The 69,399-nt window shown below is 54.6% G+C and overlaps 2 protein-coding genes across 3 annotated transcripts in view; both read left to right on the top strand.

Annotated features, from left to right (window-relative positions):
* LOC111153363 (TBC1 domain family member 21) overlaps window positions 1-11,868 on the top strand; it is a 13,008-nt gene extending 1,140 nt beyond the window's left edge. Inside the window, exons 2-11 of one of the 2 annotated variants that reach the window (XM_022512355.1) lie at window positions 5,719-5,826; window positions 5,951-6,054; window positions 7,261-7,355; window positions 7,884-7,994; window positions 8,110-8,210; window positions 9,164-9,260; window positions 9,593-9,693; window positions 10,629-10,745; window positions 11,355-11,438; window positions 11,836-11,868. In XM_022512355.1, the coding sequence (XP_022368063.1) occupies window positions 5,719-5,826; window positions 5,951-6,054; window positions 7,261-7,355; window positions 7,884-7,994; window positions 8,110-8,210; window positions 9,164-9,260; window positions 9,593-9,693; window positions 10,629-10,745; window positions 11,355-11,438; window positions 11,836-11,868 (951 nt within the window). The remainder of the gene's footprint in view (window positions 1-5,718; window positions 5,827-5,950; window positions 6,055-7,260; window positions 7,356-7,883; window positions 7,995-8,109; window positions 8,211-9,163; window positions 9,261-9,592; window positions 9,694-10,628; window positions 10,746-11,354; window positions 11,439-11,835) is intronic. The other variant, XM_022512356.1, reaches the window with a different exon arrangement.
* A 28,802-nt stretch (window positions 11,869-40,670) lies between these two features.
* Window positions 40,671-64,418, top strand: LOC111153234 (lysyl oxidase like 1). Its single transcript, XM_022512135.1, has 7 exons — window positions 40,671-42,127; window positions 56,110-56,218; window positions 58,801-58,938; window positions 59,410-59,566; window positions 60,126-60,221; window positions 61,880-61,995; window positions 64,071-64,418. The coding sequence occupies exons 1-7, from the start codon at window positions 40,969-40,971 to the stop codon at window positions 64,075-64,077; spliced, it is 1,782 nt and encodes a 593-aa protein (XP_022367843.1). The 5' UTR covers window positions 40,671-40,968; the 3' UTR covers window positions 64,078-64,418.
* The last annotated feature ends 4,981 nt before the right edge of the window (window positions 64,419-69,399 follow it).

The following is a 69,399-nucleotide window of genomic DNA, read 5'->3' as shown; positions in this document are numbered from 1 at the left end:
GTATGTACCACAACTGTTCTAGAGGCTTTATCTATAGTCATTTATTCTCACCGTAAACCTATATGAAGTAGATGATTCTATTATCTTCGTTTTATGAGAAAGTTGGGGCACAGAGACAAAACAACTTGCCTAAGGTCACGCAGCTGGTAAGTGGCAGAACTGGTATTTAGACCCAGACTGTGGAGTCCATCTTCCAAATCAGTGACTCTCAAAATGTGGTGCCCCAAACTGCCCCATTAACATCAACGGGAAACTTGTACTGCAGACTCTTGATCCCCAGGTGTCCCGAACCAGAAATTCCCAGGGTGAGGTCCAATGATCTGTGTTTTAACAAGGGCTCCAAGTGAGTCTGATGTGCAACTAACCTTGAGAGCCATTGTCTTAAACCATTCATTTAATCACTATGCTATACTGATGACACACCCCCATACCTGGGCTGGTAATAATCACCCTGGTAAATTTCAAGTGGCACTAATGCCTCCTCCACCCCAATTTTAATATTCCTTCCCTGCTTGGTCACCCTGCCCTCCCCTGGGTGAAATCACTGACATGATGAGCCACTCTTACAGTTGGGGGTGTATCTTGTCCCTCAAGGGAACCAGAGTAGAAGAGGTTGAGGACCATAAGCAGCCTGTGACCCTTCCTACGCCTACTAGAGACTCTGTTGCTATGAGTTTTCAGAGCAACATAGCATCAGAAGCCCTCCTGGAAAGCTTGCCTTATCCTCCAGTCGCTTTCCTATTTTACTAAAAATATTAGAGGGGGCACCTGAGTTGCTCAGTCAGTTAACCATCTGCCTTTGGCTCAGGTCATGATCCCGGGGTCCTGCGATTGAGCCCAGAGTCAGGCTCCCTGCTCAGCGGGAAGCAAGCTTCTCCCTTTCCCTCTGTGTGCTCTCTCTCTCTCTCTCAAATAAATAAATAAATCCGGGTGCCTGGGTGGCTCAGTGGGTTAAAGCTTCTGCCTTCACCTCAGGTCATGATCTCAGGTCCTGGGATCAAACCCCGCATCAGGCTCTTTGCTCCGCGGGGAGCCTGCTTCCCCCCCCCCCACCCACCTGCCTCTCTGCCTACTTGTGATCTCTGTCTGTCAAATAAATAAATAAAATCTTTAAAAATAAATAAATAAATAAATAAATCTTTTAAAAATTCTAAAAATTAAAATATTAGAGAAAACCCTTAACACGATGATTCAGAATAGAAGAAGGTAGGGTGATATATGCTTGCAGCCAAGCCTTCCCATAGCAGATAGATGCTAGAGAAACTGAACCACTTAGGACTCCTACTTCTGGCCCGGACTATTCTGGAGGAAACATGGCCATGGTGTCGCTTTTGCTGGTGGGGAGCTTTAACCTGTTGAAGCACACCGTAAAGGTGGGAGACTTTCACAATTGGTCTACCTATCAGTAACTAGAAGAAAAGCTACTGCAGAGCTGAAGAAGAGTATCCAGCACCTCCGGGACTACATATCCCCCCAGGCTAAACACCCTGATTCTGGCGCCAAAGATCTCTGTATTCAAATCTCATCCCTGATATTCACTGTATGACCTCTGATATACTAAATAATCCCCTCTCCCAGCCTCAGTTCCCTGATCAGTAAAATAGTGTGATAACCACACCTACTGGGGCACCTGCATGGCTCAGTCGGTGCAGCATCTGCTTTCTGCTCAGGTCACAATCTCAGGGCCCTGGGATTGAGCCCCACATCAGGATCCCTGCTTGGTGGGGAGTCTGCTTCTCCCTCTCTTGCTCCCCCTGCTTGTGTTCCCTGTCTCTCAAATAAATAAATAAAATCTTAAAAAAAATAAATAACCACACCTACCTTGTAGGTGGCTGCAAAGATTAAATGATAAGTACAAAGTGCCTAGGACAGTGCCTGGTACATCATCAATGCTTTGTAAATCAGAGAATATAATACATTTATTTTCATAATTGATTCATTTGGGTTTCTATCATTTTTATGCTTTATGCTTTTGTGAATTCCTTGTTGCTTCCTGTATTACCTGCTTTTATTTTTAAAAGTGAATTAGAAGGAAAATGCCCTGTTCCTATAAATCTCTAATTTTTTAAGTAAAAAAAAATTTTTTTTCTTCTGACTCCATCCCTCAATCTATTAAAAAAAAATGTTTGTAGTTAAAAATCTTCTCACAAAAAACACTCTAGGCCTCGGAGTCTTCACTGGTGAGCTATATTAAATATTGAAGAAAGAAATGCTACCTATTCAATACAAACTATGCTTGAAAATTTTAAAGTGGGAACCCATCCCTGCTCCTCCTATGAAGCCAGTATGACCTTGGTACCAAATCAAAGACGTTACAAGAAGAGAAAATTGTAGACCAATATCTCACGTGAACACTGATGCAAAGATCCAAAATAAAATTAAGCATATAGTCTCCGATAATGTATAAAAAGGATAACATATCACCAGTGGGGTTTGTCCAAGCAATGCAAGGCTGATTTAACATTCAGAAGCATGCGACATAATTTACCGTATTAACAAACTAAGAAACAAAAACTGTACAATCATTTCAACAGATGCAGAGTATTGTTTGAAAAAAACCAATAACCATTCCTGATTAAAAACTCCCAGCAATCCAGCAGGGGAACAGAACTTCCTCAACCTGATAGCGGGCAGCTACAAAAAGCCTGCTGTGAATATTATGCTGAGTCATGAAAGTCTGAATACTTTTCCTCTAAGACTGGGAACAGAGCAAAGATACCTGCTCTCACCATGTTTATTTACCTCTGCAATGGAAGGTCTAGCCAGTTCATAAATACATACATACATACATACATACATACATACATAAATTTTTACAATAACATCCCCCTAACCGAAAATATTTAGGGATAAATCTGACAAAATATATGAACAGCCTACATACCTACAAAATAATGCTGAGATAAATTTAAAAAGACCTAAATAGAGAAATACAGAATATGTTAGTCTTTTTGTGCCATATGTCTCTGTTGCAACCACTTAACTCTGCTATTTTAAAGATTTTTATTTATTTATTTATTTGAGAGAGAGAGAGAGAGAGAGAGAGAGAGAGAAAGCACAAGCAGAGGGAGGGGCAGAGGAAGAGGGAGAAAGAAGCAGGCTCCTTCCCTGAGCAGGGAGCCCAATGTGGGGCTTGATCCCAGGACTCTGGGATTATGACTTGACCTGAGGGCAGGTGCGCAACAGACTGAGCCACCCAGGGGCCTCTTCACTCTGCTATTTTAGCGTGAAAGCAGCCATAGACGATACATGAATGAATGGGCACGGCTGTATGCCAATAAAACTTTATTTAAAAAAAAAAAACAGGTTGCAAACCAGATTTGGCCCATGGGTTGCAGTTTGCTCATTGTTGGCTTCTATAATAAATCCCCATGGAAACCACAAAAGCTACTAAGACTAATAAGTGAGGTTAACAACGTGGCAGGATACGAGATCAATATATAAAAACCCATTGTAAAATGAAACAGGATGGGATCGGGAGGGAGAAAAACCATAAGAGACTCTTAATCTCACAAAACAAACTGAGGGTTGCTGGGGGGAGGGGGGTTAGGGAGAGGGTGGTTGGGTTATGGACATTGGGGAGCGTATGTGCTATGGTGAGTGCTGTGAAGTGTAAAACTGGTGATTCACAGACCTGTACCCCTGGGTCTACTAATACATTATATGTTAATAAAAAAATAAAAAATTTTCAAAAATGTATTTCTATATACTAGCAACGAACAATTGGAAGTTGAAAGTTTAAAAATAACACCTTTTACAATAACATCCCCCCAACCCAACATATTTAGCGATAAATCTGACAAAATACATGAAAAATCTACATACCTACAAAACAATGCTGAAAAATTAAAGAAGACCTAAACAGATGGAGAAATACACCATGTTCATGAGTCAGAAAGCTCAGTATTATGGTCAATTCTCCCCAAACTGACCTATAAATTCAGCACAGTCCCCATCAAAATCACAGCTGCCTTTACTGTAGAAATTGATAAGCTGACTAAGAATTCTATGGAAATGCACTGCCAAAGTTCCCTTTCATGATTAAGGACCCCAGGACGCAGCCCAGCATTGCCTACTCTCTCTTGCTTCCTGCCACGGTTCATGCTGAGTGTCGCAGTCTGAATATAGGTTGGGAGAACACGATGGCAGGCTGAGGGTCGGAAGCCGGGCTCTGCTCAGACAACAGTGTCTATGCAACTGGGGCATGACATCAGGACAGAGCCTGCTTCCCAAGGTTAGCCAACAATGAGGGTGGAATTGGGGGGTTTTTTGTTTGTTTTGTTTTTGTTTTGTTTTTTCGTATCTTCTTGGGCCCTTGTGTCCTATTTTGGTTCAGAAGATAGATCCTGGAGGCATTACTAAGGGGCTCAATCCATGCCTATCAAATGTGGCGTTAGTGGAAATGATCGCTAATCTTGGCCCGTGGGTTCTGATTATTTTTTTAATTTCCAGTGCTAAAGCGACTTCTAACAGCTTCCTCTCGCACGGTCCTCGGACCAGCAGCAGCAGCAGCAATCTCCTGGGAGCTTGTTAGAAACGCATCACCCTGAGCCCCACCCCAGACCCTCAGAGTCAGAATCTGCTTTTTAGGAAGATTCTCAGAGGACTCCTATGCAAATTCAATTTGAGTCACACATGGGCACGTTCGGGTGTATATCCCTGTATATATCCCTAGGGAGTTGGGAGTGTGCCTATCACACAGAGCGAGTCACCTGCCAAGCTCTGTCCATCAACCCGTCCTCGTGCCTGCAATAATGGCATTTCAAGATTCGCTTCTCTCCAATAAAGGCTTCCTCTAGGAAGCTCCCCCCATTCTGGCAGGCGCTCTTACCTCCTGGTTACTGTCTTATGAGCACTTTTAATTACTTCCCAAGCAGTGTCCTCACCTCCCCCCATCTCTCTCTCTCTCTCTCTCTCACACACACACACACACACACACACACACACCCCTCTCTTATGTAAACCAGAAACCATTTCTCACGATGAACTCTTTGACTCTTCCAGGAAAGGCAAAAGTTAGCTCATGGGAGTGTTTAGCGCTTATTTTATATCTTTCCACTATCAAAGTCGGAAAAATTATTACAGAAAAGTTTGAAAACACAGGAAAAAAGAAAAGATGATACAGGACCCTATTTCTCCAAGATAATCACTCTAGCTTTTGGTTGGTTGTTGGTTTTGTTTTTGTTGGTTTTTTTTTTTTCAATTTTTTCCATAACAGAATTGCCCTAGTGATTAATGCACTATACATTAGAGTATATAAGGCATAGTTTTCATAATATGTGACAGGTCTATGGGGAGTATAGCACGTAGAGAGGATAGAGGCTAGATACTGAATGTATAATTTTGTATTCTGCTTTTTTTGGTTAATATTTTAATGTTTCCAGGTTTTCATTCCCTGTAAGCCCCATTTTTTAAGTGCCTCACAATATTCCATTGAGCATATAAATTATATTTATTTAACTATTTCCTTATTGCATGTTAGAGCAAGTGCGGTTTTTCCTTTTGGTAAGTAATGCACCGTGAAAATTATGGTGTATTCAGCATTTTTCTATAACTTTGCAGTAATTTCTTTAGGATAGATTTCCAGAAGTGAGTCAGAGGCAGGGAACTTGATCCATATAGCAAACTCCAGATGACAGGATGGGGAAAAAAAAATAAAACTTAAAAAAGAAAAGCCACAGGTTCCTAACAGAGGGCTGAAGTGATTGTCCTTGCCAGGCGAAGAGAAAACCACCCATTGACAAGACAGAATGGGATGGCTTCTTCGATGAGAACGGTCTATTGGCCAAGTCACGAGACCTCATTTGTGTGAACATCCTGGAGCGGGTACGGTCCCCAAGGCCTTGCCCTGGCACTGGAGGGCACAGGTGGGCAAGGGGCAGGCGTGGCATTTGGAGACACCCTCTTGGCAGGCATCTGGAGGTCTCCTGACCTCTCACCCCCACCCCAGGGTCTGCACCCCTTCGTGAGGACAGAAGCCTGGAAGTTCCTCACGGGCTACTACTCATGGCAGAGCTCCCAGGATGAGCGGCTCACCGTGGACAGTACAAGGAGGTAGAACATTCCAGACCCTGTCAGGGGAGGGTAGGTGACAGTGCCCATTCCAGCCTGACAATTGCAGTCTTCTTCCCCCCCAATGGATTTCTTATTCTAAGAGACAAAACCGCCCCTGTGCTCCTGACCCAGGACGTGAACACGGGAGGGGCCAGCACCTTCCCGCTCAGCTCCAATCAGCCGTGCACAGATGGCCCGGAAGGGGCTTAATCCCAACAGCTCCTTGTCCCCGCCACTACCCAGTCCCTTCCTCCCCTAGGGCCTAAGCAGTCTAGTTGAGCTGAAGATTCATGCACAAAGGGCCAGTGGAGAACCATTCAAGGCAGTAGGGGAACTGAGGGCTGGCCTGGAAAGCTCGAGAGCCATGACAAGAGCCCGTGTTAGCTCTCCAAGGCTGCTGTCACAGGCACCACAAATAGGGTTTGCAACAGTGGGAATCTATTCCCTCGCTTCTGGAGTCCAGAAGCCCAAAAGCAAGGTGCCAGCAGTGCCCCACTCCCTGAAGGCTCTAGGGGAGAGTCCTCCCCTGCCTCTGAGGTTTTTGGTGGTTTTGGGGACTCCTCCCATCTCTGCCTCCGTGGTCACACGGACTTCTCCTCTCCCCTCTGTCTGTCTCTGTGTCTCTGCGTGTCCTTAGAAGGACACTTGTCACTGGATTTAGGGTCCACTGAGATAATCTAGATTGATCTCATCTCAAGATCCTTAACTACATCCGCAAAGGCCCTTTTTTGAGTAAGTTCACATTCACAGGATTTAGTAGTTAAGGTATAGACATGGCTTTGAAGGGTCACCAGCATCCTACAGCACCTAAGCATGTCCTAATGATGGACACTAAACACTGCCTCATGCAGGCCTTCTGACTCCAAGGTGCCAGGATGACCCCCATTCTACAGAAGAGGAAACTGAGTCTTAGAGAGGGATCATGATGTCCCCAAGGCCTTACCTTCGTTGCAAACTCTCAGTTATTAATTGTGGAGCCAGAAATCAGGAACAGCTGTGAGACCCCCCAGGGCCACAAGGCTGAACCTGCTTCCATGCTGCCTTCCGGGGGCACATGAGCACAGAACAGCACAGTTAGGGCTGGCGCAGACCAAGATGAGGGAAGCCTCACAGGTAGGGGGAGAGCCTAGTGGAGAGCGCTGCTCAGACTGCCCTTGACTGGTGAGGAGAAGGCTGTCTCCTCCAGCCTCAGTTCTGTCTGCTCAGGAAGAACTATGAGGCCTTATGCGAGATGTATAAAAAGATTCAGCCCCTTCTGGAAAACCTGCACCGGGACTTTATGGAGACTCGGAATTCCATCGGTGAGCAGAGTTGGGTGGGCAGGGCTGTGTCGGGCGGGGGAGCCTGAGGCCATGCCTGCCTGCTCCTCAGTCATATGCAGGGGCAGGTGGTTTCCTGGTTCCTGGGAGAGGCCTTGAATTCTGGAATTCTGCTGGCTAAACCCTGGTTAGTCCACCCATCATGTCTCCTAGGGGCTCCTACATGCCTAGCGTCGTATTCCCTTGAGTGCATGCTGTTCCTGCTGCTTTATCTTCATCTCTCCCTTTTGGCCTTGAACAAGACTGGATTTCAATGGACGGGGCCCATGGAGTGGGGATGGGGGGGGCGCATTCCTAGCAAAGGGTATGGCCTAGTCAAAGATTCGGAGGTGGGGACAATGCCAGGCAGCTCAGGGCGTGGTGCTGGGCAGACCCTTGTGGGCAGATGTCATTTTCACAATCCCCTCCCCAGGGTGCCCTGGGTCCTGCCCTTTGGGGGAATAAACTCATTCATGGCCCCTCTGCTGAGGCCATCTGGTGCCACTGACCTGTCTCTTGTCCCCAACCTAGCGTATGACATTCAGAAACTCTACGACAAAGACCACCTAGGCAACGTCATTATCGACAAGAAGAGACTGGAGAAAATCTTGCTCCTGAGTTATGTCTGCAATACCCAGGCAGGTGGGCCAAGGGGCTGGGCCACCCCTGAGCCCCCCTTCTCAGTTCCTTCCTGGAACCCCTTCCCTGCCCAAGCCCGGGGCTCACCCGTCCTCACTGTCTCCCCTCCCCCACCCAGAGTACCAGCAGGGCTTCCACGAGATGGTGATGCTTTTCCAGCTGATGGCAGAACACGACCATGAGACCTTCTGGCTTTTCCAGTTCTTCCTGCAGAAAACGGTGAGGGCTGGGCCTGAGCTCAGGGCCCACCTCCCTGCCACTCCCCAGACACCCCCCGGAGGTCAGGCAGGCAAGGGGAGCCCCGGCTCTTTCCTCCAGCCACAAAACAGCCCTCTGGGTCCCAGAGGAGCCTGGGGAGGCAACACTCACCCCAGTGAGTTTATTGGGGGGTGGGCTGTGTGTGTTGCAGGCATTGGAGTTGAGGAGGGGGCTGCAAGGGTGCTCTGGGTCCAGTTCTCACCAAACCTTGAAAGAGTGTAACTGGCCAGTCCCAGGGATGGCTGCCTCTTCCTGGCATTCCACCCCCCCCACCAAACAGGGCTCTGCTCCCACAGAACTTCCATGGTTCCCTGTCGCCTCCAGAATAAGATCTGGTAACCTTGGCCAGGCATTCAAGGACTATCTGTGGCCTTCTCTCTCACTGCTCCTTTCACATGACCCACAGTTCAGACCCACCAGGGGACTGGCTACTCCCCAGATGCACCCCACAGTGATCAGGTTGAGGGCTTTTGAAGTGGCTCTCTCCAGAACACCCTCCTTTGGAAAGCCTTTCCTCATGGTCTGGGAGCGGCTGTCCAGAATCAACCCTCATCCCTTTCTCCCTCCCTGGAACAATGGGCTTGATGCTCTTCCCCTGTCCCACTTAGTTCTGTCCGCATAGCCGGGCTGGCTGCATTGAGAGCCACACCTGAGACATCCCTGGATCCCCACCCCCGACACACACACGTAGGTGCATACACATATATAAAAGAGCACACCTACACACCCAGATCAAGGAGAGACAGACTTGACGTGAGTGTGTGCGTTCGCACACAGAGCCAGGCTCATACTGACACGAGTCCAGCCCGGAGCCAGCCACGCACAGGGCCTCTGGCACTGAGTCGCTGGTGACCCTGGCCAGCCCTCAAGCCAAGAAAGATTCGGTTGCCCTTGCTCCCGCCCATCTTTCTCAGGAGCACAGCTGTGTTATCAAGATCGGAGTTGGCAAGAACCTGGATATGCTCAACACTCTGATCAACTTCTTGGACCCCGTGTTTGCGGAGCACCTAAGTGAGTAGACCACCCCCAGCCTCCTGCAAATGGACAGCTCCGCCCACAGGGTGGGCCTGAGAAGGGCCCCGCCCCCAGTCCTGTTCGGCCGGTGGGAGCCTTTGGTCCTCTCTCCGGGTCCCTGGAGGAGGGTTCATCTAGACATGGGGTGGGAACGCGGGCAGTTGAAAATTCACCCCAAACATTCTCTGAAGACAGCTGGCAACGTGAGAGCCAGGCATTTTGGATTTCCCCGGGGTGTTCTCGAGCCCTGCTGTTCGGCCTATCAGTGCGCCACCCCTGGTTTCCCCGACTGGGTCCTCCGGGCTGACACCCCGCTTCTCTCTCCACAGGAGGGAAAGGGGCGGGGGCCGTGCAGTCCCTCTTCCCCTGGTTCTGCCTCTGCTTCCAGCGGGCCTTCAAGTCCTTCGACGATGTCTGGAGGCTCTGGGAGGTGAGTCCTCCTTGGACAGAGGGGCTAGACCCCCATCCCTTTAACAAACAGGGGGGAAGCCCGTTTCCTTGCCTCCCCTTTATTGCTGCTTTGGGATGGAGTTGAGCAGGTTGGGGTTTACGGGGCCTTGTTGGAGGAGGCGAAAACATCAGCCTATCCATCTGTCCATCCTGTCCCACCAGGACCTTCTTCAGGGCAGGGGGGCAGAAGGAGGGGCTCTCAGCCTGTGCGGTGGAAGCCTGGCCGGCTTTCCTGCCACTCTAACCCCCGCAGGCCTCCCTCTGTTCCACGTCCCCAGCTGCCCCTTCCTCTGCCTTCCCCTTCGTTTGAGTGCTGGCTCCCTGTGAGCTCTCACTCCTGGAGAAGGAGGGGCCCTCCGAGCACAGGTCAAAGGTGTAATTCTTTGATCCCAGGCCTTCGGGCCATAGGCCCATGAACCTCCTTGGGAACAGACCCACTGCCCACTTCTGCTCTGCCCAGCCCAACACTGCGCCTGGCATTCAGCGTCCCACAAGTCAACTCCCACCTGCCTTACCCCTCCCTCCTGGCCTGCTGGTTTCCATGCTCAAGTCCAAGGCCACCCCGAGACCCCTGGGGACACCTCTGGATTCTTGACTGATCAACCTTTGCTTTGCCAAAGCTCCACTCCTTCTCCTCCTCTCTCCCCTTCCTCCTTCCCCCTCCCTTTCTCTTTCCCTCCTTCCCTCTCGCATCCTCTCCTCCTCTAGCTAATGAATTCCCTGAAGCTTTTTCTCTGAGTCCCCTAGTAGCCAGCACAATGCCTGGGATCCCCCGAGGTAGCACCTGCCTGAGTGAGCGAGGGAGTCAGCAGTGAGGCCCAGGGATGGCCAACCCCGGGTAGGTCTGTGGTCAGTGGGCACCTCACCACCCAAAGGGCCAGGAAGCCTGGGCTGACACTCGTGGGCCATCTGCAGGTTCTGCTGACAGGGAAACCCTGCAGAAATTTCCAGGTGCTGGTGGCCTACAGCATGCTGCAGATGGTGCGCGAGCAGGTGCTACAGGAGAGCCTGACCAGCGACGGCATTCTCCTGGTGAGAGGACCCTGGGGCCGGGCCAGCCTCTCCCCCACCCCCACACCTCCCACGCCTCCCATGCCATCCCAGCCCTCCGGCCATGGCAGGAACTGGGTTGCCCTGAGCACCGTGCTGGTCTCATGACAAGCCGGATGCAGTGGGACAGTAACTATCACAGCAGCACCCTAATTTAACATAGGAGGACACTGAAGCCTTGAAAGCTTTTCAGCCTCTAGGTTTACTGCCTCCCAGTTAACCCCCTAGGCCGTAGGGTCCTCCTTGTGGCAAAAGACTGAGAGTTTTCTGACATTGCTAAAAAGGAGTCTAGGTTAAAAAAAAAAATCTAGGGAGACAGCCCAATTATAAAACAAGTTCTCCTTAGAAGCTCCTGAGACCCTCAGGGGAACCCCGGTGCCCCTCAGAGCCCCGTATGAAAACGACACTTACCATCTCCCCACAAATACCACATTCCTGAGGTGAACATTCCGGCATTGTGCCAGGCTGGTTGGGGAGAGATCAGGTGGCCCCGGCTACTGCCGGGAGCAGTGATCTTGTCCCCTGGAAGTGGGAGGCAGCCGCCTGTACCCAGGGAGACCTGTTTCCTCCTGGCTTCCTCTCCTGGCACAGGCCTGCAACAGCCTCATTGACCTTGACGCTGACGTGCTCATCTCTGCTGCCTGCTTGGTGTATGCTGAGCTCATCCAGAAAGATGTAAGTGGCCCTTACATCCAGAAAGATATTTGCCTTCCTCCTCTTCCTCCTCCAAGAAGCCTTCTCTGATTTTCCGAGCCCAGCCCTGGCATATGGCAGGATATTCGGCTGCAGAGACACAATTTGTGTCTGCCTCGTTCTCTGCCACCAGCCCATGGGTGCGGCTTGGCGTGGTCTCCTTGCTGTTTGCATGTGCAACTCCCACCTCCCCAGGGAGGCTGCGCCACCCGACCACGCTGCCCTCCTCCCTCATGCCCTGTGTCCATCCCAGCAGGTCGGGCACAGGGCTGGGCCCCCCGGGGTTCAGTAGGATGTCACTGGCTGGACAGACTGAGGAATGAGAGCAACAGACCAACGTCTGTCTGCCTCAACCTGCTGGCACCCTCCTCTTTCCCAGGTTCCTCAGTCACTGAAGGACTTCTTTCTCTGAGGACTCTCGCCATGGACAGATGCCCTCGACGGACAGGACGGAGGTGGTGCTTCAGCCGTGAGGTCCGACGGGCGTTAGGGTGAGGGAGTAGCTAATACAGCTACACAAGAAACAGCCTCTGGAGTCAGAGTTTGTGGTGCGCGCTGTATCTCCCACGGACACGCAGGGGTGGAGAGGAATGTCCAACAGTGAGAGAGGCCCAGTGGATGAGCAGGGAGATAGCGAGGCCAGTGAGGGGCAGGCACACCAGGGACACTGCGCCCATTGGAAACTCTTCCACGAATGAAGGGTTCTACTGTGGTTCCACACTTGGAGGCACATGGGTCAGGATGGAAACAGCTTCGAGAGCCTCCTAGCTTCCTGCGCGAGACAAACTGAACGTGTCTCATCCCTGGACCAGGTCTTGAGAAGAGGCCCTGACCACAGGGCTTTGCACACACACCGCCATTTTCCCCCTTACGCCCAACACCATGATCCTGAATTCAGTGGTTCATCCACGGATTCCCCTGCGGTCTGTGGAAGGACACAGCCCAGGTCTCTGGCTTGCAGGCCATTCCCCTCCTGGTTTCAAAGCCTCATAAGCACACTTTCATATCTCAGCCTAGAAAGCATCCTCAGACTAAACTCTTTTCTTTGGCCTTCGTCAGTCTCTCCAGAGAACGCCCCCTGTTCCCCAGCCCAGGCAGCCTAGTCGCTCCCTGGGGCAGAAGCTTGTGCTGCCCACACTTCCCAGACAGTGCTCCAGCCCAGAACCCCCTGCCCAGCCTTCTCATGCTCTGAGGGTGCCCTCAGGGCAGACAAAGGATTGGCCAGAAGGGGCTGAACCCACAGAGAGGCCGGGATTGACCAGTGCCCCATATCTGCTCTGCGAGTGTGCACATCTGCGTGCATGTGTATGTGCAAACACACACACACACACGCTCAGTGGCTACATCTTTTCAGAGGGACTGAAGGATCCACTGATTTTGCTGTGACCTTGGCCCCTAGGAGGAGGCATAACCATCCTTCCCCCACTCTTCCCCACCTGCCCCCTTCTGCTCCCATCCTGTCACTCTCAGTGACCGTCACTCAAAAGGCACTACAACCCCAATTAGTATCTGGTCTCCTTCCCCTCAAGTGACAGTCCCCAGCCACGGCTAGGAGTCCCTCGGCCGCTATATGCGTGCTGGAGGCGTGTGTTGCTGAGGAGTGGGGCCCCGGTCTCTCCGCCAGAGTCTTCCTGCGTGGCTGAAGAGCCAGCATTTCCAGGCAGGAAGTTCACGTACTGTGCTGCTTGGGTTTATGTTCCCAAGACAGCTGATTTCAATAAGGGTTCCTGTGTGGGTTACAGCTCTCGAAGAACAAAACTGTGTTTTCATTTTACCAAAAACCAGAGTAAAAGACAACTTGGGGGCACCTGGGTGACTCAGTAGGTTAAGCCTCTGCCTTTGGCTCAGGTCATGATCTCAGGGTCCTGGGATGGAGCCCCGAATCGGGCTCTCTGATCAGCAGGGAGCCTGCTTCCCTTCTCCTCTCTCTGCCTATCTCTCTGCCTACTTGTGACCTGTCTGTCAAATAAATAAATAAATAAAATCTTTAAAAAAAAAAGAAGAAGAAGAAGAAGAGCGTGCAGGGGACCTATCCCACTTCCCTAACCCTGCCCCAGAAGCTTGGAGAAGGCTAAATCAGAGCCATACTTGTGACCACGTCTGGTTTTGGAAACCAAGTCCAGGCTGCTCTGGCCACTCCTTCTGTGGGACAGGGGCTGAGCTGGGGCTCTGGAGGTACAAGGACGTGGGGTGCAGGGGTGAGCATAAGACCAAAGAGGGGTCGTTGTGCCTTTCCACCAGGCACAGAATGGCAGCAGTAAAGCCTGGGTGGCTAGAATGAGGCCGCCCTGTGAGTGTGGAAGAGGAGGGGTGGGGGTGAGTCGTACAGGAGTGGCCTCCTCTACACCCCAGGACCAGTCCCTGGCAGGGAGGTGGGGGAAGACGGAGGTGGAGAGCCGATAAGTTCCATGCCAAGGTCTAACCTGCCACATGCAGGCTATTGGCCGCACCCCTGGGAGTGAACAGAAGCACTAAGAGCCACACTGTCTCAAGAGAACCTGGGCCTAGTGAGCCTATAGCGGGGGAAAGATTAGCAACTGGAAATGAGGGAGTTGGGTCGCAGGAGGCTGGGGGCAGGGTAGAAAGGTAGAGTCACGAGCGAGCAGTAGCTTTGAATGTTGGCTGCACATGGGAATCACCAGGGAGCTTTTTAAAAATAACCCATGCCCAAAGCCCGCTGATGAAGTCTGACTCTCTGGGGGCGGGGCCAGGCTGTGGGTATTTTTTAGAAGCTCCCCAGGAGATTCCAATGTGCAGTCAGGACTGAGAATCCTGGTGCTCAGAGCAGGTGCCGGCTGGAGGGGCACTGGAGGTTTAATGCCCTCTTTCTGCTCAGGGTGGGAAGGGACTTGCCCAAGGTCACACAGCAACTGGATTATGGCCTGGAGAGGCCAGGAGTGGCTGTGCAGGGCACTATCCTGCACGGATACCGTGGCCAAAGTCTGCAGGGTCTCTGCAGCCAAACCCCCCACCCCCCAGCCTCCCCCGCACCTCCAGCTGCCCCCGCCCTGCCTCCCTACCAGAGAGCCCTGCAGCTGGATGGCTCTAGAATTAGGCGTTCCAACTTCTTTTCTGCACCAGCTCATAAAAGAATCTCTTTAGGGAATTAATAAGTGCCCAAGTCTCGAAGGCCTGACCCTCACCTGCAGTGTTATGTAAATGGCACCTGAACACCCACAGTGCCCCACTCAGAAGCTGGGAGCAAATGACATGCAAATATATGCAATCATTATGCAAACAAGGGCAGCCCCGGATTAATGGCCTCGATCCTTCAACCCAACAGCAGCTGTCTCTTTAGGTACAGGCATGGCTGACAGGGAGGACTGAGTCATCTCCTGTCAGAAGCATCCTGAGGAAGGGTCAAGAGGAGCGATTGTTCTGACACCTGGTGTGCTGATGGTCTTCGCTGAGAAATCCAGAGCGGGGGCAGGGCGAGGCTGGGGAGGAATGGGGGGAGAGGTCTGTCAAGCAGTGGGGTGTTCTTCTCAGACCAGCTTCTTGCCCAGGTCCCAGGTCCCAGGTTCAAGGTCAGCCATGAGCTCTTAAGGAGAGGTGGTGACAGGCATGGCAGAGGTGAACAATGCAGTGGGAGAGGTGACGGTGGGAGGGGTGGGATGCAAATAGTAAATAGCTGAGGAGATGGCAGAGGAGGAGGTGAGGGTGGTGAAGGTTCTGGTAATGGTGGTGATGACAGGGCTGAAAACGGGGTGGGAGAGGACGGTAGTGGCAGTGGTGGGGACAGTCATGGCATTGGCCATATCGCGTGCAACACGGGTAAAGTGGCGATGACAGAGGTAATGTTAACAGTGGTCAAGAGGGAGAGCATGGCGGTGAGGAGGGGAGGGTGGTGGAAGCCCTGAGGAGGAGGGGCCCTGTGATGCAGCAAATTCAGGGGGAGAGAGAACGGCAGTGGCCCATGATGACGGCCATGGTGCAAGTAACAGGGGCAGGGGTGGCATGGGGGGAGCAGCACCGGTCATTGCAGTGGCCAATATGAGATGAGCACTGAAGTGACAGGGAAGGTGACTATGGGGAAGGGGAGCTGGCGAAGGCGGGCTCTCAGAACCCTTAACCTCAGGAGGGGAGGGTGTGGAAGAACCTGCCGGGCAAAGGCAGGGGGACAGAGAAGGGAAGATATGGGGTCTGCTGTGCGGGGGAGACTGGACTCCTGACTGCTCTCTCCTTGACGAAGACTCAGCTACACATCCCCTGCCACTCAGGCAGGGTGACAGGCCTGAGGGCTGAGCCGTCGTTGGGGCAATCACAGCCCCCCTGGGCTTCAGTTTTCTCTTCTATGAAATGGGAGGAAAGGAGACAGACAACCAAGTGATGGGTGAGTATGTTCTCTCATCTTTTAGGGCAGTAGGGACCCTGTTTTCAGAGGCCCCTGTGGCTGATGGCAGGGTGACATGCAGGAATGAGTGGGGAAGGAGGGATGTCAGGGAAGGAGGGGCAGGAGGGGTGAGTGTGGGGGAAGAGAGCACATGCTAACTGGGGCTCTAGAGACACTGACAAATGTCTCCTCAGGAGACCACGGAAATGCCTGGTGTCACTCCTACCTCACAGCCCCGATCTCCGCATTCCTCTGTCACTCTCACCTCAGCTCGGTCCCTTCAGTGAAGGTTTCCAGAACTCTCCATCTGACAGCAACCTTACAGCTCTAGTTCCCTCCTAAAAGGCCACACCTTACACAGGCACAGAAGGAACTGCCTTAGTCCCTGGGCTCTAGAATCAGATTCCAGGCAGTCGTTGGGTGAGCCTGGACAATAAGCCTCTCTGAGTTTCTATTTCCTCACTTACAAATTAGGAATAAAGTTACTACCTTACGGATTACAGTACGGATGTCTGTAAGTGTCTTTGGTCCAGCAGATATCAACCCAGAGAACCCACAGCTGTTGGAAAGACACTCCAGGAGTAAGGTGCATCTTTAACCCAAAAAGCAGTAGCCACAGGAGAGAGGGGACCTCCAGGATCTGTGACTTCCCACAGCTCTTAGGTAGAGCCTCAGCAATAAGCCACTTCCTCCTCCTTCCCGTGGGACCTGCACTTGCACATTAGTCCTGCAGAGGGCGCGCCGCCTCCACGAACCAGGACCCTTCCCTGACTGGCACGCTGCTCCACGAAGGGGGCAGCCCACCCAGCGTCCCTCTGCAATCTGAGTGCTCTCTGGCTAGGTGGAAGGGTTGCAGGGGACGAAGCTTGGTCCTCGGGGCCAGAGGCGCTCTGGGGGACTGGAAGGGGAGTACAAGGAAGGGATCTGTTGTTCTTGGCTCTCAGAGGTCCTGAGCCTTCCACTCTGGCTGCGGATTTGCTGAGAACCAGCCATGAGCTTGGGACAGAGGAACCACTGGGATGCCCTTGGAAGTATCTCTTGACAGCTCCAGAGCCCTGGGAACAGGTGCAGTGAGCACCGTGCTCTCTCCTATACCCCCTTTCTTGACTGGGAATTCCCCCCACCCAAAACACACACATGGTGGTCCAGCATGATTCACTGTGAGCTATGACAGTTATCCCGATGGCCTGGGTTTACGCAGGGTGGTGGGAAAGAGCGGAGTCGTGTCGGAGTGGCAACGAGGGCCACCTGGAGAGGACCTTTCAGCCTCCTCCCAGGTCCCCAGGTCTTCACCCACACAGGTCACGCTCTGGTACACCTGGGATGCTGCAGTTCCCGCTAGCAAAGACTCTGACCTGGGGTGTGCCTGCACAGGGAGCAGTGCCCCCAGCCCTGCCTTCCCATGGCAGGATCAGCACCCGGGGGCCAGGGCTTGGCCCCAGCTACCATCAGGGCCCCATGTGGGGCTTGCCTGGGAGGCTGCCTCTGCTTTCTCTACCCAGTTTCTAAACACTACCTGTTTCACAGTGCAAACAATTATCCAAGGACTCCTCCTGTGTTTTCTACCCCCAAGACCAGCAGTGTCTAGTAGAAACACAATGTGAGCCACAAATGTATCTCTTAATATTTTAATAGCCGCATTTTTTAAAAGCCACATTTACTTAACCCAACATATCCATAATAGTGTTGTTTCAACTATGTAATCAATATAAAGATTATTAATGAGATTCTTACTTTTTTTTTTTCCTACTAAGTCTTCTTCAAGATCCAGTGTGTAGTTTACATTTTTGACAACCACGTCTTAATTGGGATGAACTGTATTTCAAGTGCCCAGTAGCCACTCAGGGCTAGTGGCTTCCGTAGGGGACAGTGCATTCTAGTCCCTCAGCCTTGGTATCTTCCGGTCCCCAGTCCCCAGTAATCTGTGTTGACCAGCTGACAAGCAGTGGCTGAGGAACCTGATGAGCTTCAATTTCTCTACTTTTGGTTCTCACAGCTTGGGGGGCCCCGGGAGCCTCCTGGAGGCCTGCTCACAGCTGGAGGGGGCTGTCTGACCCTGCCCGGGGAGTCCCCCCACCCCGCATCTGGTGCGGGTCCCGAATAGGGCACACCAGGAGCGCACTTCAAACCCAGTCCCCAAGGGCACTCGAGGCACCAAGCCGAACTCCCAGAGCCCATGGTCCTGGCCCATTGCCCAGCGGATGCCAGATGTTCCTCCGGTCTGCCTGAGAGGAGGGGTTTTGTGCAGCAGCACATATGGGAGGTTAATATATAGATGGTGGAAAGGAAAGCATAAGGAGAGAGTTTGGGGAAGGCCACAGTGTGTGCAAAGGTCTGGAAGTGGGTTCTGGGGCACAGGAGATGCAGGGAGCCAAGGGGAAATGAGGGGAGAGAAGGAAGCAGCTGTTGGCTTGGTATATGGGGTGTGTGAGTGTGTGTGTATGTGTGTGTGTTGGGCACTAATCGCCAGCCTAGATGAGGTGCAACCAAGGAAGTTTCTGAAGTCCGCTTTGAGGCACAGCAATCTGAAGCGGTCCGGAGCCTCTCTCACACAGACAGGACCCTGAAGGGAGAACTCAGGAGGGAATTTACCGCCCGGGACTGGTGCCCTTTGGTGCGTGGCTCCTAGGGCCCCACTAGGGTGGGGCCTCCTGAGCAGAGGCATGCAGAGAAAGGCAGGCAAAGGCCAGAGGTGGGCAACCCCGGAGCCCCAGTGCTCCCTCTGCTTATCTCTGGGAGGGTCTGAGCGGCACCCACAGAGGGACGGCGGTGGCTTCCAGTTCTGCCACAGTGAGTTGGGTGGGGCTTTGCCTCTTCCTTCCCTTCTCTACTCTGGATTCCTGAGTAGATCCAGAGCTGCAACACTGGCCCCCTGCAAAGCCAACCCATCCCCGCCCACTGCAAACCAACGCTGGGCTTTTGTGACAAGTTGAAAAGGCTGTCCCCTCCAGGCAGATGCAGCCTCTTGGCAGATGGCACCTTTGTGCCAAGCAAAAGGTGCCCACCGCGGCTGGATTTCAACCCGCACCTCCCCCTCTGTGAGGCCCAGCACACAAACCACGTGAGCCTGAACAGCTGTCCTGCGTAACTTCCAGCATTAGGGGAAACTGAACAAAGGTGACAAGCTGAACTTGAAAATCACATGCAGCGAGAGATGAGATCTTTCCCCTCTGCTTCCTTTTCCTTCGCTGGATCAGGGCCCAGAGCTATCGGGAATGGATGAGGGAGAGGCCCCGGGAGGGAGGGCCCAGGGAGTCAGAGCCGCAGAGTCCTACAAAGCCTGTTACATCTTGTCTCCTTGGAGCCGAGCGAAAGCCGCCCTAGGAGGGAGGCAGGACAGCGTTTAAAAAAAAAAAAAAAAACTGAGGCCAAAAGAGTTTGAAGGGACTGCTCACGATGGCACTACTGGTTAGAAAATGCTGCGTGATGGAGACAAGGCCACAGAGCAGTGAAGAGGCACCAGGCAGACCTCGGGAGCATCTTGGCCCTGAACTTGGACATTCATTTCGCCCTCCTGAGTATCCATTTGCTCATTTGTAAAATGGGAATGATAGCGAGTGCTCGTCCCAGGATTAAAGACAGCAGTGCCTGGAAGGTTCTCAGTGGTAGCTGTAGAAACTGGGAGTAAAACCCCAGTTCCTGGCTCTGGGAGAGATGCGGACGTTCTGTGGGGCCCCTTGGTAGTGAAGAAGTTGAGGGCAGTAGAAAGGGGTCAACTACCAGGTCTGCAGACCAGAGGAAGAAGGCTCAGAGGAAGAACCTTCCACAGCTGTGGGGTTACCGAGCAGAGCCCCCAGACCTCCTTCAGGACCCCGTGAGTGTGGCCTGCGGAGGGCTCTCTGTCCCCCCGCCCTGAGGCCACATCCCCTGCCTCCAGCAGCCCCATTCAGTGAGTGTGGGTCACATGCCAACGGCTCATGCTTCCATCTGAGGCAGCGGCGCGTGGAGTTGTCTATGACTCCCCAGCAGCTGAGCGGCTCCCTCTGCCCACCTTTGCTCGCTTCACCATCCCACCCCTGAAAACACACCCCAAGAGCATGCACATCTAATGGCTAAGTCTGCTTCCTCTGGTGCTAGAACGAATCACCATAAACTTCTGTGGCTTAAACCCACACACACAAACTCACGTTTATTCTCTTACAGTCCTGGAGACCAGAAGCCCAAAATCAGTCTCAACCAGGCTCAAGTCAAGGTGTCAGCAGGGCAGGTTCCTTGTGGAGCTCTAAGGGAAATTCCTTGCCTTTTCTAGCTTCTGGAGGCCGCCAGCATCCTGGGCCCCCCCCCCTCTTCCAGGGTCATGTCTCCTATGTCCTCCTCGGACCTCCTTGCCTCCCTCTTTCAGAGACCCTCGAGACTATACTGGGACTCACCTAACTATTCCTGGAGACTCTCCCGATCTCAGGATTCCTAACTTAATCACATCTGCACAGTTTTGCCATATAAGGTAACACTCACAGGTTCTGGGGATTAGGATCTGGATATCTCTTGGGAGGGCTGCTCAGCCTTTGACACCAAAGAACGGAACTTAGGTGAGCAGCCTTCTCCCCTTAAGCTGGAGGCACAGGGTGACAATGCTCACCTCCTTCCAACCATCCTCTGTTTGGCCTCTCCCATCTCCCCAACGAGGGCAGTCTGACTCCATTGGAGGACGGTGGGAAGGGTCTGGCTATGGAAGAACTCCCATTGGCTCTCAGGGTCGAGGCTGTGTGATAACCAGCCACCAGAAGGCTTAAGCAGGCCAGGAAGGCTTTGGAATCCAGGAATGCCTGCTGCCTCTTTCCTCTTCCTCTGCACATCCGTCAGCTTTCAAGGCTTGGCTACCCCAGCCTCGGCAGATCGGCCGCCCCCTCTGGGGCCTCTCCCGTGCTTGCTGGTGTGTCCGCTGGTGCATGCCCCCTGCCTGCTGTGTTCATCGGTCATGGCCATCTGCAACTTCCTAGACTATGAAGATAGGTCTTCCTCATTTCCTCACCACCCCCTTTGGTGCCTGGCATGGGATCTGCTCCCCTGGAGAGCAGAGGCCTTGTCTGCTTCCATTCAATCAAAGAAATGCTTGCAGAACTGGGTCACGCCGAGCCAATCCACGGCTCCCAAGGAGAAAAATGGAAGTACAAGGTGTCAGCTCCATGCCCTGGCTGTTCCCTGGGAGTCGGCACAGGCTGCTGCTCCCTAGGGAGCACCCGCCTACACTTCCATCAGCCTGGGGCTGTGTGGTGCCCTCTACTGGTCCTGTCTGTCCACCCGCTTGCTCTCCCTCACTCACTCCAAGCAGCTGCCAGCCTGCTCCCAGCTCACCCTCTCCCCAGCCCCCGGCACCTTCCAGCAGAGCTCCCATTGTCCATATTTTTCAGAATTGTCTATCTTCTCCTCTTGTCTCTCATTCTCTCCAGGAGTCAGTCCTCTCTGGCTTCTGCCCCTTTATGGCACTGAGACTGCCCTCCCAGAGTCACCAGCAGTCTCTGTGCCACCTAACCCTAAGGCGTCTGTCAGAAGGCACTGACCTGCTGCTTCCCACACTGGGGACATGCCCTAAACTCCTTGGTCTCTCTTCATAAGGGCATTCTCTGGTCCTGGACTGAACTTGGCCCCTACATGGGTCCGATGGGAATGCCGGGCACTAACACCCCAGGAGTAACCCTCGACCAACAAGGGATGAGAACTGGTGGCTCCTTCCCCCTTGACTGGACAGTTCTAAGGCACGCTCCGGAAGTCAGAGAGTCCCCACCGCGACGGGGCACCCCCCTCACCCTCCACAGCAGAAGCAGTAACACGCCCTTTACGGATTTTCCTCTCCACCTGATCTCGCTGCCCCACTCCCTCACCTGCTTCCTGGGATCATCTCCCAAACAAAGGACTTCACCCAAATCCTTACCCACAAACCTGTTTCCTGGGAAGCTGAACTGAGGCACCAGATAGTGTCCCTCTCCTCCTTGGCCACCAGAAAAGACCAGGCTCCTCCATTCTGTCTTCAAGATCCTCAGTGACCCTGGCCCGTGTCTGCCCCTTCTGCAACCCCTCTCACTTTCCCCGTACTCCGGTGGCACTGACCTGCTCACCGTCACCTGCGCCACCCACCACAGCGCCGTTCCCCTCCACTCTGGCTCCTGCCATCCGCCTGGCACGCCCCCGCCCCCTCTAGCCCTTCTGCTTTACACCCTGTTAGAGGACCCCCAGCTCCTGCAGGCAGGAAGGAAACCCCTTCCCCTTGCCAGGCGGTGTTCTGAAGTCAGCTGGGATGGGCTCCGAAGCACCAAAGTACATCTCTTCCTAATTCTGCATTCCATGACACTGTGTCCATAGCCTGCAATCAGCCACGGGGAGAGTACTTACACGATGGAAAGTGGCAAAGCCTGCAAATCAAGGATTTCGTTTTCTTTGGAGAGCCAGCATTGCCTGTGTCCCTTCCTGCTCCCCACAGCCTATGGCTCCCAGGTGTGATGAAAGCCTGTGTTTGTGTGTGGGCTCCCAGCACAGGCCCCTGCTCTGGGCTTCCCTGCAGGGGCAGGGCCAGATCAGCAGGAGGGGGAGTCAGTTCAGCTGCACGGTACCTGGATGGATGCGGACTGGAGCCGGGGACTGGGGAGCAGCCGGGTGAGGTGGGCAGCAACGCAGGAAGGAACTGGAAGACAAGGGCCAGGGGTGTGTGTATCCGTGTGTGTCTATGTGTGTCGGCAGGGGGAGGGGGTCTACATGTGTCTGTGTGTGTGTCTGTGGGAGGTCTGTCTGTGTTCCTATACATGTGTCTGCATGCGTGTCTGTGTGTGTCCCTGTGTATCTGTGTATGTCTACATGTGTGTCTGTGTCTACATGTGTGAATCTGTATCTGCCTGTTTGCAGGTGTGTCTGTGTCTGTGTCTGTGTCTATGTGTCTGCGTGTGTCTGCGTAGAAAAGAGAGACTCCAAGAAAAACAGAGACATAAGAGAAACAGGGAAGGCAAGCAAGTGCCCAGGAGAGAAGAGAAAGACGTGGAGAGAGAAAGCAAATGGACAAACACAATACACGGAGGTGGACAGAAGAGAGTGAGACGAGGCAAAAAGAGACAGAGGCAGGAATAGAGAGATAGGAGGACAGCTTGGTGGAGGGAGAGGACAGAACCGGGAAAGCAGCTGAGGGCAGCAAGAGAAGAATCCAGTGACAGCAAGGGGAGCTCAGGAGGGAGCGGGAGTGGCGCAAAGCCACAGAGGAGGCCACGGCCACAGCATGGACCCCTCCTCGGGTGTCCATCAATGACTTGATTCAAAGACACAAATGTTCGATTGCCTCTTCCCTTTAGGCTCTGCATTCCTCCGTAATTCAATAATGCATTGCCCAATTACTCACATGACGAGCGATTTGAAATTAGGTAAAAAACAATATTTAGGCAATTAAACTGTGAAGTGATCTAATTGTTTTTGAAAGAAATTCCTTCACCATGCTCCCTTGGGTTTTGATTCCCCCTTCCTAAGTCAGCCAGTGGAGGGATGCGTAGAGCTACAGATCTGCTTGCGGGTTCTCCCCAATGGAATTGGGCGCACCCTTGAGGGCAGGGTCCCCAGATCCACCCCCTGCCCCTTAGCCAGCGCTGTGCCCAAGTCAGCTTGTGCTGGCTCAGGGACAATCATTCACACACGGTCTCCCAGTTCTGCATGCAGGGCAGCAGAACTGGGAGTGCGTTGGTAGCCTGAGATTGGTCATAGGGGGAGTATTTACACCAGGAAAATTGGCAGCGTCTACAAACTGGTCCTTTTTTTGTTTTTTTTCCTTCAGGTGCCTTCCCTCACGCACCTCCCCCACCCCCACCAATCTCTGGCTCCCAGATGTGCTGAAGCCACAGCTGGGACTCACAACCCCAGCTGTGAGCCGCCCTCAAGGGGCAGAGAGCAGAAAGCCTTTGGTAGGAACCACATGTGGCAGCACAGGGAGTAGGTGGGCGTGCTGGATCCTCATGCCTCCGCTTGAGGCAGGGTGGTTTGGAGGGAAGAACGCTGGCCTGAATGACAGGCAGCCTCAGAGAATTCTACGTGTCCGTCAGGGTTACCCAGACCGGGCAAGGGAAGTAGCCAGCTCTAGGACAGCAGGGACACAGATGGGATGGGCCAGGCTGGTGGTCTCCTGGGCTCCAGCCTACGGGCCTCTCTGCGAGTCTGAGAGAGTCCCAGAAAGTATATATAGGGCAGTTTTGTTGTTATTCATAGCTCCGCTGGCTTCTAGAGAAGCTGAGTCCTGTGGACTGGCAGCCTTGAGCTCCCCACCTTGAGGGATTAGGGGCTAGTCCGGGAAGTGGGAGAACTTCGTGGGGAGAAGAGTGGAGATGGGGGCCGGGGAGAAATACCCAAAAAGCATGCCAAGTGTTGCTTGAGGGGCAGGCGGGGGCAGAACCACGGACCTCTGTGTGAGAAAAAGGCCAGAAGTCCTCTCTCTGTTCTCCAGAAGCAGACTGCTTTGGAGAGCCAAGTCCAAGCAGGGCTGGAGTGAGATCCAGCATTTCCTCTTATGAGGAAGAAGAGAGATGCCCCGGGGCGCAGGGAGGGGCAACCGAGGTCGGGTAAGTGAAAGGGACACATCTAACCCCTGAAAGCTTCCAGAACACATCTGCAGTGCTGAGACACTCTTCTTGGGATCTGAGCTGTGCCCTGGGGGGAGGGGGGTCTCCAGAGCTGGGATGGCTCATACACCAATGTCATGTACGTGCAGAAGACACTCTTGGGCCTAGAAGATTCTCTTTGACAAGCCCTGTTCTCTGTCCCACGAGCCTGGTGATAGTGTCAGGCCTTCCTGTCATAAAGAGACCTCAGCCAGCCAACACACCTCCCTGCAAATCTAGAAACAGCGACCCATCTTGAAGGTGAAAAGTTGGCCAGGCAGCTGGCTGCCTTGCATTCATTCTCCCTCTTTCTCTTTCTCTCTCTGTCTCTTTCTATGTCTCTGTCTCTCTCACTCTCTCTTTCCTTCTGTCTCTCTCATTTCTGTCTCGCTGTCTCTGCCTCTCCCTCCTCCTTCCCCACCTGGGCCCTCTCTCAGCTGACTAGTCCACAGCAAACAGCTAAATATAGTTCTCTATTCCTTGACTCCTAAAAACCGGCCGCAAACTGTCCATCAGCTTTCATTCCTCAGCTCAGTCATTCCAGCCATGAGCCAGCTACAGCTCCTGAAACTTGACTGGGCTGCCCTCAAGCCCATTTTTGGTAAGGTCTGCATGTGGGGAAAACATGAGTTTGAGAAAGCCAGTTTCAAAGATGTGAAACCAGCACATATTTTGGAATCAGAGTGGCTAGGGTTTGAATCTTAGCTTTACCACTTCCAGCTGTGTGACCTCAGACAACTTAACCTCTCTGAGCTTTCATCATCCTCAGCTGTACAGTGAGGCTAATATTGCTCTGGCTCACGGGACCATTGGGATGGTCAGCCAGGATGACAGGTGTGAGCTGATAGCCAAGACCTACCTGGCCGAGACCTGGAGGGGTGGTAACCTCCCTTCATGCAAAGTCATTCTTTGCCTGCCCCACAGTAGGACAGAAACTGGAACTAAAATGCCTGCCCAGAAAATGGGGATTTCCTGGGATCTGTACAATCAGTGGCTAAAATCAGTATCTGTCCCTATGCCCTGACTCTGACCTTCTTTGACACAGCAGGGGCTGCCACATGTGGTTCCTGGAAGAATCCACCTCCCACCCTCACTTAATCCCCCCCACCCCAGCACGCACAAACACACACACAGACTCATGCGCACATCTGTCAGCTAGGGGCGCAAGTGCACGGACCGCAGACCCGCTGAGACCCGAGGAATGGGCACGGAGCATGCGGCCCCATCCTGTTTACCCGCCTCTCCGCTCTCGCGTCTCTCGACCCTCGGTGTGTGAAGAGGCTCTGGCGCCCTCTTCCGGGGATCGCTCTACCTGCAGTCCACACGGAACCCAGTTAGAGCCTGAGTAGCAAAGCACGGGGAGAGGAGCGGGTTTAGAGACAAGAACTCCCCTCCATCTAGCATAGGAGGAGGGAAAACCAGAAGCCGGGGACCCTTCTGCCCTGAAAGCTGGCAGGACGGAGGATGGGCTACGCAGCCACTCCCCCCGGCCACAGCAGGAGCTTATGGTAGAATCATCTCAGATGTACAAAACGACCCTCTGAGAGCTCACCATGACACAGCCAGGCTCCAGGGAGTGTCCCAGGCTGCAAGTCCACAAGACAGAACTACAGCCCGGACCAGAAAGACTCTTCTTCCTTCTCTGCCAGTGCCAGGGTCCAGGTGCTCAATCTTGGAGGCAGGAGAGCTTGACCATGCAGAAGCTGAGCTTGGCAGCCAGATATCTATATCCAGGTGCCAGGACGGCCCCTCGCTGCCCCTGTGACCTTGGCCCCTACCCTCTCCAAGCTGCTGCATCTTCATCCCTGAAATGGGTGGAGATAATACAGTTTCTGTGAGGATGAAGTGAAATTTCACACGGATCGCAGCCCAGGGCCTGGCACATAGTAGGCCTGCAATAAATGTGAGCTATTGTCACTGTGGTCATTTCCCTTGCCCTGGGTCCTGAGGGCTGAGGGCACAGGGTCATCAGAACCTCCACCATGGAGCCTTGTCTTTGCAGGAGGCCGCGTCAGACTGTCAGATTCCCTCCAGAAACACCAGTAGCTACCACATGATGGATACCAACCCTCTTTCCCTCAGGATGGTCCTTTATTGCTTGTCTGCAGAGTGGCCCTTGCTGGGCCAGGTTGATGGTCCAGGCCTCCTCTGGGCCCACTGAGAGGCAGTACTGTCTTGCGGCAAATCCTTGGAAGCTGTCAGTGGTCGCATTTTCTGCCCTGTGGGAAGACGAGTCTGCATGAGGGGACAATATGGCGAGTAAAACAGGAGGGTGTGCAAAGGCCCTGGGGCTCACAGCCCCCCAGTTCTTGATGTCATTCATGCCCACCAACGGCCCAGCCCCTCCTCCCGCTCAACTCTTGGACTCTTACTTACATTCTGTGAGATGCTCTGGGAACCTTCCATTAAATTCCACTTTCTGCAGAAACTGGTGTGAACGGGGCTTCTGTCACTTGCAAGGAAAAGGGCAAGGGGCAAGGACGTGCTCCTCCAGCCCCTCAGTCCCCTGCTCATGGCTCCCATCCCATGGTTCTGTACCTCCCCTACCGTAAAACTTTCCCAAGCTGGGCTGTTCCCCTTTTGCTTTTAAAGACGGATTTTGTTCAAGTGTAGCACATTTCTTTGAGTCTCCATGTGCTGAGGTATAGAATCGCCTTTCTCTAAAATGATTTTTTATTTATTCATTTGACAGACAGAGATCACAAGTAGGCAGAGAGGCAGGCAGAGAGAGAGGAAGGGAAGCAGTCTCCCTGCTGAGCAGAGAGCCCGACACCGAGCTTGATCCCAGGACCCTGAGATCATGACCTGAACTGAAGGCAGAGGCTTTAACCCACTAAGCCACCCAGGAGCCCATAGAATTGCTTTCTAACTGCCACCCTCCTCACTACCTTTGGCCGCCGCTGAAATCCCCTCGACTGCTGGGTGGGAGGACTCTTGGTGATGGCTGCAGGGTGCAACTCCCCACCCTCTGCATCTCCGGGAACACTCCAGCTTCCAAAACCAGAACCTAGACGGGCTCCTGCTCACCGCCTTCAGACATCCCCACCTCTGCTCAGACAGAGCGCCGAGCCCCAGTGGCATAGCCCGAGCAAGGGGAATCCGGCTACACCCATCCTCCTGCTCTCTCTTCTGGGGACCCCTGGGACTGTGGGTCCAGGAGAGGGATGTGGACGCAAATCTCCCAAGACTGTCCTCTCCTGGGTGGACCATCAGGGCTTCCATCGTTCCTCCAACTCACTCTCTGTCCAAAAGCCGGCTCCCTCTGGAGGACCCGTGAAGGCATCCTCTGAAGCCCTGCCCGAGGTCCTCCTGGGCTGGGCAGCAGCGTGTGTGCACGCACGGGCGTGAGCTCAGCCAGCACACACGGCTCTCTCTACCTGCCGTCTATCTCCTGTTGCCCTTTCCCTGCTCAGACAGTTCAGAGGGGGCTCCCAGAGTCCGCAGTCACCCACCTGGGCTATGACTGTGCTGGTCTGCCTTACTCAAAATTCCCTGTGGCTTCAGGGAGAAGCAGCAGCCCACCCCCAAAGAAGGGAGAGAGTAGCCTGTCATAAACCCCGCTCTCCCCTCATGGCAGATGGCTCCCCCAACCCCTGCCCCTCATGCTCCCCTTGGGAGGCGGTGGTGGTTGATGAGAGAGGGGCCAGTGCAGCCCCTCTGAGAGCCCTGCCAGAGGGAGAGGATACAGTTCCACTATTCACAGGCAACTCTGAGTGTAGGGACAGAGGGTCCCTCATGTTGTTTGTACTCAGGCTTGGGTCTCTGCTGCATTCTAGAACAGAAGGAAGAGTCCCACGCAACCTCCTGTTACGCTGCTGCAGGGCTCCCCTCCTGCCCGGATCCCAGCGGAACTGATCAGACGAATATGAAGAAGGGAAAGCCTGTGTTGGCCTGGAAGCCAGGGGAGGCGTATCCCTGGGCCAGGAATGCTGTCGATCTATGGGAAATGGGCAAGATCCAGACTGGAGGGAGGCACCCCCCCCACCCCCGGAGCTGGATCACAATTCTACTTTCTGCAAAAGCAAAAACGTCCCTCACGAGAAGCAAGTAGATGAGATCCTAACAGCACTTGCTGACCGCCTCTGAATTTGGAGGGCCGGTGGGAAGCATGGGGCTTGCGGACAGTGTGTCATTTAGAAGATGTGTCAGTGCTGGGGATCAACAGCACTTGGGAGGAGCTCACTGCGAGGTCTTGGGGTGCCCATAGTTGCTAGGCCAAGTAGGTAACTGGGGGAAGCTCCTCCCTGACCAGTGTCTCCCAGATGGTACCTCTCTCCTGTCCCGACAGGATGGGCATAAGTCTTGGTGTGACTTTGTCAGTTACCTAGAGGTGGGGCATGACCTACAGCTTGCCCTGATGCACAGAGTTCCCCACTCGTTCTGCCCTCTGCCAGTGCCCTCCCCTGTCCCTCAACTGGATCCCTGAGCTTGTAAATGGCCCTTGGAAGACATTGAACGGAAAACAGTGGATATATGCACACAACACACACACATACAGATACCCCAGAGCCAGTGAGACCCACGGTCAACTCCGGCAATGAGGTGGGGGGCCATATGTCACAGACAGTCTGTGTTCATAGCCACCCGGTGACACACGTTTGCGTTAACCAGTCCTTCAGCCTAAAATGTGATCGGACAATTGAAAAACACCCAGGTGGATGGTGAGCTAAAGAGAATCTCCTTCTTTCCCTCCTGTTTTGGGGAAAAAAAAAAATAAGATTTGGGGCGCTTGGGTGGCTCAGTGGGTTAAAGCCTCTGCCTTCAGCTCAGGTCATGGTCCCAGGGTCCGGGGATCGAGCCCCACATGGGGCTCCCTGCTCGGCAGGGAGCCTGCTTCCTCCTCTCTTTCTGCCTGCCTCTCTGCCTACTTGTGATCTCTATCTGTCAAATAAATAAATAAAATCTTTAAAAAAAAAAAATAAGATTTCACAAAATACTCATTTTTTTTTTAAGGAGGAGTAAAAGCAAACAACACCCACATGCAAACACGGGCTTGCAAACCCAGTCTTCGGAAAGATTCTGTATCATGAAGGGAAAATATCATGTCTCTCGAAAGGCAGAGAAAAAGAATTCTGTTGACAAAGGTTTATCACAGAAACATAATTGACTATCAGGCCACGTTCATTTTGTACTGGAGTCATTTAGTTAAAATGTGATCTCTCAGAAAGGAGAGTTGGAAACAAAATGGAAAGAATGAAATGAGAAACTTGCTGGTTGAGAAGCGGGTGGGAATCAAGAGCAAACCATACCAAAAAGAAAAAAAAAAGTCTATAAAGAAACCAAAAGCAGGGGCACCTGGGTGGCTCAGAGGGTTAAGCCTCTTCCTTCGGCTCAGGTCATGGTCTCAGGCTCATGGGATAGAGCCCCACATCGGGCTCTCTGCTCGGCAGGGAGCCTGCTTCCTCCTCTCTCTCTGCCTGCCTCTCTGCCTACTTGTGATCTCTCTCTGTGTGTGTCAAATAGATAAATAAAATCTAAAAAAAAAAAAAGGTTCCTTCTTATCTAAGTCAAATTAGTAAAAACAAAGGCATCTTTGGAAATACCACCCAGGATTTTGTTCATTTTAAGGGTAAAGAAATAATCCTATAAGTGCCCATGGAGAAGGAGAGATGCAGGGAGTATCTACAATATTTCTGAAAATGTATAATTGGAAGAGAGATTCCATGGAATGTTGAGAAATGCTTCTGTTGGAGAAAAGAGCTTCTGCCATAAAACAAACTTAAGAAATGCTTAATGAAGCAAAAAAAAAAAAAAAAAAAAAAAAAAGACAAATCCCAGACTGATGAGGCTTTCTCAGGGCTTTTAAAGTGTTAGTGCATCTTGTTAACTTGGCAAGATTAGCGAGCACAGTGTTCCAAATTTATTTGACAATGAAATCCTTGAAACCCACAAACTCAATGAAACCCCATGAGCCCCATTAAACCTATGCAGTCAGATGGCGCTCAATGGAATACACTTGGGAACCACTCTTCTACAGCATTTTGTGAGGGCACGGTTGTGACCTAAAATTGCAACCATCTTCCAGGTGTGTTCTTGCATGAAGACATGAGAGAAAGACTTTCCTACACTCCAGAACTTAGGACACATCATACAGAGCTCTTCTTTCCATGGTGGGGGATACTCAGCCATGCACTCCTAGCAAGCAGGAGAGAAGCAAAATAAGCAAAATCATAGGAATCAAAAAAAAAAAATCTATATGAGGAAGTTGTATAAAAGACCTGGAAGTGAATATTTAAAAGCGGTTAGAAACATGGCTCTGGACAGATCCATCAGGGTCCCATCATGAGATGGAAACCACACCCTTCCCTGCCTCGTTCCAGGCCCCAGACAGCTGACCCCCAGAAATTGCATTCATCCCAGAGACTGCCTAGTCCGCCAGCTTCTGGCTGGCTTCTGACCACAGGAGGCATGGGCAGGAGACTGGAGGGTTGGGGGGTGGGGTGGGAATTGTTTGGGATATCCTTTCCTGCTCCCTCCCTGCTTTAGTGCCCTCTCTCTAGGCACTAATGTTCCCAGCTTCGGTTCCAGCTCTCTCTGTGCTTTAGACACATGGGTTCCTCCCCTGTCCCTGTGGTCCTGGGGATGGTAATGGCTCCTGTTCACCGCTAGTCTCCAGGTGCCTTGCCATCCCTTGTCTGTTCCCTTCCCCTTATTCACACATCTGTATGTCGTCCCTTCATTCAGGTGTCTCTATCTAAGCCATTTTGGGAGAATGTTTCATGCCAGGACCTTGACTCACACACACACTTCTCACTTCTCTTTGTAGAACCAGAACAACCCTGGTATTAAAATACAGCTGGCACCAAAGAAAGATGGGATACATGAGTGAGTCATACACAAGTCTCATTTATATAGATGTAAAGTCCTAATAAAAGTTTAATCAGATGAAGTCAAAAATAAGTCCAGCAATACATTAAAATCATACACCATGAGCAAACCTTCCTGGAATGCATGGCTGATGTTCTATCCCAAACACAGTGAGCTGATTAACCGCAGCAACAGGTTGGAGAAGAAAAAGGTCATTTCACATGCCGAATAGATGTTCGGTAAATGTCAACATCCACTTCCTGACTTTCTTTTAAAAAGCTCTAGTGAACTGGAAATTGAAGTATACTTATCTCACATGATTAAAAAAATACTAAACTTTCAAACCCACAGGCAACACCAGAAGAGTGGAAGTCAAGAAACATTCTCATTAAATACGGAGACAAGGAAGATTTCTACTGTTTTGCTATTCAACTTCGTTCTAAAGATCTTAGATAATGCAGTTAGACTACCCCCCCCAAAAAAGAGAGAACAAATTATAATATATTTGTAAATACAACAGTCTTCTTTGAAAAACTCGGAAAATACAAAATTATCAGAATAGAAGATTTTAGTGAAGCGGCCAGTTACAGAACAACTACGGAAAATTTAATGTCCTTTCTACTGGCTACTAACCTGTTAGAAAACACAATATACACAACACCACCAAATAAAAGATGCTAAATTAGTTATCCATCGCTGTGTGACAGATTACCCCAAAGCTTAGCAGTTTAAAACATTATCATCTCAGTTTCTGTGGGTCAGGAATCTGGGTGTGGCTCAGCTAGTTCTCTGACTCAGGGTCTCCCACGAGGCTACAGTCAAGTTCTTAGCCAAGGCTGTGGTCTCATCTGAAGGTTTACTCGGGGAAGCTCACCCACATGGTTGCTGGTAGGATTCTGTTCCTCATGGGCTGTGGGGCCGAGGGCCTCAGTTCCTTGCTACTATTTGGCCAGAAGTCACCCTCAGTTCCTTGCCACATGGGCTTCCCATAAGGTGGCTCACAAACATGGCAGCTGGTGTTATCAGAGCAGACAAGTGAGAGGGCCGGAGAGAGTTCTAGCAAGACAAAAGTCACAGTTTCTTATAACATAATCACAGAAGTAACATCCCATCACTTTTTGCCATTTCTACTCTTTAGAAGCGGGTCACTAGGGTCAGCCCACAGATGAGGGGAGGGGATCATACAAGTGAGAATTTCCAGGGATCACCGTGAGCCATTTCAGAAGCCGCCCACCATGGACACAATTTCTGCATTTCATGAAAAGAAGCATGAAACAGACTCATCTATAAAACAAAACTTCACTGAAGAATAACAAGAATAGAGACCTTCATAGTAGAAAGATACACTATGTTTCTGGATGGAAACACTCAATGGTGTAAAGTTGTTTGTCACTAAATTAATCTAAAAGTTTAATCGTATTCCAGTTCCCAGAAGTATTGTTTTGATTTTGTTTACTTTGGCAATAACAAGTAAATCTAGAGTTCATATAAATAACTACAGCAAAACACAATTTAAAGATGATAAAGGGAACTGTCATGATTATTAAAATGGGCAGTATCAGTGTAAGAATGATCTGACAGGCCAATGGAATGGAAAGCCCAAACACATCAAATATATTCAGTATATGATTAATGGCCTTTCAGACGACTAGAAAGTGAGTGATTCACTTATGATCCATACTGGGATAATTGCTTAATTTGTTTTAAAGTTATGTTCTTACTTCTTACCACACATGAAGATAAAGAGGTTAAGGAATTAAAACATGAAATCATGGGGGCACCTGGCAGGGGGATGGGGCACAGTCAGTCTTGATTTTCGGCTCAGGTCGTGATCTCAGGGCTGAGATTGAGCCCCAGCGAGAATGAGAATGACGTTCAGCGGGGAGCCTAACAACATTCTCTGGCTCCTTCTGCCCCTCCCCACTATGCGTACACACTGTCTCTAAAATAAATACTTTTTTTAAAAAAGTGAAATCATAAAACCATGAAAGAAACTTTAATTGAAAATATATATATGCTTGGTGAAGGCAAAAGTCACACGACAAAGTCTGAGATCGTAAGGGGAAACAAATAATTTGACAGCAGAAACAAAGCCCCTTGGCACATCACTATAAGAAATAGTAATATGAACAACAAACTTCAAAAATTCATTGTGCAAGATGTGACAGAGTTCTGTATGGAAAAGTGCTAAATATATCACATCTTATAAGTCCAGACTACACAGATGAATGTGACGATAGAAAATAGTTGAAGAATGGGGCGCCTGTGTGGCTCAGTGGGTTAAGCCTCTGCCTTTGGCTCGGGTCATGATCTCACGGTTCTGGGTTCGAGCCCCGCATTGGGCTCTCTGCTTGGCGGGGAGCCTGCTTCCTCCTCTCTCTCTCTGCCTGCCTCTCTGCCTACTTGTGATCTCTCTCTCTCTGTCAAATAAATAAATAAAATTAAATTAAATTAAAAAACCAATAGTCGAAGACTATGACCAGGAAATTCACCGTTTATTCATTTAGTCAATATTTTGCCGAGTGCCTCCTACCTGCCAGACACAGTTCTAAGTACTCGAGACACTGCAGTGACCAAGACAAAAGTGCCTAGCCTTATAGAGCTTACATTCTAGGGGGAGACAGGCAGCAAACAAAGGAGTAAATTGTGCAGTATTTTAGAAGTACTATGGGTAAAAGAAAAAGAAGAATAAGTAAGGAGATCAGGAGTGAGGGACTGGGGCCTCACTGAGCAAAGCCTTGAACAAGTTCAGAGCGCTGTGGGGGGTGGGGCGGGATGGGGTGCTGGGGCGGGATGGGGTGCTGGAGGGACAGAGGGGGGCAGGTGTGGTGGAGCAGGGAGAGTGAGGGTCCAAACAGTGAGGACCCCGGAGGCCACAAAGAGGACTTTGGCTTTTATTCCCAGTGAAATGGGGAACCACTGCTGGGTTTTAAGCAGAAGAGAGAAATTTTGACTCATGTCTTCAAAGGACCATTCGGCTACTGTCCTAGAACAGACTTGTGTACAAACATAGAAGCATAAGGAAGGTCAACAAACACAAGAGAAAAGGCTCACTCACCCAGGTAATCAAAGAAAGACAACTGAAAAAAAAAAAAATACACTGTGTTTGTAACCCTACCCAATGTTGAATGCTCTTTTAAGGAGACAGTACACGGTAGTGATAAGAGCCAGGGTATTCTGGGCAGGTAAATGGAGACCACATTTCTGGGAGCAGCTGAGTAACTTGTGTCAAAATCTTAGAAATAAGGATGCCTGGGTGGCTCAGTCGGTTAAGCTTTCAGGTCAGGTCATGATCCTGGGATACTGGGATCAAGTCCCACATCTGGCTCCTTGCTCAGCAGAGAGCCTGCTTCTCCTTCTGCTTGCCACTCCCCCTGCTCTCTCGCTCTCTCTCTGACAAATAAAATAAAATAACCTTAGAAATATTCAAACCCTTTCTCCAGAAATCCAACTTCTAATTCACCTAAGACACTAATAACGCCTGCTGTTTTCTAAGTGTTTGTACGCATGAGACCGTGTACTAAACACATCTCATATGTCACCTCATTTAAATCCTTATCGTTCTTCCCATTTTACAGAAAGAAAAAAGGCAGAGTGAGTCCTACAGTGCACAAAGGAGGGCTGGCACCAAACCGGGGCGCTCTGAGGCCGGTACACGGCAGGGCAGACACAAAGGTTCCTGTGCGAGCGTGCTGATTACACCATCATTGGGAAGAGCTAAGAAAGTGAAATGAAACCAACCAAGGGAGGTTATTATGATTTATCCACATAATTCAGTCATTAAAAATCTGTTGAAGAAAAATTGTTTTAGATGCGGCCGAGTGCTGACACAGGCAGAACTTCCAGGAGCTTCCTGCTTCCTGCTAGCGGTGGCCAGCTGCTGGGATGTTCCATTTCTCGGTCTAGGTGGTAATTCCATGGGTGTACACGTCGCATACTTTTCTATGTATATATGATAGTAAAAAATGTTACAGCTGTTTTTGAAAGTTTAAGTTGCCAGACGCTTCTCTTTCTGGGAAACACAAAAATGTCTGTGGAGCAGGTCTTCTAGGGTCCCCGCAGTCCCTCTTGGTTATGTAGGCTTAAGGCTGGTAACTACCACCTGCTCCATGAGGAACAAAGAAAGGAGGTGGCCTGCCTCCTGGGCAGATAGAAATTAAGGCAACCCCTACCATTCCACCTGCCATCTTCACCAGTGGGTCAGGATGTTCCCCAGTTAGAGCTGAGTTCATCCTGCCTGAGTGAAATGGAAGGTCTGACAATAATGGCCTCAGGGTCCTGGCTCAGCCCTGAAGGGGGTGAGGGCTTAACAGGGGAGGGGTGGGAGCTGGAGCTAGCCCCCCTCCCCCAGGGTCCTACCCAGAGGGAATGAAAGCTTGACTACCTCTTCTTCTAGGCAAACAGGAGCTCCAGTGAGCAATGAGAATACTTGAAAAGGGAAGCAGGTTTTCACTGTTACTCTGCCATGGGAAAATGGTCACCAAATATTACGTAAACAAAGCAGGTTATAAGACAACGTAGGCAGTACGATCTCGAATTTTTAAAGGGACAGAGAAGGGAGAAGCCTAAGAGAGTAGTTTTCTCTGCGTTACAGAGTAAGTCAATTTTTTATTAGTCTACATTTTAAATTTCCTGTACTTGACGTGTTTCCTTTGTAATCTACAATTAAAAAGCTATAGGAGACATAAGGGAGAGATTGCTGGTATCTTGTCTCCACTCCATTTTCATACCCTGTGCCCCCCACTTCCAAGACCCAGGTGGGTAAAACTGAATTCCTGGAGGACTCCTGGGGTCGGGGGTCAGGGGTCACATACACTCAACTACAGAGAGTACTATCAGTGAAGAACCTTAATTCTGTCCAGTCCTGCGACATACAGTAGCTTAATCCATCCCATGACCAGCATTTCCTATTAGCCAGAACCACCTGCAAAACACCCTCTTATTAGAAGCCCAAGTGTGAGACTCAAGCTCTTGGGGGACCGGCCAGGTGCACCTTCTGTCACCCGCCCTGCCCGCCCAGGGGCTGGCATTCAGATGGCATGCAGGGGGCCTGCTGACAGAATGCACAGACAAATGGACTAGTTGGGAGAAACACTGGCAGCAGAGAGGGCGTGAGTGGGTAAGCCACGTGAAAGCACAAACAGATGGAAGAGACTTCGAGCTGCAGAGATGGAGGGACGTGGGGATGAATGAGTGAATGGCGGGGTGGGGGGGGCTGTTGAGAAAAAGAAACAAAAGCTAGAGAAACCCAGTGAGACCCAAATAAGAGTTAAAGATAAAGAAGCAGGAAAAGAAGAGAAAGGACACAGGCTTCCCTTAGCCTTGCCAGGGCATTATTAGTCAGCATCATTGGGTTCCTTCCTCAGTTTCTCCCCTCCGGGTTTACAGGGCTGTAGCTCAAGGGACTGGCATCCCTCTGGGTCTTGCCAGCTTTCTCCTTTGAACAGGGGGCTCTGCTCCCTCCTTCTTCCCACTGCTTGCTGGCTGAGGTCCACCTGCCCCCCAACCTGGACAGAAGGGGGTCTCCCTCCACCCAGCAGGCCCCAGCCAACCCCTCCACTGAGGAAGGCCTTGGGAGGAGATCCCCTCTCTTCCTTCTGGTACTGAGGATCAGCTTGGCCTCTACCAGTTCTGGGCCCTGGGTTGGAGGGGTTGGGGGTGGGAACAGGGAAGGTTTCCATTCAGCAGGCCCCAGCCACGCCTGCCTCTTGAGTGGGGGAGAAAGTCAGGAAAGGGAGAAACTGGCCAGGCTGGTGGCCGAGGGGGACCGAGGGGGCTTCCTGCTTCCGTGGAGTCATGGAAACTTGCCTCAGTGCCCAGACTGTTATTTCAGCTCTGGTATTTCCAATTCCCCAGGGAACCCGGAGGGGGTTGTGCAGAAAGCTGGGAGGAAAAGCAGAGTGGGAGGCAGCCAGAGCCACCGAATCCCTCTGGGTCCTAGAGAAGGGTGGGTTCCTTCCCTCCCCTCCCCCCACCCCCCTCTGTCCCTTGAAAAGGTCCTGACCTCACCTCCCCCACTTCCGGACTTCTCCAGAGTTCCAGCCCTAGAGAGAGCTGCTCCAAACCAAAGGGCCGCAGTCCCCTCCATGGGCCCCTCCCTTGGCTTTCTTGGCTCTGGGGACCAAAGCCCCCCTGCTTTCCCAACCATTGCTCCAGATGTTGCTGCCTGGGAGGGGACAGCACAGGCCTCAGCTGGCAGTGGTCACTCGGTGGTCCTCTCCCTGCAGAGTCCACAAATTCTGTGCCAGGTCACCAGCCCTCCTCATTCCTCACTCCCCTCAGCCCCGGAAACAGGTAGTACGTAGTTCAAGGCTGGTTGGGCTGCAGCTTCCATTCCCAATTCAACACAGATCCTGTCAATGCCCTTTCTTGAGCTGTCCACCCAGGTGCCAGGGCCCCGGGCTCAGCAGCCAGTGATCACGGGGAGGAGGGGGAGACCCAGGACAGGAGCTCTCAGAGCCTGCCTCATCCCTACCACCCCACCCCACCCCCCATCAAAGAAACATTCAGACCCCCCACCCCAGTGGGCCTCCTGGTCCTTCCCTCTGCAAAGCAGTGAGGAGTCCCACATTTAGTTCCTCCTCTGCTCCCCAGACCCTCTGCTGGTCAGGCCTGATGCTTCTTCCTCACTCCTGCATGGATTTTCCAGAACCTGGATTTCCATCCCAGGGTCACAGGACACTAATTGCTCTATGAGAGCGCCAGCAACAAAGCCCAGATTCAAGCACACAGTAGGTCTTAATGAATTCACGTGCCATCGGCAAACTTTCAGCCCTGGATCGCTGGCCCTCCCGAGGTACCCTGAGCCTGGTTCCTAGTGCCAGAGCAACAAACCTCAACCACAGGGCTAGATCTTTAAAATGTGGCTGTGAATCCCAGCCTGTAAGGACAAGGCCTAGAGAGGAGCCCCCACGCCACCCCCTTACATCCAGACAACTCGGGCCCAGCCCCGCCTGGTGACTCAAGGGCCTCACTTGAGCCAAGCTCGGCACCCTTTGCGGCCTGCCCAGGTCTCTGTGAGCCACCACTCTGAAGGTTTCAGTTGGGAGGATGCCAGGACACCTCCAGCTACTGAGGCAAGGCCCCGCACGGTGTCTGGAGAGGGGGAGCTGGGCAGGCTCCCCTGGGCTCACAGAGCTGCAGGCAGGGAGAAGGAGCTTGAGGGAGGAAGTGAAGAGGTGGAAAGGGGTGGCACCAGGCCCCCCCTGCACAAAGCTTCCCCTGGACTAGGAAGGATGCTGGAGACAGATCCAAACAGGAAAGGGACAGAGAAAACGGAGCGGGAGGTGGGGAGAGGGAACACCCATGGGAGAGGAGCCCCGCCTCCTGCCACTGGTGCAAGAGGAGGAAAGATAGTGGCCGTGTGCCTGGCTCTGTGCCGGGCACTTTTCATAATCTTCCCACTTCATCCTCCCAAATTTACCGCAAGAAACGTATTATCACCCCCAAGACACAGATGAAGACCGAAGCCCTGAGAGCGGAACGGGCTTCCCCAGGGAATGGCCAAGGGCCAAGTCAGGTCCCTGGCCGGGTCATCCTGGGGACCCCAGCTCTCTGGTCTCAGCAGGGACGGCTAGCAGGGCCACGGCCCTGGCCCAGGGAACTGATGCAGAGGCCCAAGCTCTGTTCAGAGCAGAGTTTATTCAAACAGAGCCTAACAGGAAACTTGGCTCCTCTGACTCACTCTGATTCGACCTTATTAAGAAAAAAAGAAAGCTGAGCAGGAGCCAGCGCTGGCTAGGGTTTCACGCCAAGTGCTGGCTCTGAGGCAGGGTCTAGCTGAGAACGACAGCCTGTGCCCCGCAGCCCCAAAGCCCTGAGGCAGCCCCTGCCCTGGGCCTGGCTCTCCAAGAGCAGTCCTTGCCTTCTCCAGTCTCAGCCCCTGGGATTCCCCTATCTCATGGCCATCCTCTGTCCTCTCCCCATCCATCCTCCTCCCTTTCCCTCCCCGACTTGCGGGTACCCTGAGGCCTGTTTCCACTTCTTCTCCTCCTCTCCTGGCGCTGCTGCCCATCTGGCTGGCGGGAGGACCCTACAGGACCCCAGGGATTCCAAGCAGCTGGGGCCAGCACTGCAGGGGGCAGGCGGGAGGCAGGGAAGACTTAACTCTCCAGGTCCCGGCCCCCTCCATGAGCCCAGCTCTGCATCTAGCTTGGTGGGGGGGTATGGAAGGGCAGCAAACCCGTCACTCCTTGCAGGAGTCCTGCCTGGAGTCTGAAACCTAACCCCACATGGGGCAGCTGAGGGGCTCCTTTTGAATGGTTGCCGGCTGGTTCATGAGGGTAGACAATCACCTGAATCAAGCCTCATCCTGAGGCCCAGTGAAATGGGCAAACAAATGCTAGCTGGCAAAGGTGAGGGCTGGGGCTCCAGGGTCTCCGAGGAATGTCCACTCTGGGGGCTTCTCTCAGGTGGGCTCCAGGAGTTTCCAAAGTAGAGGGGAATCTGCAGGGGCCAAGTTAAGGGCAAGTTCTTCCTACTTTGGGTATAAGCACAGGAGGGAAATTTCTGCCCTCCAGCTCAGGAGCAAGGTGGGACAAGGCGGCCCAGGGGAGTCATTCAGAGGGTAACTTCTTGGATACCAAGATGTCCAAACTTCTGGCATCCCTCCTATCTCTGCCGTGGTCAGAGAGGACTGAGAAACTCCCAAAGCACTCTTGGGGACCATCTGGTCTAATCCTCCATTGATCAGAGTAAAGAAGGGGCTTCCCCAACATCACCCAGCAAATTAATCCCAGCATCAGGACTAGGCCTAGCTCTCCTGAGTCCCCCTTCCTGCTGTTCTATGCTGTGCCATATCAAAGACAGCCCCTGGGTCGCATTTTAACCATGGGCATACTCAGGACATTGATTCAAGAGACACAGAACAGAAACCTCCCTGATGCGATGCATAAAAGGCTGACCTCTCCCATGATTTCACAAGTTCTAGTCAGCACAAGGGCATACGCCCATTCTACAGATTGAGAGAGTAAGCACAAGAGATGTGCCAAGACAGGAAAAAGCTGAAGCTCCAGCCCCTTTGTACTCAGGCCTAAGCAACTGAGCTGCCCCTGGGGTCCAATATTAGGTTCAGCATCTCCTCAGGAAGGCCCACCAACAAGGAGGGTGGCCCTTAGCACCGACTTTGGGGAAGGGGAGTTCAGGAGGTCCTGGGGAGAGGCTGGGGGTTCATTCATTCAAGCCCAGAGAAGCAGGTAAGGTGAGACCAGGGATGCTGGGTCCAAAGCGGAAAGGGCCCTAGGGATGCTGACACCCCAGCCACGTTCTGCCTGCACCCCCAGAAGCCCCCTTCTAGTCCCTGCTTCATTCCCTTCCTCAGAGGCAGGTCTGCAGCTTGGCTGGAAGCTCCAGAGACTGAGGGAGCACAGCAGCTGTGGGACAAGCAGCATAGCTAAAACCCGGCGGGCCATAGGGCCCCGCGGAGGAGGCCCCAGCAGGCGGACCAGGCTGCCCGAAACCTCCCAACGCTCCCAGCCTGTTGCTTATTCATTCAGAGTGGGAAAGCGCCTGCCCAGCGGCCAGCCAGTACCGGGCTGGCCATGTAAGTCTCCCAGGCAGTCCTGCCTGTCCGGTGCCCTGCAGAGAGCAGGGCTGCCCTGGGCACCGCCCCTGCCCTGCCCTGACCCCTTGGCCTCGAAATGCTGTCATCGGAGGAGCCGTCCCGCTCGGGACAAGGCCAGGATGGACAAAGCTAGAGCCCAGGCAGGCAAGGAGCCGTCCTGTCCTCGAGGCCGTGGGAAGAGAAGCACGCACAGGAGTACACTCCTGAGAGCCTCTCGGTCCACCAGGCCGCTGCAGAGGGGCCACGATGGCTCTAGCCCGAGCTGGCTGGCAGCTGGGGGCCCTGGTGTGGGGCGCCTGCCTCTGCGTGCTGGTGCACGGTCAGGAGGTGCGGCCGGGACAGGGCTCGGACGCGGGGCGCTGGCGGCAGCTGATTCAGTGGGAGAACAACGGGCAGGTGTACAGCCTGCTCAACTCTGGCTCAGAGTACTTGCCGGCGAGGCCACAGCGCACGGACAGTAGCTCCCGGGTGCTGCTGGCCGGCGCTCCCCAGGCCCCACAGCGGCGCAGCCAAGGAGGCCTCCGGCGTCGGCAGGCCCCGTCGCTGCCCCTGCCCGGGCGCGTCGGCTCGGACACCGTGCGCGGCCAGGCGCGCCACCCGTTCGGCTTCGGCCAGGTGCCCGACAACTGGCGCGAGGTGGCCGTCGGGGACAGCACGGGTATGGCCCGGGTCCGCACCTCCGTCTCCCAGCAACGACACGGGGGCTCCGCCTCCTCGGTCTCGGCCTCAGCCTTCGCCACCACCTACCGCCAGCCGCCCTCCTTCCCGCAGCAGTTCCCCTACCCGCAGGCGCCCTTCGTCAGCCAGTACGAGACCTACGACCCCGCGTCGCGGACCTATGACCAGGGCTATGTGTACTACCGCGGCGGCGGCGGCGGCGGCGCCGGGGCTGCGGCCGTAGCTTCGGCCGGGGTCATCTACCCCTTCCAGCCGCGGGCGCGCTACGAGGAGTACGGCGGCGGCGAGGAGCAGCCTGAGTACCCGCCGCAGACCTTCTACCCCGCGCCGGAGAGGCCCTACGCTCCGCCGCAGCCGCCGCCGCAGCCCGCCGACGGCCTGGACCGCCGCTACTCGCACAGCCTCTACCACGAGGGCACCGCCGGCTTCGAGCAGGCCTACCCGGAGCCGGGCCCCGACGCGCCGCCGGCGACAGGCGGCGGAGGCGGTGGCGGTGCCTACGCCGGCGACCCCCGCCTCGGCTGGTACCCGCCCTACGCCAACGTGCCGCCCGAGGCCTACGTCCCGCCGCGGGCCGTGGAGCCGCAGCCCCCCTTCCGCGTGCTGGAGCCGCCCTACCTCCCCGTGCGCAGCTCGGACGCGCCCCCGCCAGGAGGGGAGCGCAGCGGCGCGCAGCAGGGCCGCCTCAGCGTGGGCAGCGTGTACCGGCCCAACCAGAACGGCCGCGGTGAGTACCGTCCCGTGCCCCGCGGGCCACCCTGCGGTCACGGCCACGGCCACAGCCGCGCGGTCCGTGGGCCTCCTCTGAGCACCCCCCCACCTTGACAGTCACCGTGCGTCCCACCTCCTGACCTCCCCGGGTCCACGCATCATTAGCTGCAGGATTTGGCCAGGCAAGCTTGGGCTCTGACCCTGGCTGGAGGGGTCGGGGGTGGAGGGACTGGCTGGGCTTGAGGTTGAGGCACCTTCCAGACCTGGTGTGGGTCCTCTGGGGACAAAGGGAAGGAGTGCTTCTCCCTGCCCCTCCATCATTTCAGTAGGGCCTGACTTCCAGCTCTGCAGATGCCTCTATGCCAGCCTCGCAGGGGGAAGCAGGGAGTATCAGCATCAGAAACCTGGGTCTTCAGGGTCAGAAAGGCCTTGGGGATGCCCCTGGAGGTATGGCAAGGTCCCAGTCACTAGCATTTGTGAGCTTGGCCTGGATGAGCAGAAGGTTAGGGAGGCCGCTCTGGCTCCAGGCAGGAGTCCAGACTAGATGACAGGAGTTCCCGCAGGGGACACTGCCAGGGCCAGATGGGAGAGGTAGTGAGGCACCCGCCAGGGGTGAAGGAAAAATAATATTTTAATGCCTTTTAGGTCAAAAACGAATGCAAACATCTAAAAAACCTGTGATGAGCAAAAGATCCAGCTTTTACGTAGAATTAGTAACGGTGCCATACAAAGCCATACTGGAGCCTGAGGCAAACTGATCCTGTCTTTATGTGAGATTCTGATATTTGGTTCATTGCAGATTTTTCTGGCACTGATCTTGATTTTTAAAAGTGTTGCTGTAAATACTACTTCTCGTGGTTACTGACTTTTTTGTGCCCAGGCCAGTAGCTCCCTCATTTCACTCGCTGCAGTGCGGGTCCTGGAGGAGAGCCCCAGGAGGGAGCTGTAGACAAGCCTCCCTCTGGCATTTTCTGTGGGAAGAGGGGATGTGAAGATATGACCTGGTCTTGGGAAAGCCCAAACCATCTGTACATAAGAACACAGCGAAGGGGAAACTCTCTGTCTTCAGACAGAGAACTCCACGCACAGGGGGGCTACCCTGGTAAGGGCCCACTAGGGGCCTGGCCAAGGCTAGATGGCTATTGGCCCATCCTCTGCTGTCTGAGAGTTCCCCTTTCTGCCTCTGCATCTGCAAGCCCAAAGTCAGCTTCAGCGAAGGTTTTCCGTTCAGTCCCTTCAGGCTGCAGTCAGTGCCCCAGTTCTCTGCCCGACTCCAAGGTTGCCGGGCCAGGTTCACCAGGTGAGGGCTGAACCCGGCAGGTCCCAGGGGCACAGCCCCAACCTTTGCTTCTCTACCTCGGTAAGCTCAGGGACTGCTGGCTTGTCTCCAGCCACACCGACCTAGGTGAGAGGCCGCTGCGCAGGGGCCAGAGGGGGAGAGGGGCAGCGTGGTTCTGTCTCCCTCAGGGCTGCTGGAGCCCAAGGCTAGGGGAGAGGAGTGTCCCCACTGGTAGCACCCACTGCCTCACATCCAGGGCATAGCACTCAAGTTGGGTGCCAAATCCCACTTGCAGAACCTGCAGAGGCCTCAGGGCAGGAGCCTGATGGGGGGGCCCTTGTGGGATGTGATGAAGGTTGTATCCTCCTGCCCCCCGTGGCCCCACCCGCATCTGGTCCTCACTGAGACTTTGTGCATCCTGGCAGCAGGGTGCTCTAAGTTGGGCATCTCTGCTCCTAGAGCTCCTTGGAGGAGAGGGCATCCCACCTTACAGGGTACTAAGCTTTCGCAGTGGCTTTCTTAGGCTCTGTGACCTCAGAGTGGGGCTCGGCTGGAAGTGGCCCACTTCGGGGCATGGGAGAAATTGGAGGTTTCCAGTGCTACAGCACCACCGACAGAGCTAAGCCTGGGCCTCAGCCTCTGTGTGCCAAACCAGTGGGGCTTTCTAGGGACCCTCTTTGGCCTGACAGTTCTTAAAGTTCGAAGGCGACCGGCCAGGGCTAAGGCCATGTCTGGAGTGAGGGCACTTGGTGCTTATCAGAGTCTCCGGTCTTGACCCTGAGCCCCATAGTTGGTTTGGGGTTAAAAGTGTGCTGGTAAGCATCACATTCTGCCCCTGCTGGGGTCAGGGGAGGCATAGCAAAGGGGACACATGAGTGCTGTGACTGGGCAGGCATTGGAGGCATGAGCTAGGGGAGCCCAGACGAAGGGCTTCCCTGGTCAGGGGCTGGGGGCTCATGGAGGACTTCCCGGAGGAGGAGGTACCTGTGCATTGCTGCAGGTGATGGTCATCGGCACCCTCCAGGTGCTCCTTCCCCTAGTCATGAGGGCGGGGGCGTGGTGTGTGGGGTGGGATGGAGTGTGGGGGCACACAGGCTACTTTGGGGCTCACAGAGAGACCAAGGAAGGAGCAGTACCTTCTCTCTCATCATTGATTCCCCCTTCCCACCCTGCTAGGCCCAGACCATGGAAAATCCCAGTTAAGAGAAGGCCAAGCCTTGTGCTTGAGATCAGACCCCCAGGCCTGGTGTGGGAGTCCAGGGCAGATTCTCTGGGACTGACCTCATTCCTCCTGGCCACACACCCAGGGGTCTGAGGCTGGGTGCTGGCAGCCCGTGTGTGTGTGTGTGTGTGTGTGGGCGTGGATGTGTCCTCACAACACCAAACACATGTGCGCTCCGCCCACATCCCTCCGCGTCTGGGCGGTTTCCAAGCGTCTGTCCAGAGCCCGGGTTTATTCCTCTGGCGCCTGCACCCTCTTCCCTCCCACCCAGTGCTGGGGCTGCCCGGGCCTCCTGCAATCCCATTGTCTCCAACTCTGGAACTTGTAACTGGAGAGACCAGGAAACAGAGGCCCAGAGAGGGTCACATACTTTGCCTGGCTCTCAGCAAATCCGTGCAGACGCCTGGAGGGTGGCCGGCGGCTTCCCAAACCTAGCTGTGTCCCCTGTACTGTGCCTCTCCTTCCACCGTGGCCAGGGCCTCTCTTCCTGGCCTCCTGTCCCTGCCCCTGCCCACCCCCCCTCCCCACCCCATCCCCTCACGGCCTCAGCTTTTCTGAGCTGGTGGTCTTTGGACCACCTAAGGTGACTCCTGGTCCCTGAAGACCCCAGCTCTTTCCCCAGGCCTCCCCCTCCCACTCCTGGCCTGTTTCACCGGTCCTGGAAACCCCGTGAAAGCAATATGGAGCAGGCTCCCTGGCCATTCTCCTGGGCCTCGCGGATGGACGGCTGTGCCAGCCTTGCCTGGCATGGCCCTCCAGCCCTGTCCCCACATGACCAATCAAAGCCCAGGATGAAGCCCTGGCTGCCTCCTCCCTGCTCCCCTGCTCCCAGCCTCTCCCTGGCCAGTCCCTCTACAGAGTTGACCACATTATTCTCCTGCTCAAGAAAGTTTTGGGGCTCCTGAAGGCCTTCAGGACAAAATAAATGCCTTAGCCTACTGCTCCAAAAGCAGAGGCACCTCCTTCCTTTCTTTCTCACCGTCTCATACCCCCGCAGCCTCATGGGAACCAGACTGCTCCCCGGCCTGGAGGTTGCACCTCCCCATACACCCAGAGGTGTTCCTAGCGTCCTCCCCTCTCCATCTAGTCTCCTGCACTCAAGAAGCCAGACAAGACCCCTTCATCCCCGACAGTAGCCCTGGCTCCCTGCCCCCCCTCCCTACACCTGGGCCAGCTCCCGACCCCCGCCTCCCCTTCTCCAGGTCACCTCCCTACCTCCTAAGGCTTGGAGTAGATGCAGAGAAAGGTAGAAGCTGGCCTCTATCCCCGAAGCATCCAGAGTTCGAGCCCCAGGTCAGGGATGATAATATCAAGCAGGCCATCTTGGAGCACCCGCTGAGCCAGGTGGCTAAACTGTGCCGTGTCACTCACGGCCTCCTGGAGAGGGGGCACAGTGCTCCTCTGGCACCCAGGGCAGCCTCCCCGCCCGCATGGCTGAGCCAGAGCTCAGGCCCAGCCTATCATCTCTGCACCGCACCCAGATGACTCCAGGAGGACCCACATGCCACCTGCGAGCCAGGTGGGGCAGGCCGAGCCCCTCGGCCTCCTCCAGCAGCTCTCTGGGCCTCAGTTTCCCCAGCTGCAACCAGGGGAGGGAGACTGACACTGGCATTTGTGGGCACTTTGCACATCGCCGCCCTTAGTTCCCGCAGCTACCCCACGAGCCAGGTACCAGTCTTTGTCCCATCTCATAGATGAGGCGACAGGCTCATTCGCTGCTGTTCACACAGCCTCTTAGTCGTGAAACCAGGTTGTGGGTCCCGCATGAACCCCCATCCCGAGTTCCTAACCCCCAGACCTAATTTTGTTTAATTTGTGTATTCTTGCTTCTGCTGCACACCTGGTTTATTCACTCCTAAGCTGTTTGACTGTCCAGTTTGTGCCGGGCCCTGGCTGGGACGGGCTGAGTCGGGCCAGCGGACCTGTGAGGCTTAGGAAGCAGAGTCCCTTCCCGGTGTGGTGTTTGCGAAGACTTGCTGTTCTCACTCTAGACTCCAGAACACTTTTGTCACAAGCGCTTATATCGTGCTTTCTCGGTGTCTTCTACCCTTCCCAGCTTTACGGTTCGAGTCCATTAATCCTCAAGGTAACCCTAGGTATTATTCACCAGCCACATTTTGCAGACGAGCAAACTGAGGTTCTCAGAGGTTAAGTGGCTTGTCCAGGGTCACATCACTGGTGACGAGCAGAGCCAGGATCTCAGCTCAGCCTCCCTTCTTCCTTCCCTGAGGTCGTCCTGGGTGCTCCTTCAGAAAGAAATAGAGCCTTCAGGCCGAGGAAGCTGTTGAGAGGGGTAGGACAGGCTGTGGACACGGAGGGACCTGGGTCCTCTTCCTGCTCCCCTGTTTGGCCAAAGTCATTAGTGTCAGAACAAACGAGTTGTGTCCCGAGCAGTCTCCTCTCAGGCAGACTTCCTGTCTCCTCTGTTATCATCGGGTTGCAAGGCCACATCCTCTCTCCCCAGGTCCCAAGCTGGACCATCCCCGCAAACAGAGAGGGCTCCTATTTTAAGTAACAATCACCAAAGCTGATATTTCTTGAATACTAACTGTGCACCAGACACAATGCTAAGCATTGGATTTTCATTTTCTCATTTAGTGCTGCCAGCAGCCCAGGGCGGCAGGTAGATAGGTTATTGCTCGCCTCCCCCCGCCTGCCCCCCTCCCCCACCACGGACCAGGAGCCCGAGGCCACAGAAGTTCATAAGTCATCCAAGGTCTCCATGGATCAGAGCCAGACTCGGAGCCAGGCCATCTCTCTCTCCTGCTGGACGGCTGAAGCCTCTCTCTTCTTGCCCCTCAGGGAAAGTCTGTCTCCTTGTTTGTCTCAGGTCTAAAACCCCAGAAAGCCAAAATTTGGACTTTTGCCTTAAGCTCGCAGGCCCCACAGGCCTTTGGGGTGGTGCAGAGCAGGGTGGGAATCATTAGGGCCTTAGGGAGATCCTGCCTCCTCCCTCTTCTCCTAACCCCAGGGGTCCCCATCTCAGTGTCCTCTCAGCTCTGAAGGTGCACACACACCCACTCACACTCACACCACCAGTAGTCCCAGCCTGAGTCCACTCCACTCCTGTCCAAGCCAAGAACACATGGAAAACTCCCAAGGGCAGTACCGGAATGGCAGGAGAGGAAGGGTGGGGGGAGGAGGCGGGTGGTCCGCCCCGGCTGCCCACACCTGCTTCCAATTCCCATGCCGGGCATTCCTGCAGAGCAGCCATCGGCTCAGAAGCGGGAAGGAGAGGCTGGGTCCGGTCCCCTCCCCTGCTCTGACCTACCAGCCTCCTCGCCAGAAGCAGCTGGACCCAGAGGGCCTTTCTGTATGGATTCAGAATTACGGGGCCACCGTTGGGCCTGGGTCCCTCTCTCCCTTGCTGACGAGCACTCAGGAACTGGTTATTTGTTACTTGGAAACTGTTATTGTCACCTGGAAATGGGCTGGTGTCCGAATGCCAGAGCAGGAAGGGTCTCAGGTGGGGAATGTAAGGTCCCAGAGGCCTTTGCCATCGAAGCCTCAGGAGATAACCCACCTCTCCTCCTGCTTGTAGACCAACAGCAGCCATGGGTTTTCCAATCCCAAAGTTAATCTTCTTTTTTTTTTTTTTAAGATTTTTTAATTTATTTGACAGAGATCACAAGTAGGCAGAGAGGCAGGCAAAGAGGGTGGGGGAAGCAGATCCCCCGCTGAGCAGAGAGCCCATTTCGGGGCTTGATCCCAGGACCCTGGGATCATGACCTGAGCCAAAGGCAGAGGCTTTAATCCACTGGGCCATCCAGGGGCCCCAATCCTCTTTCAAAAGAAAGAACTTTTGGAATCAGTGCCAACCTTTGCTTGGTAATGAAGCCTGCTCACGCAGACAGATGCCACAAGGCCCTGCGGGTGTTTGTGCCTGTGGTTGCCAGGGCCCACAGGGGCCAGCCCCAGGCTGTGCACAGAGAAGTCGGGGGTGTGCCAGAGCCAGGCCTGTCATTACGAAGGCCTCAGCACAGTGGCCAGAAACCAGGCCACAGGACATCCCCCACCCACCACCCTCTCACAGATCTCTCCTGCTCCCACATGCTATGCGCAGACACCTGGGCCCACAGCTGGGTAGCAGACAAAGGGCAGTCCCTCCCCTGAATGGAGATTCATCCACTCAGGAACTATTACTGAGTGTCTTACTGTGTGCTGGGCATAGGCCAGAGCTGAATCTTCCTTAACGAAAAGAAAGACACAAAACCCTTGCCTTTGCGGACATATTTTCCTGCATAAACATAATACATAGGGAAATAATAGAATGTGCTAAGGACTGTGGGAAAGTAGAGATAGCTAAGATCTGGCGTGGGGGTGGGGAGCAGGTTGCAAAGATGGTTAAGGTACGCCTCCTGAAGGTGACATTTGAGCAGAGACGAAGGAGGTGAATGAGTGAGGCATGCAACGATCAGGAATAGCATTCCAGGAAGGGGAAACAGCCAGTGCAAAGGTCCGGAGGCAGGAATTCTCTGGGGGTTTCAAGTGTGTTCTTGTCTGTTTGGAGCGGAGCAGGACGGGAGTCAGGGGTGTGATAAGAGGCAGACCAGAGAGGCCACAGGACCATGGAGGCCCCTGGGAGGACTTAGGCTTTTATGCCCCCTGCACTAGGGAGCACTGCAGGCTTTGAGCTGGGCAGTGACATTTAAACAGGGCCCCTCACCGCTGGGCTGGGATGGGCAGTGGGGAGGCTGGTGGAGAGATGCTGGCAGGGTTGATGGCACCAGGCAGGCTAACGATTGAGGTTGTGGGAAGTCAGGTTCAGGATCTAGTCTGGAGATGGAGCTGTTGGGATTTCCCTATGGGCTGGACGTGGGGTGTAAGAGAAAGAGGTCAGGCATGAACACAAAGGTTTGTAGCCTGTGCAGCTGGAAGGATGAAGCTGCCATGAGCTGAGAGGAGAAGGCAGTGGGTTGAGCAGGTTTTATAAGAAAGATGGAAGTTCGAGTCAATGTGAAGGGCCTGAGGGGCAGGGAGAGACCCAGGGAACAGAAGCATCCACAAAGGCTCCTGGAGGTAGGGCTAGGGGGACCCCTGCAGACTTGCAGGGGAGCAGAAAGCAGCGGGGAGAGTGTGAGGGAGTGAGGTGTGCAAGGAGGCAGCTGACTGGCTTGGTCAGTGCGGAAGGCAGCTGACGTCCCCAGAGGTTAATGTCAGCCTGCTCCCAGCTCAGCCCCAGCCCACGTCCGGGGCGGTCGCTGAGATGAACAAACCCTCACAGATCCCCTTCTCAGAGTTGGGCCCTCAAAGGAGGGGTGAGGTGGTCACGGCCCCGGGACTGTCTCCACCCACTGAGGGAGACAGATGTGTGCTGGCGGAGGGGGTAGTCAGCACTGACAAGGAAGGGTCTGGGGCCTAAAGACTGTGAACCCCAGCAAGGTCATGTGTGTGTGCGTGTGTGTGTGCACGCGTGTGCCCTCGTGTGTGCAGAATTCCAAAATATGGCATCAGGGGCTGGGGCAGGAGAGGTCTGGTGTGCGAGGGAGCTGCCTCCTGACCCTTCAGGCTATGAGATCTGGAAGACTCTGTTAGGGCCAGACCACGGAAGGCCTTAGCTGCCGCCCTGAGAAGTCAGAGCCCAATTCTGTAGGCGACGGGGAGCCCTTGCGGGTTCTGAGCCTGGCGTTAGGGCTGTCACAGCTCCTTTGCCTGGGCTGGGACTGCCCCTTCCTGGCAGGACGCAGGGAATCCTGCAGCCACCTTACCCACCCCATCATCACACAGGTGCAGCCCCTCCGGGCCAGCCCAGACAGTCTCATGTCCGGATTATGAGATGACAAGTTCACAGGGCTCGGAGCTGCCAGCTCCCAGCCTATAGGCCCTGTCGTCTCCTCTTTATGCAAGGCCGAGCTCTGTGAGCTTGCCCCCTTTCCCTACCTCAGGGCTCCTCCAGAGTCTGGCTGCTGAGCCAAAACATCCCGCCCCACACAGCTCTCACCGCCCGCCCGCTGACCGGTTCCTGCTGGACCTTGTTTATCCTCCAGCCCCCAAGACTCAAGAGATTAGGGCCGTCTTGCATTCCTTGCTCCTTCCTCTGTGGCTTGGGAACAGGAGGCCTGGAGAGGAAAGCGTTCAAAGGGGCCAAGGTTTGTGGAACCCACAAAAAGGGGGAAGCCAAGAGGGAAACAGGTGAGGTGGGCAAGTGGCAGGAAGGCAACCACAGGCCCTCCGCACTGGGCAGCCTCCAGGAGCTGCGGGGCGGGAGGGACCAGAGTTCTTCTGAAGCAGGAAGGATTTAGGTCAGACAGTGGGAGAATTTCCTGGCTGCTGAAGAATCGTCTGCAGAGGTTGTAAGAGGTCTGGGCTCCTGCCCGAGGCTGGGGAAGAGACTGAAGAGCTCCTGAAAAGTATTTTCATCTCCAGGTGTTTTGGGAGCCACCGAACTCCTCCTCACGGCTCCTTGGCAGGTTAGCGTCTCTCTCCGTCATCCAGATGGGGAAACCAGGCCTAAGGTTTATCCACCCAGGGACTGAATGAGAGGGCAAACTTGCCTTCTGGTGTCTTCCCCAGAGAAGGCCCCAGCCGGGTCCTGCCAGGGAAGAGGGAGATAGGCCTCAGGTTCCCGCAGGCTGACCCAGGGGCCAGCCTGGGGTGGGGAGCGTGGCAGGCTGGTCCCGAGGGCCTAGTGAAGGGGCCTGCATCACCCTCAGAGGAAGCGCCAGGGTTGGAGCAGGAATGCGGAACGCAGAAGGTCCTTATCCTGGGCTCTGGGTCTTCCCTGCCCAGGAGGGTCTGATGGGGCGAGGGTGCCTCCAGGGCTGCCTGCAGAATGGCCTTGGGACCCCGATTCACTTACACCCAGCCCTTTCCCCGCAGAGAAGCCTGGCTTCAGCCATCCCCGGGGCCTCTACTGCTCTCTGCCTCTATGTTCGTCCAGCCCTGGTCTGGACTCTACAGCCCGAGTCCCTGTGTGTCCAACCCCCACGATCAGCACTTTGCTTCTGGGGAACAGTGCCCAAAGGGGCCTTGGCCAGAGCCCTTCCAGGCTTTGCGTGGGATAGAGGACAAGCAGAGCTGGATGAATGGAGGCAGTGGGGGCTGGAGAGGGGGCAGGCCAGCCCTGGGTCCCACAGAAATTCTGTGGCAGAGGAGGGTAAGCCACCAGGCTCCTGTCTCCCTCTTGGGATGGGATGGCAGGATGCTGATGGTGACCAGGGACCCCTTGGGTAGCCTCAGCAAACCATACACCAAGACTGTCCATGGTTGGTCCCACCTTGGGACCCAACCCTGGAAGACTGGCCATAGTGGGCCACAGAGGGCACTCCCTAGGAGCCCTATTTAGCCATGACAAATCATGAGCTAGGTAGACCCTAGTTTATATGTTGATGGAAAAAATCACAAAGTGGAATGAGATTCTTTTTTTTTTTTTAAGATTTTATTTATTTATTTGACAGACAGAGATCACAGGTAGGCAGAGGCAGGCGGGGGGGGGAAGCAGGCTCCCCACTGAGCAGAGAGCCCGATGTGGGGCTCAATCCCAGGACCCTGGGATCATGACCTGAGCCGAAGGCAGAGGCTTTAACCCACTGAGCCACCCAGGAGCCCCAGTGGAATGAGATTCTAAGACAATCTCATTTATATGTTTCAAGAATGCATGCCTGCCTCCAGTACACTGCAGGTTGTATACAGAAACACAAATGTCCTAGGACATGTCAGAGGGGTCGGGTGACAATGAAAAGCAAAAAAAAAAAAAAAAATGTTATTCCAAGAGAGGGGCCTTGCCCAGACCAGTGATAATGGTTAGTTTGCTCTGACGTTAGAACTGTAATTAATTCAGTGTCTGCATTTAGAGAAATGGGGGTCTCTGGGAGGTGTTCTCATTGGAACCCACTTTCTAGAGGCTCCAGTGCCAGGTCCCAGGGCTGGGTGATTCCATATATTCTGGATAAAAGATCCCAACCCCTCCTCAAAATGACATCCGCGTGACTGAGTGTTCTTCTTACCCTCTCCCGGGGATCTTCCGCACACCTCTTGGGATGGGGGATGGGCACATGGTTCCACTGTAGTGACACTTCAGGCAACATGGGCCATCATGCCCGGAAGGCCCGGTTGGACCTCCCAAGCCAGAAACAGCAAGCCAGTCCCCCTCCCTACATCCACAAGCCTCTGCTTACACCTTCCCTCCCCCGCTTCTAACAACACAGGGGTGCCCCCTCAGTCCCCCCAGGGGCTGAGAGCCCAAGCCTGGGGGCCCACTGCTCCTATAAGCTGATGCAGTGCCTCATAGGAGAGCAGGCGGAGGAGGAGGCATTGTTCCAGCTGAGGGAGGGGCCTGCGGTGCCCAGGGACCTCTGGGGGGGGGGTCCCCTCCTCTGACAGGAGAGGCCGCCTGAACTCCCAAGGCTACTCTCTTTTCCAGCAGCTTCCCCTAGTGTGACAGAGGTGGAGCGTGGCCAGGGGGAGCCCGTTAGGGGAAACACCGGACCCCTGTGCTGGTCAGAGATACAGAACAAAGAACAAAGAAAAGAAAAGAATGGTGGGAGTGGTTCCACTTAAGGTCTAGAAAAGGCATAACTATCTACGGTGATTCAAAAAAGAGGAGTAGCGGTTACTTGGGGTGGTGGAGGAGGAAAGGGGGAAGGAACAGCAGGGAACTTTTGGGGATGACGGAAACAGTACCGAGCTTGATGGTGGGCATGGTCCCAAGTGGGCACCATTGGTCAAAACTTACCAAAACTGTATACCTTAAGTCTGCATTTCTGTGTCTAGATTACACTTCCAGAAAGTTCATTTTTATAAAAAGAATGATAGGTGGAGTGCTAGGAGTAGGTGAGGAGCTTCTCCTAGGGCTGCCCCCTACTTGCTGTGCAACCATGGGCAAATTCATTGCCTTCTCTGATCCTTGGTCCCTCCAGCACCTCTGTGTGCCCTGGTGCCTTGCAGGGGACAGGGTACAGAGCACACCCAGTCTTTGGAACAGTAAAGCCACTTAGGATGAAAGAAACTTGCCTGAGAGAGGCCAATATGATGGGTAGGCACTCAGCCCCAAAGCATGGTGCATTGCCCGCTAACAGTGTGACTGGGACCTAGTCCCTGCCCTCAGAGAGTGCAGAGTCTGGAGGGAAGTAAACCCAGGTAAATACAATGAAATCCGACTATAGATCAAGACAGATCTAGTGGTGAGACAGACATTATGTGTGGTCTGGAATATCACAGCCAGTCAGGGAGGACTTCCTGGAGCAGGAGGCACCTGTGAATCTGAGATTCTTCAACAGTAAGAAGAAGATGGTATCTAGGGCCAGGGCCAGAGCTCAGGTTGTGAGGACCAGCTCTGAGGTGTCTGTCCATGGTCTTCCTTCAAAATCCCCACATGTAGACAATACAGAGGCCCCTCCCCCATGGCTTTGGAGCTTACAAAACCAAACCAAACCCACTCAGTTACAGTAAAAAGGATTCATGATGTCAAAGTAATTCCTTAAGAAGTGTTTCAAGTACAGAGTTTTTAATACATACTCTGGGGACAAACAATGAGTTCGAGGCTCAGAGTTGCTGATAGGATCCAACCGCGGTGTGTTCAGGCTCAGTATAGGACCAGAGTCGGGGCTCAGCCATAAGCCAGAAGGGGCACCAGCCCTTGCTGGGCCTCAGTACCTCTGGCCTCTTACTCAGCTGGCTCTTGGAACCTCGATGGACTGCCCAGCCAGCTCATGGAATGGCCTAGAGGGGAAGGGTCGGGCCAGAAAAGCTTTGAGGAGCCATCTGCACACTGTTTATTGAAACCGGGCCTGGGGTGGGGGAGGCAGGCCATCTGGTGCCAAATACTGGGTCTCATGAGGCTTCCGGCCCGGCTAACCCACCCCCACACGTTGCTGCGGGAGAGGCACTTTGATGATGGGGAAGGGGACTGCTCCTGTCTTCCTCACCTCCCCGCACCAGAGGCTTCCGGGTACCAGAGGGTGAGAAGTGGCTTGGCAGTGAGGTGGGCCCTTGCTTTGAGGGCCCAAGGGTCCCCTGGGAAATGACTGCAGGCATTCCTGGAGCTTGAGTAATGGGACCTCGGCTGGCCGAGACGGCCCCCCTCAGCCAGGAGCCACCTCATCCCCACCCACCCTGTGCTCCAAGCTTCCTCTTCATTCCGAGTAGGTGAGATCACGCTGGCTGCGGGGCCGGCCTCCCGCATGGGGCCCAGGCCTGGGGTGAGTGGGCTGGGGGCTCAGAGCCCAGGGGATAGGCGTGGGGCGGGGGCTCTGCCTCACTTTCAGGACCTGAAAGCCGATGAGAAGGGTTTGGCAGCAAGAAGAGGGGCCGGAATGCTTTGACAGGACTCGAGTCCCCGCACCTTACTTGCCCCTCTGAGAGCAGAGGGCTTGAAAGAAACTGAAGAGCGACCTGTAGCCTCATGTCCTCCCTTAACTACCAGAATCCTGGGAACCTGAGGGCGAGGGGACGGAGAAGCCCCAGGCTCACTCACCCTGAAGTCCACGGCCAAGCTGGGCGAGAACCAGGGGCTCGGGGTCCCCCTGCCCACCTTCGAGCCCACCCTGAGGCCCCACCAGCTCCTGTGCTCCCAGCAGCCACATCAGATCGTTCCTTCTCTATTCCGATGCGGACCGGGTCTGGACACCTGAGTTTGGTTTCTGCTAATTCCAAATAATCCGCCCGCTCCCTGGGATCACCTCAGGCACGGAGGTGGGGGAGGTGCGGAGGGACAGGCCCCTGGCTCTCGCCTGTCCCGGGGAGCAAGTGATCACAGGGGCTGAGCAGACTCCAGACTTCCCCTGGGCCCTGCAGAGGAGGCAGCCAGGCCCCTCGGGTTGCAGACAGAGGAGGGTGCGGTCAGGTCTGGGGGCCGATGGCAAGAAGAAAGGAATCCTGAGAAGGTCAGGCTAGGTGCCCAGGCCGAGAATCGTGCCCCGTCAGCAGCCTACTCTGGGGATGTGTTTTCCCACTCGCCCTTCCCTTCCTGCCCACCCCACTTGTGCCAACCACCATTCACCTGGCTCTGCCCGTGAGCTCTCTGGGAGTCACTTGGGGCCAGAGCCCAGGGCTCTCCTGGTGGTTCGGGAAGAATGCAGAAGGCATCTGGAGGCTGGTGTCCAGAGGCCTGGGGAATGAGGACATGGAGGGAGTGCCTCTGTCAGGAAATTGCTTTGTTCACTCAGTCCTGCCTCCAGGCCCCTGTTCATGTGGCTCTCCCGCCAAGTATACCCTTTCCTGTTCTCTGGCTCACCAGACTCCCGCCTAACTCCCAGGCTTCGCTCCTATCCCAGGTCTTCCAGGGATCTCAGAAGTTCCCACGGCACGGGGCTCCAGAAGTGAGCCCCAGTTCCTTGACCTCCCCGGCCCACACCTGAGCCCAGGGGGAATTGTTCCAATCAATGCCCCTAGCTCCGGTTAGGTAGCTTCTTGGAGGAGGTGACAGCCTATACAGAGGAAGGAGCATGGCAAAGGGCAGTTGCGGCTGAAGGGGTCTCTGGGCATTAGCTGCAGCCAGCCTGACACCCCTCGACACCAACTCTTTCCCCCTCCTCCGTCTCTCCCACTCCACCTCCAGGTCTCCCCGACTTGGTCCCGGACCCCAACTACGTACAAGCCTCCACTTATGTGCAGAGAGCCCATCTCTACTCCCTGCGCTGTGCTGCGGAGGAGAAGTGTCTGGCCAGGTAAGGGGCCGAGGCTGAAGTGTGGAACATGGGGACGGTCTCTGGGGAGTCACCCGAGCCCGTGCTCTTGCCAGTCAGGCTGCCCACAAGCTAAATGACCTTGGCCGAGCCCCTCAGCCTCTCGGGACCCTGACCTCTTCGTCTGGGAGTCTCACCTACCCCCAGGGAGCCAAGAGGGGAAGGGGACAAGCTAGCATTTCCATAGAGGTCATGAGACAGGGAACTCTACCATGGCCTTGAATGTTCACACCAGCCCTGAAGGTATGTGTTTTTCCAGTCAGGCAGCTGAAGAGCAAAGAGAGGACTAGAACCTTCCCACTCCCCCATGAGAAGGTGGTCCCACAAGGATGCAGGGAAGCCCAGTGGGGGGAACGAGACTTCAGGATAGAGGGTGGGAGTGAGGAGCCATCCCCACAGAGGACAGGTGTGGCTCTCCAGCCCGGGCAGAGGGCACACGTGACAGAGGCCTCAGTGGGGAGAGAGGGCAAGGAGACCAGTTTGCAAGACTATGGAAGGGGAGTCCCGCCAGCTCTCCCTAATTCCTGGGTGACCCTATAGCCTGCCAAGCTTGCTTCCCAATGTATGAACCGCGAACATTCTGTTCAAATACCTGCGCTGTGGGGCCATCTCCCTGTGCTGAAAGAATTCGTTAAAGATGACGTCGTCCTGCCTCATCTGTTGACGTCCCTCTATGCTGGAGAGTACCTATTTTTCTTTGTTACTTGCTGCCCTTTTTTTTGTTTTTGCATTTGAATGCTTTATTGACTTTTACTCTTCAGTGTGCGGGAAGGCTGTCAGATTCTCAGCATTTTCCCGCTTACAGAACTGCCGCCCCTCCTGGTAGCTCACCCACAAGGCGTCATCTGTCCGTCATGAGATAAGGTGCTTGTACCAGAATGTGACTTCACTCACTGCTTCCTTGGCCCAGAACGTCTTGCCCTTGATCACGGGTAACCAAAACCAGGGAAAATGAGACTGCGGATAAGGGGGTCCACTATACCATTCTGTTGGCCTGTGCATTCAGGTCTGGTCTCGTCAGTTGTCCCCGGGAAGAGGGCATCGTGATCCCACTCCCGCTGCAATCCCTCCGGCAGGGAGCACCTCACAGCCTCCGTGGCAGCCCACGTGGCTGAGTTTTGAGGAGTTTTGAGTCAAAGACAAATTACCATTCCATGTTCACGGAGCATCCTGAGGGCCCAGGCCCGAGCTCCCAGACTGGCTAGGGAGCTGGGCGCGGGGCACAGACCTAGCGACCCAGCAGAACTGAGGCTGAGCTGGCAGGGCTCTCCGTGATCATCAACAGTACGGGCGGCAGAGCGCAGCCAGCGCACAGGCTGCGGGCGAATGGAGACAAGGAAAGGGACTCACTCCAAGTCTCACTGCGAGTCTGTGGCCAAGCTGGGCCTCGAACCTAGGCCCTGATGGGTTCCCACGGTGTGCTGAGCTGAACAGAAGGGCAGGATTGAACTGAACAGAGGGAAGGAGGATGTTTTGTTCCAACCCAGACACAGACGGATTCCAAGCCTCCCCCAGACAAGGCCAAGGGCCTTATGTCCTGGCAGACGGGAGACGTCCTCTCGGAGAGCGAGCTAATCCCTGCAACTGGCTGCCTCCTGCCTCTGGCTTCAGGACCCAGACCTTCAGGAGTGCCAGGAAGTGCCCCTGAGGCCAGCCAGAACAGCTGTCAGCAGGCCTCCGGGGAGGGGAGGAGCCTTGGTCAGCCCCTGCACACATGTGTGTCTGTGTCTGTCTTGGGCTGTCTGTCTCACTCCCCTTGCTGCTGCCCTTCTTTCCTCTCTCTCTCCCTTCCTTTTCTTACAAAGCCCCTCTCAGTCCTGGCAGCTTCACAGTCAGGGAAAGGTGGCCTAGTCACACTAACAGAGTCCAGGGGGCCTGTGGTATCAGGCTGGGCCACAGGAGGTGCTGCTGGAGCTCACAGGCAGTCAAGATGGCTGTGAGTGAGGCACTCAAGGCAGACTTCCTGAAGGAGGGAACCTGAGTTAGGCCTAGGAGGCTGGGTGAGTTCTGGGTCAAACACGGGCAACAGTATAGCTTAGTAGGAGAGAAATCTGCTCAAGAAACAGTGTTTGGAGCTGGAACCCCAGGATGTGTGGGGGAGCAGCAGGGCAGACAGGATTGGGAAAGTGAAACGGCTTTGACACTGAAGAGCCCGCACCTGAGAGATGGCATACTTGGGTCAACAGTCAGGGCTCTGTCCCCTTATTGGAATCTCCTGGATAGGGCCACTTTCAAAAAGCCCTCCAAAGATTTCTATATGCCTCTCTCGCTGCCCCACACCCCCCCCAGGCTGTCCCCAGCAGAGTGTCACCTGCAGGTGCGATTGTCCTGGTTAGGCCCATGCCACTTGAGAAAGACTTCCCTGGTAGCTGCCGGCCACAGGCTGGAAGCCAGAAAGAAGTGAACAGCCTCTCCCCTGCACTCAGGAGAGATGGGGAGAGGCCTGAGCCTCCGCCACAGGACAGGGAGTCCGTGGAGAGGAACTTCAGGGATGGGTGGGCCCATTCTGGGCGTCGGTGTCCCCAGACCCAGCCCCACTCCGGTCTCCCCACCTGTCCCTGCAGCACAGCCTACACCCCGGAGGCCACCGACTATGATGTGCGGGTGCTGCTACGCTTCCCCCAGCGCGTGAAGAACCAAGGCACAGCGGACTTCCTCCCCAACCGGCCGAGGCACACGTGGGAATGGCACAGCTGCCATCAGTAAGTCGTCCCCTACTGTGGGGCGGGGCCTTGGTTCCGGAGCTCCTCCCCCCACTTCATGCTCTGGGCGGAGCCTATGCTGGTGCGAGGGCCTGCCGTGGATCCACACCACCACCACTCCCCCACCAGCACCACCCCCCCGCCCCCCCCGGGGCAAGAGTTCCTTAGCTAAAGCTCCTCAGAGGAGGATGGGTGTTAAGGGGGAATGTCTAGAATACAGGGAATGGTCCAAGGGAGGCTCGCCCAGGGGGGAGCCCAGCAAGGAAGTGAGGGCTCCAGAGGAGGTGCTCTCCCTGGGTGATTTGGCTGGGAGCAGCCCCAGAGACATTGCCCTGAGGGACACAGGGGACCAAGGAGCCCCAGGAGCCCAGATGGTCAGGAGTCTGGGTCACAGCAGGCTCTCCAGGCCCGTCTCAGAAAGCACAGGGGTGACTAGGCCCCCTTGTCTCTCCTCCCGTGCTCTGTCCCCAGACACTACCACAGCATGGATGAGTTCAGCCACTATGACCTGCTAGATGCAGCCACAGGCAAGAAGGTGGCGGAGGGCCACAAGGCCAGCTTCTGCCTGGAGGACAGCACCTGTGACTTCGGCAACCTCAAGCGCTACGCGTGCACGTCTCACACGCAGGTCCGGGCTGGGCGAGAGGTCCAGGGACAAAGGACTGGGAGCCAGGGGTCTGGGGACAAAGCCCTGCCCAGGGAAGCAGGGGCGAGGGGGGTGGGGAGCAGAGAGCAATGCCCAGCTGGGCCCGTGCCAAGGCTCCTGGCCACTCCACTCCATGGCAGCAAGGATCTTCTCACCCGTCATCGGGTCACCACAGGGTCCCTTCCTGCATCAGTCCCAGGCGAGTCCGCCTGTGGAAAGAAAGGAACATTCCAACGAAGTCTAGATGGCATGGTGTTCCCTTGCCTGTTTGTCCACCCAAATGCACCTTTCTGTCAGTCTGTCCAGGTATCCACAGAACATCTGTCTATCCTGCCCGTCTGTCTCTTCATCTGTCCCTCTGTCCAACTCCCCAGGCATCCCCCTCCTTCTGTCCCTCCCAGCTGGCTGTTATGCCTCCCTATCTTCTGTCTGGTCCATCCACCCGGTGGGCTCTAGAAGGGAGGAAGGAGGGGCCCAGACTGCTGGAGTGGCTCTGAGCAGGGCCCAGCACCCCAGCCTTGACTCCTGTCCCTCTTCCCAGGGTCTGAGCCCCGGCTGCTATGACACTTACAATGCGGACATCGACTGCCAGTGGATCGACATAACGGATGTGCAGCCTGGGAACTACATCCTCAAGGTGGGCCTCCTGGTCCAGGGAGCTCCCTCCTGCCTGCCCCTCCTGCTCCATGTCCCTGCCCCGGGGATGTGCTCTGGCCTCTACGGCATTCCCTCCTCCCCGGCTGTGGAGCAGAGGCGGCAGCCTGGACATCACGTGGAGGTCTCCTCTTCCCGTTGGAGGGTATTGGCCTCAAGCAGGCAAAGCCTCCCTTTCCATAAGAAAATGAACCTTCGGCCTAGGTGTGGCGATGCTAGAGGGGGTAGTGACACGTCTTCCCTAGGGGACAGAGGACTTGGAAAGCTACACGGTGCACCCCCGTCTGCAGACGGGGGAGGCTCTGTGCCATCTGTGAGAGGACATCGCCATGCTCGAAAGAGACCTCCTGCTCCCCACAGGGATAATTACAAAGCTAAAGGCTCCTGGGACCAAGAGTCCCTTCTGGCCTGAACCCCTTCCCCAATGTCCACTTGCTCCAATGCCACTTCCCGTGGGGCGGGATGGGGACAAGGAGAAAAGCACGTCAAGGACACATAGCCTAGTGTGGTACGTCCACACAGGCTGCTCCGGGACCAGGGCGTCATGGCCTCCTCCTTTGTGCAGGTGCGAAGCAAGGGCGGGGAACCTTCCTGTGGGCCCCCAGACCCGCCGCTCCACACCCTAAAGCACTACACAGAGCAGTGAGCAGTGAAGACGGGCTTGGGAGGCACGCTGACCCGCGCGAACGCGGCCTGCTGGGAAAGCTACATTGGGAACACAGCAACCCGGAAGCCTCTGGTCATGCCCCAAACTCGGAGGCTCCCAGCGGGCTCAGCAGCCCCTCTGCTCAGCCTCAGACCAGGGCCAGGGTTGGCGGGGCTATTCTCCTTCCCGTGTTCAGCCACTCACCACATGTGTACACAGGCCCTCTGAGTTCCAGGCACTCGGGATTCAAACCACATCCGTAGCCCACACTTCCTGCCCTGGGGGTGAGGGGAGAGTAAAGGGTTTAAAAGTAACATGTTCTTAGATATTCTGCAACTCTAAGTCTGGGTGTAGCTGCTCCTGGTGCAGCGCCCCCCCCCCCCCGCCCCGTTAATCCAACATTCTGAAGGCTTCCTTGTGTCCCAACAGCTCTTCTCCAGACAAAAAGCACAGGTTACACCTGGGCCATGAACCCTGTGTCAGACATCCCTGCTCCAGGCTGGGAAATGCCACCTGACAGGGGACAGCCTTTGCCTGTGTCATCTTGACGGACACGTGTGGTCAAAGGGTGTCGGACTCGGACTTGGGAGACCAGTCTCAGGATCCCTGCTCAGCCCCCCTCATTCACTGCTGTGTTCCCTGGGACAGAGATTCAAACTCTCTGACCCTAAGCGCCCCACGCAGGGCCCACCCGGCCTGGACTCTGGGTCTGGGGCAGCCTCCCATCTTCCAATAGGAGTAACCTGGTGCTATTTTCTTCAACCATGCACTGACTCTTCTTTCCTCTCTCTGCATCTCTCCATGTCTCTGCACCAGTGGATTTCTGTCTCCATAGCACTCAGTCTCAAGTCGTCGTTCTTAGTCCTCCCATCTCCTTCCCTCTGGCCCCTCCACATCTGTCTGTCTGTCTGCATCTCTACCACCTTCCCTGGTGAACAGGTGAAGGGCGGCCCTCTGACCAGATCCCTTTTCCCTTGGTGTCCTTTCTTCCTCAGGTCCATGTGAACCCCAAGTACATTGTTCTGGAGTCGGACTTCACCAACAATGTGGTGAGATGCAACATTCACTACACAGGTCGCTATGTTTCTACAACAAACTGCAAAATCGTCCAGTAAGTGCTCACCCGTCATCCTCTCCACGTGGTCCCTGTCCTCACGGGGGAACAGGTGGGGCCACTTGAACCACTCAGGGCGAAGAGCCTTGTCCGTGCCAACCACAGCGGAGTGCTCCTGGTGGGGCTCTGGGCCCAGATGGTGTGGCTCCCTAAGCTTTCTCAGCCGGGGAGGAGCGGGGGGGAGGGGGAGGAGGACTGGGGGAAAGTCTGTAGTCCTGCTTCTGAGCTGTCTTCATTTTGTGACATCGGGCAGGTCGCCTCATCTCTCTGAACTCCTTTTCTCAACTACAAAAGAGACCCTTCCCATTCAGGCTTGGGAAATTAAAAGATAGAAAGGCCTGCTGTGTGGTGTTGGAGAACCCTTCCGAGGGTGTCCAGAAAATGGCAGCTGTGTCTCTGTCAAGTGCATTCAATGAAACAGCCCCAGATTAGAACTGATTCTGGTTGGGAGGAGCTTTCCCCAGTGGCTGGGCCCGGGTGTACTGGAAACTGCAGGACTCTGGCCCAGGCCTTGGGCATATGGCTCCGGGACAGGACCTTGGTTGCCACTGCTCCAGGCTGCGCATCTTTAGCCTCTTCTGATTCCCCAGGTGAAGTACTTTGCAGAGGGACCTTCTGCTTACAGACTCACCAAGAAACCCCCCGCCCCACTCCATGAGAATTTAAAATGTTTGATCAGCTCAAATCAACATTTTGCCATTAAAACAAAACAGGTGTAGTTCTAGAACTTCAGTCCATCAGCTGGGGGAAAAATGGCAGAGATTTCAAGGCCCAGAGAGACAAAAGCATATGCTTATTAATGATTGACAGGTATGAAGTTTAGCCTGTGACCAGGCTCAGGGCTCAGTGTGTGACCAGGGTCAGGGCTCAGTGTGTGTCCAGGATTAGGGCTCAGTGTGAGACCGGGATTAGGGTTCACTGTGTGACCAGGATTAAGTCTCACTTTGTGTATCAGAGTCAGGACCTGTTTAGAGACAGCCCTTTTGCCCTTTAGCTGCAACCACTAAGCTAACTGTTCACACACACACACACACACCACCACCACCACCACCACCACCAGCCCATGTATATTAAAAATGATAATAGCAGCCTTTAGTTCAGTATAGAGATTGGATTCCTCATAAACTGAATTTGATCAGACTGTCCAGGTCACAGAGTATATTTAAAACAACTGATTCCTGCCCCATCCCCGGCATGGTGGCCCTTTTGTAGGCCTGGGTTTCTGACCCCCTCCCTCCCCAGGGCCTGTCTCATTCAGCCGTTCCCAATTCAGGGGTCACCTAAACGGTAGAGGGTTTCTGGGGAGCAATTCTGTGGAAGGAGAAGGAGGAAGAAAGGAAGGGGCACACAAGAGGAAAAGAGGGTCAAGGGGTGTGCAGGGAGGCAGGGAGCCTACGTCCCTCTTGTCCTGCCCGCCGCCGGGAAGGGCGGAATAAAACAGCATCCCTATCCCCAGCCATGCCATGAGCTAGGCTCCTCAACAAGGCAGACAGAGAAGCAGCCCTGCGGCCCCTCTGGCTCCCCCCCGGGGGCCTATGGGCCAGGGAAGGCGGAGGCCCTCCTTTCCAAGTCCTTTACATAAGTGCTTGGAAAGGCTCAAGTCTCATTAGAGCGTCTGTGGTACCCTGACCGCAGGCAGGCGGCCGGGCCAGGGCACAGGAAGCTGGACTCAGTGTTCCCAGAAAGGCCACGGGACTGACGCCTGTGGCTTGCGATCATGTTTCTGAAGAGGAGGAAGGAGGCTTTTTTAAAAAAGTACTTTGTTAGAAAAAAAAGAAAACGTTCCCAGACAGTAGCAGCTCTCCTAATGGCCTAGAGAACACTGTGGAACTCGGGGCACGGGGAGGGGGTGGTGCCGAGATGGCCCCTGCATGGGTGGGGGAGGCCGGGACACCCCTCTTCTGGAGGTTGGGGCTGGCTGAGGGTTCCACCCACACCGCCCCCCTCCCACGTGGGATCCAGGCCGTAGAAGGGGCGCCATCCGCGGGGGACGCAGTGGCAGGCCTTGCTGACACTCAAGGGAGGAGGCCTGTCCCTTAGCCTACCACTGACTGCTCGCTTTCTTTCCTTAGATCCTGATCTCACAGAGGATGGACAGACGGTCAATCTCCCTACTCCCCAAAGCCGGCCAGGCTCCCCCAGGAAGCCTCCTGCCAGGACCGACCCGGCCCAAGGGGCCCAGCCCCCCCACCCCCACCTCACAGGCAGGGGCAGCTGGAAGCCACAGGCATCCCTCCCTGCCGGCCTCAGGGAGCAAACGCAGACCGAAACCACAGGGATTCCGGATGCCAGGCCCAATTTTGTACTTAACTCTTCTCTACAACGGTATTTTGTCGGTTGTTGGTTTTATTTTTTATATTTTGGCCATATCACAGAGCAAGATTGCCCAGACCTGGGCTGAATAAAACAAGGATTTTCTACTCTGTGGTTCAGCACTGTGGCCTGCCAGGCTGGGCTGGCCAGAGCGAGGTTGGGCTCAGGGGACGTCCTCCGGCTTCCTCCTTCCCCTAGCAGAATGTGGGAAGGACAGCCACCACCTGTCAGGACCACAGCTTGACCAGTGTGGAAACCCGGTGGGTTTATCCCAAGGCCAAGGCTGCTGTGTGGCCAGGGGCCCACAGCCCTGCGGGAAGGACCCTGGGTGGGAGCGGTAGCTCTAGACCACTCACCCCTACTCAGGGTCCCCCACCTCCCCCTCCCCTCCTCCTGCAGCTTCACACTCCCACCCCCTCCATTTCTCACACTGTCCCTCACTCTACCAGCCACCGAAGGCCTTAGTCACATATTGAGTTCCTACTGAATGCCCGGCCTGTGCTGGGACTGCACCTTCGTCTTGCTGTGAGGGAGCTCCCAGGGATGGAAGGAATGTGTTCACCACGCCTAGTGAGACCATGGGAAATGGGAGAGACTTCTGAAGGCAGGTGGCATCTCCCAGGAAGGGAAGAGACTAGAATGTACTTGGCTGAACAGGGTGGAAGTGGGAGATAGAGGGAGGCCCCGTGGCTGGGCAGCCCTCCCTCTCCTGCCCTGGGCCGGGTATCCCCAAGATCCTGGACAGCAGGTCGGTGCAGGAAGAAGCAGAAGGAGGGCACCTCTCACCCTCGCCTTGGGGTATCTCTGCACCCATCCGCCCCTGCCAGCCTCCTTCCTTCTTAGGGGACCAACACTAGTGAGAATGGGCAAGGTACTTGGCGTGAACCAGGGCCCTAGGGGCCAAGGCCAGTTCTCCTCATTCACTGGCTGTGTGACTTTGGGTCAGGCATGCTTTGGGTCTCGGTTTCCCGATCCATAAGATGGGAATGCCCTTGTGCCTGGCTCACATGCTGACAGAGAGAGCCGGTGAGCCACTGTGACAGGGACAGGCACAGGGGGAGCCACATGGGGGTGGGCCCAGCCCTCCACCTCCCTTCGGCTCCCACATGCTTCATGCCTTGGGGCCCCCTGGCAGCAACAGCGTGGAAAGGCAGGGCTGTTTGGAGCTAAGCAGTTCTTCCAGAAGGGTCCTGGGGCCGCCCCCTAGCCCAGGCCATAGGCTGCAGTGAAGCCAGTCTGTAGCCTCGCACCTCCCTTCACTGAGTCACGCTGGGATTCTTTTCCTGGCAAGGGCAGGCACTGAGACACTGCCTCTCTCTGTAAGGCGCTGGAGAAGGATGGCCTAGAGTTCTGAGGAGTGTGGGTGGGAACCTGTCATCTGGGTCCCCCCGTTGTGCTGTGGCCTTGCCCATATGCACCCCAGTCCTCTCCTTTCTGGGTGCCCCCAGAGTTAGCAAGGGAGGTCTCAGACAAGAAGGAGCCTAGAAGGTCGAGTCAAAAGTCCCCAGTTCCCAGGTTGGACAACTGAAACCCAGAATGGGAGCCTGTCTGAGGCCCCAGGTGAGTTTCAATCAGACCCCATGCTGGAACCCATGCTCTCAGTCCCGGGCCTGGGCTGAATGCCAGGTGTGTGCTGGTGTGTTCAGGGGGGCGTATCCGTGCCCTCAGCTCTAGGAAGCCTCCTAGGAGGCACAGTGTTGGGGTGGGGTGGGGGGGGTTGTCGAGAGAGCAACACCACAGCAGGGAGAATGGGGGAAGAGTGGGACCATCTTCTCTGCCTGAACCGAGAAAGGTGATTCGCTGGAATCCTTCCCATCCCAAGAAAACAGTATAGTGTTGGACTGGTCAGCGAGGTCCTCAGTGCCAAACAGAGAGTCCCTCTTGGTCCTGTGTGCCCCCCTGAGCTGAGCGCTCAGCCCCACACAGGACCTTCCGGGGGAAGAAGAGAGGCCTGGTGGGCAAGCCATCACTCAGCACCTCCCTCCAGGGCCCACAGACCCAGAGGGGTTCCACCAGCATGTCTGGTGGCATCTAGGTCACAAAGGGCCTCCTGGACACCTGCCCAGTACCCCCCGCCACCCACCCCGAGCTTGCTCAGGCCCACGGCAGAGAAGCTCACCATCTCTTTCTCAGAACACGCTGTGAGAAACATCCAGGGCATAGCGGCCCTCCTGTCAGCCTCCTCACAGGTCTGGGCCACAGGATATGTGAAGTACTAACAGTTTGGGGAAGGCATGGCTGGAAGCAGGAAGGACAGAGAGAGCAGATGCCCTGCAAGCAACAGGGGACCTGACTGTGGACCTAAAGCTCCTGGCCACTGGGCCTCAGTCTCCCCACCTGTGCCCTGAGGAGCCGGGCACTTTGGGCTCCCATACTGCTCCTTGTCTTCCAGAAAATTGAGCAGAGGAGAGGAGAGGCGGTGACACGCCTGGGACAGGTCAGGGGACCACTGCTGGACTCCAAGCAGGGCACCAGGGGCAAGACAGCCGCCTGAGGAGTGCCGGGGGCATCGTGAGGCTTGTGGGAGGCCACAGACAGGTTTGAAGTGAGGGCATCAGATGCTAAACCAGGCTGCGGCTAGAACCTTCATAAAGGTTTCCAGGGGGCCTTGGACTGGGGGGCCGGGGGTGCAGGGGCCTCTGATGAAAGGACCGCTCAGACCCAGATCCCTCCACTCTCCTGGCCACAGCCTTGGTCCTCTCCCCTCTCCGACACCTAGTTCCATGCCCACCCCCTCTCCAGAGCAGCAGCGCCTACTGGGTAGGGTCGGAGAGAAAACATTACCCCTCCTAGCTCCCCACACTTGACAAAAACCCCACTTCTTTGGAGAAGCTACTTAGGTCTGGGTCATGGAAGCATCTGGTAACTATAGCGTGAGCAGGCCTAGCTGGCCCACATCCTTCCTGACTTTTAGGCAAGGAGCTTCGTAATCTGTAGGACTGACCCAAAGAGAGCACTCCCTGCTTGGCCAGGGTGGGGCAAGAGGCCTGTGAGATATTTACAGATTTCATGAAAACAAAGCCCCTGAAGTTTGACCCTAAAGAGATGGGGAACACGGGGCCCAGCCCCTATCCCTCTGCATCGGAGGTCCCGCCGCCTGATCCCGCAGCCCTCACCCCGACCCACAAGCCCACCTCACCCCTGATGATACCCCGAAGGCCAGCCTCCCGACAGAGGTTCCCGTGGGCCCTGAGGATTTCAGACTGAGTGAGGTTGATGACACCTGCCCTCCAGCCTGGGGGTGGGGGGCAGGGGATCTGCTTCCCAGCTCCTCCAGGCCTCTCTTTCCCCTCCCTGCTCAAGACAAGAGGCCAAAGCCCAAAGGGGCGGGGGGTGGGAGGTTGGGGGAACCAGGTGGTGGGTATTAGAGAGGGCATGGATTGCATGGAGCACTGGGTGTGATGCAAAAACAATGAATACTGTTACGCTGAAAAGAAATAAAAAATTAAGAAAAAAAAAAAAAGAGGCCAAAGCCCCCCACGGGCTGTCCACCCACAGCCTCTGAGCCCTGTGGCCACTCACAGGGCTGGGTCCTCCCTATGTCTACATGCGGGTGCATCCTACAACCACAGCACTTGCTGGAAAGGGCCACACGCCTGCCCACAAGCCCCCCAGCCGTTCCCCAGACTGAGTCATGAAGAGGGTGCCCAGGGACAGGGTCGGAAGCAGCCAGCCAGGGAGAATGAGTGACACCGCCCACACCCCAGGACTCTAACTGGAGCCTGTGGGGGACACACATCACCTTGGACATTGGAGCAGAACTTTCTGAGATTCAGAAGGTCCCGAGAAGCTTTCAGAAAGAAACTCAAAACACAGAAGGCGGGGGAGCAGGTATCTATTTGGGTTTCCACATTTCCTGACTATGTGAAATCACGTCTTCTTTTTTTTAATTCTTCAAAATCAAACTTAACCTGCTGTGCGCCGCTGGCTCCTACTTGGTTTACCCCGAACAACAGAGCAGGACCCTGTGTCTTCAGTCCACTCCAGGCACGCTGGCCCACTAGCTGAATTCTGTGGGGTGGTACAAGAACACCACACAGCAGTGTCCCTGGAGGCTCCCTACAGCCTCAGGGTGCTGCCCAGAGCCGGACACCGTCCGTGCTATGAACAGAGGCACAGTCCCGTCTCTCCAGTCCAGGGCAGTGCTCTCCCAGCCTCCTCCTTCTGCCTGCTTCCACCATGCCCTCCCCAATCCCTCCCTCCTTTCCTCTTCCTCTTTGGGGCAACCTTCCATCACCCCCACATTGTGCATTGCTTCACAAAGCCACTGCAGATCTGGCCCTTGGGGTGGGAAAGCACAAGTACCTTCTGGGGGGATGGGAGGGGAAGACCCTGCATGAGAACACACCAGGAATGATGCTAACGAAAGGTAACTTCTGGAACACAGCCATGTGCCAGGCTCCCCACTAAGTGCTATTCAAATATTCACCTTTGATCCTCACAATGACCCTCTAAAGGCAGCGCTATTATTATTCCCATTTTGCAGATGGGGAAGCTGAGGCAAAGAGAAGCCATGTGGCTTGCCCTGCTTCCCCCAGCTGGTAAGTAGGAGAGCCACATTTCTAGAGGTGGGCATCTGGAAAGAGACAGAATGCCATATGCCTGTGCTTTGAAGCACAGCCAGACCACTGTTCAAACCTTCATCTCCTTCCTCTGCGGCTCTCTGGAATCATGATTCCTGGAAACAGCAGTTCAAAAAGTGGTTGGGAGAGGAGAGGCAAAATTCCTCTTAGAAGCAGTATAATTCATACTTAAATTGTTCTTTCCGGGCAGGGGAAGGTAGGAACAAATTAAAACAGACAAGCCATCAATGAGTCTAGTGAAGAAAAACGACACAAAATATGAGATTAGAAAGGGAATAGTAACACATGGAGGTTATTTTGGAAATTTACGAGAGTAGTATGTACAACTCTATGCTTATAAGTTAGAGTGTTTCAACATTAAATCAGAGCATTCTAGGAACACATTTGTAAATTGCCAAAATTGACTCAATGAGCAAAAGACCAATAACCACAAAATAAATTTTAAAGTTATCATCTCTAGGGGCGACTGGGTGGTTCAATCGGTTAAGCGTCTGCTTTCGGCTCA

This window comes from Enhydra lutris, unplaced genomic scaffold, assembly GCF_002288905.1.
Source record: "Enhydra lutris kenyoni isolate GAN:26980312 unplaced genomic scaffold, ASM228890v2 scaffoldscaffold31, whole genome shotgun sequence".
Lineage (NCBI taxonomy): Eukaryota > Metazoa > Chordata > Mammalia > Carnivora > Mustelidae > Enhydra > Enhydra lutris.
Note: the sequence above shows the minus strand (reverse complement) of the source record. Positions and strands in the feature narration are given on the sequence as shown.

Bases quoted from the DNA above. Each gene is read 5' to 3' on its own strand.
- LOC111153234 (XM_022512135.1), top strand. From the start codon at position 40,969: ATGGCTCTAGCCCGAGCTGGCTGGCAGCTGGGGGCCCTGGTGTGGGGC. The intron at 42,128-56,109 runs GTGAGTACCGTC...CTCCACCTCCAG, and splicing joins GCCCAACCAGAACGGCCGCG to GTCTCCCCGACTTGGTCCCG. The intron at 58,939-59,409 runs GTAAGTCGTCCC...CTCTGTCCCCAG, and splicing joins GAATGGCACAGCTGCCATCA to ACACTACCACAGCATGGATG.